Here is a 72,089-nt window from a genome sequence, read left to right as displayed (position 1 = left end):
GTAAAGATGAAAACAGAGCTGTGTGTCTGGTCTGTGATTTTCCTCATCAACATAAACACACTGTGGTTCCTGTAGAAGAAGCAGTTTCTGAAATGAAGGATGAGCTGAAATCTGACTTAAAGTCTCTACAGGAAAAGAAGAAGAAATACAAGCAAACACAGAAAACATACGAGGAAATAATGAAACACTTAAAGAATCAGGTTTTGTGGACAGAGAGTCAGATCAGAGCAGAGTTCAACAAACTCCAGCAGTTCCTGAAAGAGGAAGAGGAGTCCAGACTGGCAGCTCTGAGGGAGGAAGAGGAGCAGAAGAGGAGGAGTGTGATCAGAGAGATGAAGAGGATTGAGGAGCAGATGTCCTCTGTGTCAGACAGTATCTGTGCTGTTGAAGAAGAGCTGCAGAAAGCCAGCGCTCCATTCCTCATCAGTTGTAAAGACACTCAGAGCAGAGCCCAGTGCTCAGTGCTCAGTGTCAGAGCCACAGCTGATCTCAGGAGCACTGATCCATGTGGACAAACACCTGGGCAACCTGTCCTTCAGAGTCTGGGACAAGATGAGGGACAAGGTCCACTTCAGCCCCGTCATCCTGGACCCAAACACTGCACATGGATGGCTTCATCTGTCTGATGATCTGACCAGTGTGAGATATGGAGACACTTATCAGCAGGTTCCTGATAATCCAGAGAGAAACAATCACTATGCCAGTGTTCATGGATGTGAGGGCTTCACCTCAGGGAAACACAGCTGGGACGTGGAGGTGGGAGACCATCTGAGGTGGACTTTAGGTTTGGTTAAAGAGTCAGTTAACAGGAAGGGAGAGTTGTTAGCTTCACCAGAATATGGAATCTGGTGTTTAAAGCATAACAGTGGAAAATACACTAATGGTCTTGGTCAGACAATGAAAGTGCAGACGAGTCCACAGAGGGTCAGAGTTGAACTGGACTATAACAGGGGGCAGGTGTCCTTCTACAACGCTGAAGATAAGACTCAGATCTGCACCTACAGAGACACTTCCACTGAGAAACTCTACCCTTATTTTAGTATTGGACCAGCCACTGGTGTTAAAACCACTGATATTAAAATATGCCAGAAGAAGATTTCTCTGTTGTTTACAGAGAAATGAAAATGTGAACAATAGATTTCTTTAATTTTTCCAAAACCAGTCATATTAATACATGTAGATGTGAAATGAATAAAACCTGTTAAACTGAGTCGAATGGAACAAACACTGAGATGATTTATAATATGTTGGTTTTTATTGATCAGATGAAATGAAAGTCACTTTGTGGTATTTTATTCATCTTATTCAAACATTAACCTGCAGGTTTTTTCAATAAGATTTAACTATAGAATAATTATTAATGTGAAACTGATGGTTTAGTTTGAATCAGTACTAAATAATTGAACCTCCATATTGTCCTGGTTCTGAACCCATTGACTAGAACACATATCCTGGGACAGATATTTTCCTTTTTGTTCATATGTGAGTGTTTTAATCTACAGCCATTTGTTTCTGTCACCACGTTTTTATCATAAACTGATGTGAACAGATGTTAAAGGACAGATGTATTGAAGTAAATGTAGGTGAATTGGGGTTTTTCACACATGACCCAGAAACAGTTTGAAATGACTGACTTTGTGTTTCTCTTCTTCTGGTTTCCATGCCAACAGTGGCTTAGGACACATGGAAGTGTCACTGTTGTGTGCCCCAAAGTACATGGAATAAACAAAGGCAACTAGATTGAAGTTTTCATGGTTTTCCTTCAGGTTTAGTTGAGAAGAAGAAATGGGTCGTTGCAGTTCATTAAGATGAGGGGTTGAACTTCAGAATCCAGACAGGAAGTACGTTCATGTGCAGCCGGTGTTCCTGGGAAACATCAGCGGTATTGTGAAGGGAATCAAGAGGTTAAAAGTAGGAGAAACACCAGAGTCCTGCACCGGCTACCAGACAGATAACCTGCAAAAATATGCAGGGACGGATTGAATTTTTTTTGTTTTTTGCAGGTACAGGTAAAATTAAATGAAATATGGGAGGGTAGTGGGCAAGGAAGTGAAAAAATCAAAGAAGATTCATGGTACATAAACTCAGTAGTTTGAAACTGTTTCCAGGTCATGTGTGGAAAAACCCCTGTTGGTGGTTCTGGTTGTAATATGGGTTCAGGTACTGGTTCTTCTGCTCTTTGGACCTGACTTATCACTCTGTTTTTGTTCCTTGTCACATAAATAATGTTATGGTGGATTCATCTGCACTCATTTTCTATCAGGTGGTGAGATTTCCATGAACACAAACAGAAGGAAACAGAGGAAACAGGAGTTTTTACACCTTTTACTTTCAGATTCACAGCTTTTAAAAACAGTTCAATGAGACGTTTGGCTGTGATTGATTTTTCTTGTTAGTGATTGGAGGTCAAACCCACGTCCTGGTTCTCTGTAAAGGTTAAAGGTTGAACCTTCATGTGTCTGAATTCAAACAATCCCATGTTATTTTCCACAGTTCCATCTGTTTCCTGCTTCAGAAGATCTGCACCGGATTAGTTTGACCCACAAGTCTGAGAATAACATGACAGAAACATTTAATATATTTGAGTGACTGCAGACTTTGTCCCATGTTCAGTCTATTTACATTTGTAATGTTTAGGTGAACAGTCATTTATTGTCATGTTCATGTCATTTATGGAATAAAGGGATAAAACTGGGATGTTTGTGTTTGATCTGTTTGTCTTATTTGACCTGATTTTATTCATATCAGATGAGTTGAGTTGAGTTTCCAATGGAGAACAGGTTCAGAGTAAATAAATTCCAACTAAAAGTCAGGATGATGTTTTGTCGTCATTTTATCCAAGTTTTATTGGATGAAATGAATTGTGTCTGAGCTGCAACCACAGCTTCTGTTCAAACTGCCTGAAGAAATTCAGGAAACAAACTAAGAACAAAAACTGTCCCATTTGGAAAAGAAAATGCTCCATAGACGACCCAAATGTGAACTTCACTGTGAAAGAACTGACTGACTGGTTTGTTGGAAGACTGAAAGTTGGATCATCTGAGACAGAAAAAGGTGAAAAGAAGGTGGAGGTGGTTAATGGAATTCTATGTAATATTTCTGTCCAACTTTGATCAAATTGTGAAATGTAAATGTTCAGTCTTCACTTGTACATCATTTCCGTCACCTGTGTTCTCAAAGGGAAACAGTTCAACACAAATGAACACAATGGTCTCAAACATTCTTTTATTTTCTTTCATATTTGTTTTTTTTTTACATCAGTATAATAACACAGTCTATTTTTCTTCACAGATGCAGATTCACAGAAACATGGACGTCCAGTGGAATTCTATCCATCACATGCACAGCCTTCATCGTGTCCTTTGCTTCATAAAAGCTGTAAGTTTTTCACACGTTATTTGTTTGTTGAAAAAGTCCTTTTGGTGTTTCAGAAATGTTCATTATCTTTGAAATGTTTTTTAATATTAGTAGTATTTTTTGTCATTAAAGACCCAGAGTGAATATATATTGAATGTATTTAGTGGAGTTCTGTGTAAACTTCAGACTTTGACTGTAGATGGCGCTAAACGACAGGCCATAGTGGATCAGATGACCTTTGACCTCATAAGACTCAGATCTACACCCACAGAGACACTTTCACTGAGACACTCTACCCTTATTTCAGTGTTGGACCGGCCACTGGTGCTAAAACCACTGATATTAAAATCTTTCCGACAGATTTCTCTGTTGTTTACGGAGAAATGAAAATGTGAACGATAGATTGTGTTTTAATTTTTCCAAAACCATATTAATCATATCATATTAATACATGTTTGTTTATTTATTTATTTATTTATTTATTTATTTGATGAGGACAATGCATATTAATGAACGCTCAGTACAAATAAAAACATTACTTTGAGTAAATATGCTGGATTTATCTGGGAGCTATTTTCCATTTGTAGTCCTCAACATTTAAAGACAGACTAAACACACAAACACGACAATACAGTCAATACAACACATTACTAGATAAAAGTGTACATCATACAATATAATATGCAATAAATGCAATATAGAACTGCAAAGAAGAATAACTACTTGGATGGAAATGAAATACTGAGCAGACATGACAGGTGTTCACAGGTTTGATTAGATTTTAACGTTTTTTTTTTAGCTCTTTTTTAAATATAGAAACGGTGGAGATTTCTCGAATAGTCGCTGGGAAACTATTCCAGCTCTTATTGCCTAAAAAAGAGATGGTGTTTTGACCAGTTTTAATTCATCTGAGCAGCACCTCACAGTCTCCACTAGAGACGGATCTTGTACTCAAATTATTTTCTCTTCGTCTAATAAATTCCCCCAGGAGTGGGGGGGCCAAACCATGGAGGGACCACGTAGATGTGAAATGTATAAAACCTGTTTAACTGAGTAGAATGGAACAAACAGTGAACACTAAGGTGATTTATAATGTTGGTTTTTATTGATCAGATGAAACGCAAGTCACTTTATCTCGTTTTATTAATCTTATTCAATCATTAACCTTCAGGTTTTTTCCAATGAGATTCAACTGTAGAATGATGATTATTGTGAAACTGATGGTTTAGTTTGAATCAATACTAAATAATTGAACCTCCATATTGTCCTGGTTCTGAACCCATTGACTATAACACATATCCTGGGACAGATATTTTCCTTTTTATTCATATGTGAGTGTTTTAATTCTACAGCCGTTTGTTTCTGTCACCACGTTTTTATCATAAAATGATGTGAACAGACGTCAAAGGACAGGTGTATTGAAGTAAATGTAGGTGAATTGATGGTTCTGGTTGTAATATGGGTTCAGGTACTGATTCTTCTGCTCTTGTTTAGGTGAACAGTCATTTATTGTCATGTTCATCTCATTTATGGAATAAAGGGATAAAACTGGGATGTTTGTGTTGTGTTTTATCTGTTTGTCTTATTTGACCTGATTTTATTCCAATCAGATGAGTTGAGTTGAGTTTCCAGTGGAAAACAGGTTCAGAGTAAATAAATTACAACTAAAAGTCAGGATGATGTTTTGTCGTCATTTTATCCAAGTTTCATTGGATGAAATGAATTATGTCTGAGCTGCAATCACAGCTTCTGTTCAAACTGCCTGAAGAAATTGTGGAAACAAATTAAGAACAAAAACTGTCCCATTTGGAAAAGAAAATCCTCCATAGACGACCCAGATGTGAACTTCACTTTGAAAGAACTGACTGATTGGTTTGTTGGAAGACTGAAAGTTGGATCATCTGAGACAGAAAAAGGTGAAAAGAAGGTGGAGGTGGTTAATGGAATTCTATGAAATATTTCTGTCCAACTGATCATATTGTGAAATGTAAATGTTCAGTCTTCACTTGTACATCATTTCCTTCACCTGTGTTCTCAAAGGGAAACAGTTCAACACAAATTAACACAATGGTCTCAAACATTCTTTTATTTTCTTTCATATTTGTTTTTTTTGTTTTTTTTTTTTACATCATTGTAGTAACACAGTCTGTTTTTCTTCACAGATACAGATTCACAGAAACATGGACGTCCAGTGGAATTCTATCCATCACATGCACAGCCTTCATTGTGTCCTTTGCTTCATAAAAGCTGTAAGTTTTTCACACGTTATTTGTTTGTTGAAAAAGTCCTTTTGGTGTTTCAGAAATGTTCATTATCTTTGAACTGTTGTTTTTCAATATTAGTAGTATTTGTTGACATTAAACCCACAGAGTGAATATATATTGAATGTATTTAGTGGAGTTCTGTGTAAACTTCAGACCTTGACTGTAGATGGCGCTAAACAGCAGGCCATAGTGGATCAGATGACCTTTGACCTCATCTTAACCCTTTAACACCTCTTTGTTTTTTCTACTCAACTGAATCTCAAGTGTAGAAAGAAACTTGATTTTTAAAGTCAGTGAAAAGATCCAGATTTTCTTCATTATTTAACTGATAAAACTCTGTAAGGAGTCCATCCGGTCCCAGGCTTTTTCCAACGTTCAGTTGATGGACGGTCTGAACCACTTCTTCCTGTTTGATTTCTCCACTTATGGATTCAGTCGGCTGGAGTGGAGTCTCTGTTTCCACAAACTTCACATGCATTGATTTCAGCTTCATTTTTTCCTAGGTTGTGGCGATAATGCACAAAAGAAATGGTCAAAAGTCTAAATGAAGGCTGATATAATCACTTCTGTGTATTTGGACTCGCTGTTGTTGTCTTCTAAACTGGACATGTGTAACTAAACTTGGCCGTAGAGGTTTTTAATGAAACAGGACAAGTCATTACAGTCACAAAGAAGGTTATTAATGAAACAAAGAAAAGAATCAGAATTAGATTTATTGGCCAAGTTTGCAAACAAACAAGGAATTTGACTCCAGCTGAACCTGAGCTCTCACATGTTATAGAAGAAACATGTATAATTTAGAATAAAGAATAAGATATTTTTTCTGAAACTCTACAAATAGTGTGAATGTAATTGTGACTGTGCTTCTTTGGCAATATTCACACCTTCATACAGCTGATATTAAACCCACATCGTACCTTGCTGCTGCTTTAACAGGATTAACTGTTCATGTATAGACCCTTTTCCACCAAAAGCCCAGGAACTTTATGACCAGGAACTTATTTGGGGTAAAAAAAATACCTGGTAATTGCATTTCCACTGCCCCCCAAAGTTCAGGGTAATTTATTCAAATCAGGTTGATGATGTATGAGGAGCAGTAAAAGAAACTGTAGTCCAGTTCATGTACATTCACAAACCAACCTCTAGCACAATAAAATGACACAGTACTTCAAGTGGACGGGTTGGGTTGAACGTTTTACTGGTTGTTGAATCACTTAATCCATCTGGAATACATTTTAAATGAAGTTAACCATCATTACAAATCCTGAATTTGTATTTAAAAATGGTAGAACATGTATTTTCAACTTCTCATTCCTTAAACTAAATCACATCTAACTTTAAGTGTGATGGATGGTTCCTTTTCATTTCTATTGTTTTACAGATATAGTCCAGGTTCAACCCTAAAGTCAGACAGATTTACTCAAATGCCTGCATTTAATTTGACTGCATATTACTGATAAAAGTACTTATACTCTACTCATATTTTGATGCTTTGTAAAAGAACAGACAGTATTAGGATTGATTTTTTTTTAATTAAAAATTGAAACAAAACAAAAGCTGCAAAAAAACCAAAAAAAAAACAAAGTGCCTTGAGATTAAAAGGGAAATAAACATGTGTGAAAGGTTCAGGCTTTTGGACCAGGTAGTCATGGACCACCTAGTCCAGGACAGCCGGTATGGAACTCCATGGTCCCGGTCCCTTTTTCACTTTCCTACTGGAAAAGTAATAAAAATGCTAAAATGAATAACAGAACACATGATGACAGATTCCTTCCAATGTGATGTGACATGTTCAATGTCTGACCTGGGCCACTGTAAACAACAGGAGACTGTGGACGAGCGGAAAAAGAGGCGAGTCCGTCCGGTCCATTTCAGGTGGAAATCACAAACATACAGAATAAATCAGGGTTCAGCTCACAGCGACAACACAAATATATCCAGTTCTCTGATTTAGGTTTAGTGTCAGACTGTTGACCAGTAAGTTAACCAGACTTCACCTTTGACTAAACAGCTGATGCCGCTGACTACTCTTACAGCAGGGAACCAACTAAACAGGGAATATTTCTGTGATATACTTACCTTTGGTTTGTTTGACAGTCGGATCCTCTGCGACCGTTGTGGTCCTTTAGTTTCTTTTAATCCAGAATAGATTTCTTCGGCTTTTCTCGTATTTCTTTAGGCTTGTGTCTTATATTTGGCTCCAACAGCTTTTACTCGCTCGTTTCGTGTCGCGATTCAAAGTCCATCTGAATTTCCTCGTCGTCTGTCCACTTTTTGTAGCTTCTCTTTTGGTCCATTTTCCGAATTATCAGAATACAAAGCTTGTGGAAATTAAATGAGTTAAATATTGGCGGCTGAACAGAATGCAGAAATGCTGCGAGTCTAGTCCACCACTCAGTGTTCTCCAGCACGCAGCCCCACCCCTTAAAGTTCCTGGTAATCTAAAAAGTACTACCTCCCTACCAGGAACTTCTTTGGGGTAAATTCGGGGCCGGGGGAAAGTCATTTACCCGGGTAATTTTTGGTGGAAATGCACCAGGAACTTTGAAAGTTCAGGATAATACAGAAAGTTCCTGCAAAAGTTCCTGCGGTGGGAAAGGGCCTTATTTAACAGTAATTAAAGTATATGTTTAAATTCAAATGATACTGTGGAATAATTCATTAAACTTGTCATAAATACATAAATATTCAACAAACCATCATCGTCAGTAGTTTTATCCATGTCATACTGACTGAAAAATAATCCATTTTTTTCTGTTGCGTCTTCAGACCTGATGTCCACTGGGATGGACATGAACTGTAAAAAATCCAAGTTCTCCACATCTTTGAATTATCCAAACCAGGGGTGTCAAACATACGGCCCGTGGACCAAAACAGACCCACCAAAGGGTCTAATCTGGCCCATGGGATCAACCTGTGAAATGGAAAAAAAAAAAAAAGATATTGATTATTAATTATATATCATGACAACTCGAACTTTTTTCTTATTAAATGTAAAAAAAGGAAAATTTACAAACTATTCTTTCAAAAAAAAAAATTGTGATTAACCAGAACTAATAAGAAAAACCTGAAATGTCTAAAGAGAAGTAAGTGCAAACAATCAGATCAGTAAAATATTAACACTGTAACCTATAAATAATAACTCCACATTTCTAACTCTAAAATTGGACCCATATTCTGTCTTTTACTGTTTTGTTTATTTGTAGATCCACTGTGATCTGTAATTTGTAATGTACATGTGTAAATGATAAACTGAGGCAGAATATTGCTAAAAATTAAACTTTTTTTTCTTGAGAAATTTCAGTTTGTTCGTGTTATTTACAACTTTTTAAAGGACAGTTTGTAAATGTAAATATATTAATTATGTAATGTAACTTTTTTCACTATAAAGCATTGAGAAGAATTTGGAGTTTTTGTTTATTGCTTATTAGATTATTTTACTTTGACCTGTTTGAGATCATGTTGGTCTGCATGTGGAACCTGAACTAAAATGTGTTTGACACATCTGTTTAGAGCAGGGGTGGGCAATCCTGGTCCTCGAGGGCCGGTATCCTGCATGTTTTAGATGTTTCCCTCTTCCAGCACACCTGAAGGTCATTATCAGGCTTCTGCAGAGTTTGATGATAGGGTTATCATGTGAAGCATGGGCTTGTTTCTGGGTAAAATAGTGAACGAAGCTGTTTGCACGCCCTTCAGCGCAAATAGTGAGTGAATGATGGGTCGGCGAACGCAGAGGCTTAAAAGCAAAATCCATTTCTGCGCTCATTGTGTTCACTAAGCCATTGTTCGCTCAGTATTTGCGTGTAAGGGTGCACTAAACGGGTGCATTCACTATTTAACCCAGAACAACGCCTCCGCTCCTGCTGTTTCCAGTCATCTGACAGCATTATGGTTAGAATGAAGAAGTATTATAGGCTATCTCTGACCCCGGATCTGTGACCTCCTCCATTACCCTCACCTGGAACTCCTCACCCTCATATGACTATAGATTTACCCCCTCAGCTGTCTGCCCCACCCCACCCCACACACACACACACACACACACACACACACACACACACACACACACACACACACACACACTGAACTGAATTATTTACACATATATATCTTGCGTCTGGCTGGATGTCTAAGGATGACCCCAGTTATTCCACACTGGTGACTTTATCAACAGAACTCTAAATGGTCACTGTTGGTCATAACCACGCCGAACAACAGGACAAACAGATTATATAGAAAAACTGATCTCTACTCTGTTCCTCTCATCCATGCACTTATATCTCATTACGCGTGCACACAGACACACACATCTGCTGGTGTGTGTGGCACAGGTTCACTGGCTTTGGCCCCATACTGTTCTCATTCATTCATTCATTCATTCATCTCTCAAAGCCACACACACTTGGTCCTGAACTAATCGATATTTATCCATAAATCGACAGAGAATAAAATTCAGTGAGCGGATCAATCCTCACTCTGTAAATTCATTTTTATCAGTGCAAAATGTCCATGGGAAAAATCTGATATCATTAAAGATATTGTCAAACTTGTGTTAAAAATCTTCTTTTTCAAATGTAAATAATATTTCAAACGAAATACATGACAGAAACAAAGTGAAATGAAGCTACAAGAATACATCCTCCTTCTAACGCAGACCTCCGAGGTTCGCATTAAAATCAGCCCTGGAATGAGGAACAGGGCGAGCACTCACTTTTAACCAACTAGCCCAGAAACGGGATAGCGCATTTTGTGTTGCATTGGGGTTAATGAACTAATGCACGAACGCATTTTGCGTTGCGGTAGTTGTTAATGAACGAAGAGCGAGCCCAGAAATAGGATAGCGCAAAATGTGTTAAATGGACGCATTTTGTGTTGCGCTAGGCTTAACAATTTAACGAGCTAGTGCGGAAACGAGCCCCAGGTGTGTTGGAAGAGGGAAACATCTAAAAAATGCAGGATACCAGCCCTCGAGGACCAGGATTGCCCACCCCTGGTTTAGAGGTTCATCAGCTGGTTTGATCTGACACTTAAACATAATAAGATCATTTCAGATTCAACTACAATAATGCTACAGAAAAACAAACACCACAGATTAACATTTTAAGTTTCATAGAATATTTGTTTCTAGGAAGACATACTAAAACTTCTTGGTTAATGAATCACAGATGTGATCTTGGAGTTTGAACCTCATAAAAACCAGTGATATTAAAATCTGTCAACTGTTAAAGTTTTTGTCCAATGAATGATATCAATGGTGGTCACATTTTGATACGGCTGCTTTTTATTATTGATTTATAGCTGTTAGTGATTCTCATGTAGAAGGAAGTGTCTTCTACAGTACTGTCATTACTGAACGGAGCTGAAACGCCATTACAGGGTGTTGGATCTAAAACACAGACCAGGAGGATTTAACTGTAAAACCAAAGGGACAGAGGTTTGGTGAGTCTGTGTGTTAAAGGATAATTCACATATCAGAGAAAATGGCAGAGAAGAAGATTGAAGTTGTTGAACATTTTCTGACATGTCCAGTGTGTTTGGAGACGTTCAGAGATCCTGTGTCTCTGAGCTGCAACCACAGCTTCTGTTTAATCTGCCTGAAGGAATTCTGGACAGAAAAGGAAAACAGAACCTGCCCTGTTTGTCGAAGAAAATCCTCAAAGGGTCTATTAGTGAACTTCGCTCTTAAAGAACTGGCTGACTCTTTTGCTGGCAGTCTGAAAGTTGGATCATCTGAGACAGAAAAAGGAGAACAGAAGGTGGAGGTGGTCTGCAGCAAACATCCAGAAGAACCTAAACTGTTCTGTAAAGATGAAAACAGAGCTGTGTGTCTGGTCTGTGATTTTCCTCATCAACACAAACACACTGTGGTTCCTGTAGAAGAAGCAGTTACTGAAATGAAGGATGAGCTGAAATCTGACTTAAAGTCTCTACAGGAAAAGAAGAAGAAATACAAGCAAACACAGAAAACGTACAAGGAAATAATGGAACACTTAAAGAATCAGGTTTTGTGGACAGAGAGTCAGATCAGAGCAGAGTTCAACAAACTCCAGCAGTTCCTGAAAGAGGAAGAGGAGTCCAGACTGGCAGCTCTGAGGGAGGAAGAGGAGCAGAAGAGGAGGAGTGTGATCAGAGAGATGAAGAGGATTGAGGAGCAGATGTCCTCTGTGTCAGACAGTATCTGTGCTGTTGAAGAAGAGCTGCAGAAAGCCAGCGCTCCATTCCTCATCAGTTATAAAGACACTCAGAGCAGAGCCCAGTGCTCAGTGTCAGAGCCACAGCTGATCTCAGGAGCACTGATCCATGTGGACAAACACCTGGGCAACCTGTCCTTCAGAGTCTGGGACAAGATGAGGGACAAGGTCCACTTCAGCCCCGTCATCCTGGACCCAAACACTGCAAACAGATGGCTTCATCTGTCTGATGATCTGACCAGTGTGAGACAAGGAGACACTTATCAGCAGGTTCCTGATAATCCAGAGAGAAACACTAAATATACCACTGTTTATGGATCTGAGGGCTTCACCTCAGGGAAACACAGCTGGGACGTGGAGGTGGGAGACCATCCTGACTGGAACATTGGTTTGGTTAAAGAGTCAGCTGACAGGAAGGGAGAGGTGTTAGCTTCACCAGAATGTGGAATCTGGTGTTTGCTTCATTGCAGTGGAAAATACACTAATGGTCTTAATCAGACTGTGACAGTGAAGACGAGTCCACAGAGGATCAGAGTTGAACTGGACTATAACAGGGGGGAGGTGTCCTTCTACAACGCTGAAGATAAGACTCAGATCTACACCCACAGAGACACTTTCACTGAGAAACTCTACCCTTACTTCTGTGTTGGAAAGACCACTGGTGTTAAAACCACTGATATTAAAATCTGTCCAATAGATTTCTCTGTTGTTTACGGAGAAATGAAAATGTGAACGATAGATTGTGTTTTAATTTTGTCCAAAACCAGTCATATTAATACATGTAGATGTGAAATGTATAAAACCTGTTTAACTGAGTCGAATGGAACAAACACTGAGATGATTTATAATATGTTGGTTTTTATTGATCAGATGAAATGAAAGTCACTTTGTCTTATTTTATTCTTCTTATTCAAACATTAACCTGCAGGTTTTTTCAATAAGATTCAACTATAGAATGATTATTAATGTGAAACTGATGGTTTAGTTTGAATCAATACTAAATAATTGAACCTCCATATTGTCCTGGTTCTGAACCCACTGACTAGAACACATATCCTGGGACAGATGTTTTCCTTTTTGTTCATATGTGAGTGTTTTAATCTATAGCCGTTTGTTTCTGTCACCACGTTTTTATCATAAAATGATGTGAACAGACGTTAAAGGACAGATGTATTGAAGTAAATGTAGGTGAACTGATGGTTCTGGTTGTAATATGGGTTCAGGTACTGATTCTTCTGCTCTTTGGACCCAACTTATCACTCTGTTTTGGTTCCTTGTCATATAAATAATGTTATGTTGGATTTATTTGCACTCATTTTCTATCAGGTGGTGAGATTTCCATGAACACAAACAGAAGGAAACTGAGGAAACTGAGGAGTTTTTACACCTTTTACTTTCAGATTCACAGCTTTTAAAAACAGTCAGTGAGACGTTTGAATCACCATTAACATGGCATTTACTTATCTAGAATGGTTTTTAATCTCCAAATCTTTTTAAAATTGAAAACCACAGGATAGTAAAAACATTTTTACTTTCTATCACAGTCAAATTCTTTGCTTTTTAGGATTTATTAAACAGGTGTCTGATGTATCTTCCATTTATATAGAGAAAGTCTTTATCAACCCAATAAAAAATAAAATACATGTTTCTGTTCAATAGTCGTGTCATTATTCCATATTATGTTTTTTTTTTACTGTGTGATAAGGTTTATTTCTAACACAATTTCCAGGGTAGGAGGGCTGCTTGAAAAACACAAAAAACACAGTTTTATGATGTCATTTAGAAAGTACCAGTACACACAAATGTCTGAACATTTTCTTACTAATAAAATACATTTTAATTTTTTTCATGTTTGCGATACCATAATATTCATTCACGCAGTCATCTTCTTCACACTTTATTCTCGAGAGGGTTGCAGGGCGCTGGAGCCTATCCCCGCTACCTATGAGCAAACAATAATAATTTCACGATTTTTATTTGTCATTTGTGCACAAACAGTCTAAGCACATTGGAATTCTTGCGCAGGGCTCTTTTAGAGTCAGGTAAAAAGGGTTAAAAGCAAAGAAAAAAAAACCAAAACACTTAAATAAGAAGTACTTAATGACACTGTACAATAATAATAATAATAAAAACAGAAAAAGATACAGCAGTTAATTTATAAATGCTGCAACTGAGATGTGAGGACTGTAAAGTGTCAAAAAAAATCATTATCACAATGTAAACATAGTAGTAACAAAGATTATTACAGTTTTCAGAAACAGCAAATATTATATGAAGGGTGGTGAGTGGTTTTATTATTATTAATAGTAACAATAAATATGAAGTAAAATGTCACTTTTTGAGACTATTTTCTGTATTTTTAACAGGCATGCAGAACTTTGTCTGATGTGGATTGTTTCCGGTCGGAGGGTTCCATCCTGAATGGTTTCTCTACTTGTTTTCACATTGGATTTCCAGAAGAAACCGGTTTTTCATTTGGGTTGAAGTTCTAAATAATCCTGTTGAAGTGTAAGTGATCAGTCTGAGTCATGGTGATTACCTCAACACTTCATTTAATGCCTGAAACTGAATGTACCCGTTAATGTTGGACTTGCTGATGCTAAGTTGTTAGCATACAGGCTAAAGATATCACTGTCTTGTTTTTCCTTTTTTTATTGAACAGTAAACAATTAGAACAGTATCTATCTATCTATCTATCTATCTATCTATCTATCTATCTATCTATCTATCTATATATCTATATCTATATATCTATATCTATATCTATATCTATATATCTATATATATATATATATATATATATATATATATATATGTACATAAGAGTATACATCAATGTTGGATAAAAAAATCACATTTCACATTGTATTTTACATTTCCAATATATAAAAACAGATGTAGAAAACAAAAACAAAAAAAGTAAATAAAAATGCTTGGGATATAAAATATAGAAATTAAATAATATTATATACTTGACAGATTTTTTTTTAAATTTTGTTTGCTTTAGAGTTTAACGATATCACTGTTGAATTCATTGAAACTTGTATTCAAATGTCATGGTGATGGTTTTGAATCTTTTCCTGTTGGTTCTGTGGACATGTGTAATGGCCAGAATTTAACTAATGTCATTAAATTCTATGGATGTAAAACTAGAACAGAACTAATCCTAACAGTCCATCATGAATGAACAGAATTGTCTCAAAAATACGTTTGTTTTGTTGTGACCCCGGGTCATAATCTGTCTATTTATGTTTATGCATATTTGTGTTTATTTTTCTGATGTGTGTGTGTGTGTGTGTGTGTGTGTGTGTGTGTGTGTGTGTGTGTGTGTGTCCCCAGTCCTGTAGGAGTGCTGTTGTGTCTGTGTTGTGTCCTTTATGTGTCATGCAGGTAGCTGTTGATTGGTGGAGCCAGATGGACCGGCATATTTAAAGGGTCCTGGATCCAGCAGCAAGTTCTCTTCTTTGTCTTTTTGTTTTTTTTTAAATTACCATTTATTCTTTATTTTATGGGGATAAAGAAGGCTATCTATATTCTGACCCACACCCCGGAGCAAAAGGTGGCGGTAATGCACCAAAAAGCTGTGAATACTGTGTGTGTTTGCGTTGGTCGTCAGTCGTTGTGTATTCCATTGTGTCTGTGTTAGTTTGTAAATTGTAATAGTTGTAAATAGTGCTTTTTTTTTTTTTTGAACAGTCCTAATTTTCTGGTAGGGGAGGGCGGCTCTTTTGTTTTCACATTTTTCTCCTGTTTTTCATTTAGGGAGTTTAGGTTAGATTTAATGTATTTTATTTCTTGCATTTATTTTTGAAAAGGAAATTTAGTTTGAACTTTGAAAAAGACTTTCTGTTTGTTGTTTTGGCTGAGCCCTCCCCTAACCCTCTTTAAGTTATTTAAGAATAAATATATTGGACTGTAGTTCTGGACTGGAGTGTGTGTTTGGGAGCTGGGAGGAGACAAAAAGAGTGGATTATGTGTGTACTGGTAAACCCCTAGACCAGGACCGAACAGTTTTTAGAATGCTTCGTTTTTACACCGAAATCAATGATGAATGATTAGACACAGGAAAGACGTCTGCCTTTACACACACACACACACACTCTTTAACTTTAATGAAGATGTGGGCGAGGGTCATACTGACCTCTGCTCAGTGAACCTGAGTTTTATTTCTGTTCCCACTTGCATCTCATACAAGTGGATATCTGCAGAAAACACTGATTATTATTTATTTATTTTTTAACATTTGCTATCTATTCTTTCACTAAAAATGTGAATAACTTTAACAAATGTGAACAACATGAAAGTAAGTGCAATTTTAACAATATTCTGCCTGTTATTAAATGTTTTATGTATTTGGAGATCTGCTGTCATCTGTTTATTGTAATGCACATGTTTAAGTGGTAACTGAGGCAGAATATGGTTAAAATTACACTTATTTTTCTTAAGAACTTTCAGGTTGTTCGTGTTATTCACATTTTTTAAAGGACAGTTTGCAAATGTAAACATTTTCATAATGTGAAACTGATGGTTTAGTTTTGATAAACACTAAATAAGTGAATGAAACATTGAAACAGTGATTTAATTTTTAATCTTTCTGTCCATATTTCCCTGAATCCTAACCCACTGACTCAGATGTATGTCCTTCATCAGAGCAGTGGGTTTGACTTTTAAAAGCAGGTAAACGTCATGTGTTTCTGATGACATTAACAATGGCTCTGATCCATTTGGGTTCCTCATACAGGAGCTCATTCCTATGAATCTACACGTACAGTTCAACAAGTGGAACTGGTTTTGTCAAACACGTATCTTAAATGAAAATATGAGATGATTTTCTGTAGATTACACAGATGTTGAAAGAGCAGCTTCAAGGAAATGAAAAGTGGAAAAGGTGATAGAGGAGAGGTAGTGACACTAATACTAGATAAATGAAACCAGAACTGTTTATCATTGAAGTTTTCTGACCTCATTTCATCATTTGGTTGTATCACTACAAATAAGTAAGATATGACTGAAATCTTGCGACAGTAAATTGTTGTATTAATAATAATAATAATAATAATAATAATAATAATAATAATAACTTTATTTATATAGCACCTTTAAAATCTGAGTTTCTAAAGTGCTTGGACAGACAAAGCAAAAGTGCACAACAGCAGAATAAAAACATAGCAAACAACACAATAAAAGAGATGAGTACAGCAAACATGAAAACATGACTAACTTTGAAAGTATCCTAGTGGAGAGGGCAGAAAAAACAACATGATGGTGTCAGATCAATGTGAAATGAAGGAGTGGAACAAAACAGCATCATGTATGTCAGTATAAATGAACCAAAACAGGGTCAAATTAAATATTCAACATTAAAAACATTAAAACCATTAAAAAGAGACAACATGACATGAAAGCAAGTCTATAAAATGTGTTTTAATAAGTGATTTAAAAGATTACACTGATTCCACAAGCTTTATCCCCTTATCTCATATATGAAGTTAATCATTTCTGTACATAGGCTATTATTATTATTATTATTATTATTATTATTATTATTGGTGGTGGTAGTAGTAGTAGAGTTTGGTCTGGGTTAGAATCAGTACCGTTAAAACAACAAAAAAAATCGCGCAGAGGAGTTTGTCCTTCGTGGCTTTCCGTACCAAAACAAGGAAGTGGTGACCGTCATGAGCAAAACTTGCACTAAACCACTAATTATAATGCGTTAAATATCAATTAAACGTAACGTACGTCACTGTAACAGTATATTTAAGAGCTGTTGTGAGTTTCTGGTCGTGTTCTCTTTTTACGTAACGCTAAACACGTTAGTTATGCCGTTTAAAACAGTGACAGATGCTACACATTAGCTTAGCTGATCTTGTTAGCCGTTCCAGACTGGTGTTGAAATGGTCCAGAACATGTTTCGGACTGGTTTTCTGGTCCGGGCCACACACACCGTGTTAACATGGGGCATAACTCTGATTCTGTTTCTACACAACACCGGTAAGTGTTTAACTCTGGTTATTTTAGAGTACATGACATTACACATGGATTAGAGTTAAAACCCTTTTGTTTTCGGGAAAAGTTCAAGGTTCATTCACATGAACATGACCAGAGTCCAGAAGTCTGAGCAAAATAAAGTCAAATAATGTCAGAAAAGGAGTTAATGTACATACTGTTTTTGCACAGGAGGCTCAGTAGACTTCCAGTCTGTAATAATTTCACATTTGAATGAATGAATGGTTTATTTTTGGTTCGTACAACAACCACAAAAGGCAAAGCAGGTTTATTTCTATAGCACGTTTCATATGCAAGACCATTTAAAGTGCTTTACATAAAACATTAAAAGCATTACAGCAGGGAAGCAATAAAAAGTATAAAACAAACAGATAAAAACTGTAAGCTTAAAAGAAACAGTGCAGATCTGAACTGATGAATACAAACTCTGTTCAAATGCAGCTGAGAACAGGTGGGTCTGGAACCTGGACTTAAATAAACTGAGTGTTTCATCTGATCTGAGGTTTTCTGGGAGTTTGTTCCAGACATGAGGAGCATAGAAGCTGAACACAGCTTCTCCATGTCTGGTTCTGACTCGGGCTGTGATGTAAAACAAACTTTGTAAGTGGATATTTTTAGTGTTCTGATGATTTATTAGAAAAATAAAAATTAGAATTCTAAACTGTGTCCAGATTAGGGCTGTGTATCAGCAAGAATCTGCCGATACGATACAAATCACAATACTAGGATCACAATATGATATATCATGATACTGTTAAAAAGGCAGTTTTGTGTTTGTTTCTTTTTAAAATGATTATTTCCTGGAAGAATTGAATTACACCAGAAATCTGCATAAATATTAAACACATTTTTATTTGATCCCAACAGGATCTAATGTTCTATCACAAAATGTTCCTGTGTTCAAACTGAAATTCTGTTTTACAGACATTCCAGTTTCAGATCCTGTTCAAATGTTCAGATTCTATTAGTTCAGAACTAACATCAGAACATTTTTTTTGGACAATCTCAACTAAGGAACTACCATCTGCCTCTCAGACAATAAAAAGTGCCTTTAGGACGCTTCAAATAACCATTATTTAATAAAACAGTGTTAAATAATAATAAATAAGATATAAATAATAAAGAAAAAAAAACCAAAAAATTAACTTCCGCAATATCTGCATTTGAATAAATGCCTAAAAATATCGATACAGTACTTTTTAATATTGATACAGTATTGTGAAATGAAATATCGTGATATATTGCAGAACCGATATTTTCTAACAGCCCTAGTTCTGACTGGGAACTGACAACAGACCGGATCCAGATGAACCTGAGGGGTCTGCTGGGCTCATACTGGGTCAGATGGTGTTAAATCTCGCATCATATATAAAATTCTACTTCTTACCTTCAAGGCCATAAACCACCTGGCCCCTCAGGAACCTCCTCCACATAAACATTCCCACCCGCAGTCTCAGGTCATCTTCATCTGTCCAGCTCACCCTCCCACCTGCCCGCTGGACTACCATGGGGTCCAGAGCTTTCAGCCGCTCAGCCCCCCGCCTCTGGAATGCCCTCCCAGAACACATAAAAAACTGGGATTCCAGCTTAAGACTTATTTATTCAGACAGGCCGACTCTATTCCATAATTTCACTTTTATCTACTGCCATTTTATGTACCTACGTTTTATATATGTTTATATGTCATCTTAATTGTGTTTTATTTATTTTTAACAACTTTGTACGGTGACCTCGAGTGTCCTGAAAGGGGCCTATAAATAAAATGTATTATTATTATTATTTTTATTATTATTAGATAAACACAAAAACCAAAAAAAAAAGGAATAGGCCAGAAGCAGAAGCTTATTTTTTGTCTCCCCTTCTCATCTGATCCACTGATTACACTAGAATAGAATAGAATAGAATAGAATAGAATAGAATAGAATTTATTTGCCATTCTGTCTGTCCGTCCGTCCCTCCCTCTATCTATCTATCTATCTATCTATCTATCTATCTATCTATCTATCTATCTATCTATCTATCTATCTATCTATCTATCTGTCCTTTGTGGTCAGTCTGTTTCCTACCTGTTTGTATATAATGTTGTTGTTTGCGTGGTTGCAGATCTGCGTCGGTGTGAGGAGCGTGGTGAGCTGCTGCTGCCTCTGCTCTTCTTCCTGGTCGTCGTCCTGTCGGCGCTGCTCTACTTCACCGTCTCTTTAATGGACCCAGGTTTTGTCCTCACAGACTCAGTGAAGGTGAGGACGGATGGATGTAAGACGCACATATAGAACCAGAAGGAAAATAAAGGAGAAAACATACAGAATAAATAATTCCTCCTGTTTGACTGTTGAATGAAGTAAATCAGAAAAAAAAGAAAGAAAAATCAGCTTTTTTTTTTTTTTTTTGCTATTTTTTCCTCAGAATTTTGACTTTAAATCTAATACTTTTCACATTTATCTCACAATTGACATTTAGATTGAAATTTTTTTTTCACTTTATGCACATGATTTTTTAAAAATTTTTATTACCTTCATGTTCTTGCTTTCATCTCCTGAGTTGTAAATATTTTAATTTTGACTTGTTTTTTCTCTAATCTTTTAACACTTAATTTAGATTCTAATCCAATCCAATCATCATTTAATTTTTTATCTCCTAGATTTAACTCTTTGTCTTAAAACTGACTTAAATCTTGTACTTTTGACTCTTCATCTGATATTTTAGATTGTTTTTAAATATTTCTCATTTATTATGACTAATTCTATACTATTTTAAGAATGTTTATTGTATAATTTATTAGGTAGTTTGTCATTTTTTTGTCTCTTAAACCTGATTTTAATTTTTGTCTGTTAATATTTACGTATTTATCCTTAATTTAAGTTTTCGTCTTTTCAATTTTTTTGTCTCATAAATGTTGAACTTTTAATTTTTTATTTCATAATTTATATTTTTAGATTGTTTTCAGATTTTTCTAATTATGAGTTATTTATTCTATACTGTAAAAAAATGTTTATAATTATGATTTTTACAAGTAACTTTAATATTTTTGTTTCTTAAACCTGACTTTTCTTTGTAATATTTACTTTTTATCCCATAATCTAGATTTTCATCAGATAATTTGTATTTCTCTATTTCTTGTACATGAGTCTTTATCTTATAAGTGACTTTCTGATCTTATATTTGGACTTTTTATTTCATATTTTAGATTTTTAGCCAAGTTTATTTGTATAGCACTGCTCATACACAGGATAACTCAAAGTGCTTCACAAAGGCATAAGAAAAAAAAAGCACGATGTTGAAATTACATTAAAATCAAAAAAGGGAAAAAAGACATTAAAATCATAAGAGATAAAACGGGGATTTTATAATGCATTCACAGAATAAAAGAAAGACAGTAATTATATTAAAAAAGACATTAAAATTAACGCAAAAACTTAAAATAGAGTAAAGCAAGACATTTTAGTTTGATTTGAGATCTTTTCTCATTAATTATAACAAGGTATAACCTACTTTTTAAAATTTTTTCATATAATTTTTATTTCTTATCTCCTATTTGTGACTCTTTATTGTAACTTAAATATTGTACTTTAGTTTTTTTTCTCACAATTTAGATTTTTAGACTAATTTTAGATTTTTCCCCATTAATTATTTGTTAGTATATCTATTTTTTTTAACCATAAAACTGATTTTCAACACGAGTTTTATTTTCAACCTCCTAAATTAGATTTTTATGTGATAATATTTTTACTTTTTGATCCTGTATTTTGGACTCTTATCCTCCAAATTCAACATTTCAATCATAATTTTAACCATAGCTGTTATTTTTTTGCAGATAAATGCTCTGAAGGACAGTATTTGTACGTGGAAATTCAGTAGATGTCGTCAGTTTTTTTTTTTCTAAAATAAAACTAAACTGTTGCCTTCAGGGGCCGTAGTAAATGGGAACACCGTATCGATCACATGCAGGATGTTTGTGTTGTTTTTGTTGTTTTCGTTGTCGTCGCTGAAGCTGTTGGTTGTGTGTTTGTGTCAGGGTTCGAACGAGGAGCTGGAGGCGATGATCCCACACCCACCGCCGCGTCGCTGTGGATACTGTCTGCTGCAGGTAAACACTGACGCTGCCTTCACTGACCGTGGGTTTTCTCATGTTGGTGTTAGTTTGTGTTTATTTCATCCACTGGGTTTTAACATGACTCTGAGCTGCAACAAATATGACTTTTTTTACTTTAGATTTTTTTTTTTTTTTCATAATTTAGTTTTTTTTTTTTACTGATTTTAGATTTTCCCCCATTAATTATTTCTTATTTTATCTATTTTTAACCATATAATTTTGATTTTCAACCTCCTTAACTTGATTTTTATCTTGTAGTTTTCAGTTATCACATAATTTTATCCCTTTATTATGATTATTTTTGTCTGTTTTCTCTTTTTAATTACATACGTTTATCTCATATGTGTTGATTTTATTTTGTAATTATGATTTTCTCATCATTTTGTCTTTGATCATTTTTCTCTCTTATTTTAGAATTTAATGTAAATTTTCTATCCCTTAATTACAACTTTGTAATTCATATTTTAAATTTAACTGTTTTTTTTTTTTATTTTAAATCCCATTAATACTTTTTATCCCATAACTGAGACTTTGATCACCTTATCTTGACTTTTTACTTATTTATTTTCTTTTTTCTTATAATTTCTGTTTTTCAGCTCTTAATTCTGACTCCTAGTTTTAATTTTCATCACATAATCATGATATTTTAGGTCATTTTTTTATCCTCATAAGTTTGATTATTGACAATTATAACTTTTGTCTCATGTTTTTAGTAACAAATTATTAATTGTATTTCATAATTGTTTTCTTTTTTATCCCTCAGGTTTTGACTTCTTGCATCACTTTTCCTTTTTAATCCTATAATTTAGATTTTTCATCCTTTAAAATGAACTTTCGAGCTCATTTTCATTTTTATTACATCATTATGATCCTTTTGTCAGATTTCTTTAAATTTTCTGACTTTTTACTCTTATGTCTGATTTTTATCACATAATTACTCATAGTTTGTCACAGGTTTGTATTTTATTTCATGTTTAGTTTTTTTCTCATACTTGTGACCGTTACCACATCATCTTGACTTTTTTTGTCAGTTGTAACTTTTTTTATTTTTTCTTTTTAATTTTGACTCCTTCTCTTTGTCTTTTATTTCATATTTTTATTTCCGTCTTTTTTGTCCTGGTTTTGACTTTTTTTCATCGTCCTTTTCACTCGTTCTCTGTGACTTGTGGTCTCATAAACGTTGGTCTCCTAGTTTTGTCGTCATGGCGTTAACTCGTCCACTTCCTGTCTCACAGTCGTGTCCGTTTGTTTTTGTCGAGCAGCAGCCGATGCGATCCAAACACTGTCCGTCCTGTAACCGCTGCGTGCGACGCTTCGACCATCACTGTCCGTGGATGGAGAACTGTGTCGGGGAGCGGAACCACCGCTGGTTCCTGGTCTACCTGCTGGTCCAGCTCGTGGCTCTGCTCTGGGCTCTTCACGCCGCGCTGTATGTGACCACGCCTCCACGTGACCACGCCTCCACGCCTCCATGGCCTTCATCGGCTCCGTGTCCGGACGCGTCTTTAAACCCGGTGGTTTCTTGTGTCCTTCAGGTCTGGGGTCTCGTCCGGCGTCACCTGGGACCTGTGGTTCCGGGCGAACGGCGTCCTGCTGGCGGCGCTGGCCGTGGTGGGCGTGTTCTCCGTGGTGGTTCTGGTCCTGCTCTGCTGCCACCTGTACCTGGCCTCCATCAACTGCACCACCTGGGAGTTCATGTCCCACCACCGGATCTCCTACCTGAAGAACCGAGACCAGGAGAACCCCTTCGACCACGGGGTCCTGTGGAACCTGTGGGGGTTCTTCTGCATCTGCAGGACCGTGGTCTGGGAGCAGGTCTACCACAGGACCACCGGGACCAGCAGGACCGACGGGACCACGTCTGAGCTGTAGATGGACAGCACAGGACCATCTGGACCAGAACCAGACCAGAGTCTAGACCTGAATCTGACCAGAGTCTAGACCTGAATCAGACTAGAGTCTAGACCTGAATCTGACCAGAGTCTGGACCTGAATCAGACCAGAGTCTAGACCTGAATCTGACCAGAGTCTGGACCTGAATCAGACCAGAGTCTAGACCTGAATCTGACCAGAGTCTGGACCTGAATCAGACCTGAGTCTAGACCTGAATCTGACCAGAGTCTGGACCTGAATCAGACCTGAGTCTAGACCTGAATCTGACCAGAGTCTGGACCTGAATCAGACCAGAGTCTAGACCTGAATCTGACCAGAGTCTAGACCTGAATCAGACTAGAGTCTAGACCTGAATCTGACCAGAGTCTGGACCTGAATCAGACCAGAGTCTAGACCTGAATCTGACCAGAGTCTGGACCTGAATCAGACCAGAGTCTAGACCTGAATCTGACCAGAGTCTGGACCTGAATCAGACCTGAGTCTAGACCTGAATCTGACCAGAGTCTGGACCTGAATCAGACCTGAGTCTAGACCTGAATCTGACCAGAGTCTGGACCTGAATCAGACCAGAGTCTAGACCTGAATCTGACCAGAGTCTAGACCTGAATCAGACCAGAGTCCGGACCAGAACCTGACCAGAGTCTGGACCTGAATCAGACCTGAGTCTAGACCTGAATCTGACACACGTGGACTCTTTGTGGTTCATCTGGTGAAAACTCTAACGGCGTTTTCAGGAAACATGACAGAAAAAAAACCTGAAAATTTGAGAAAAAATCCCAATATTATGAGAAAAAAATATCAGACATGAAGATGAAATCATAAATATTTCAGAAAAAATCTTATTATTTTATTAAAATGTTTATTAATATTATGTGAATAAAATCTCAATTTTCGGAAAAGGTAATATTAGGAGAATAAAATCATCATATTTTATTGTCCTAATATTTATTACTAAATGTTTGATATATTAATCCTTTTTCCCAATAAATAACTTTCTCTTTAAAAATACAACTTTAATCCTATAATATTTCTAGATTTTTCTTCTTATAGTTACAGCTTAAATACTGTAATATTTTTGACATTTGATATTTTTTGAAATATTTTCAACTTCATTCTCATTTTTAAATTTTTCTATAAATATTGTGACTTTATTCACATAATATATTTACATAATATTCTTTTTACTGAATAATTTCCTTTTTTCGGTCAAAATGTTCCAACTTTATTCTCATAATGTTTAGATATTTTTCTTTAAATATTCAGTCTTTATTTTTGTCATGTGTCGCCTTAATGCACCGTTATAACAAACACTGTTTACAAGGTTAGGTTGTAGTTTTTGTTATTTTTTATGTTTATTTTCTGTTCTAGATAGAATTTTATCTAAATAATAAAATTACTTGCACAGAGAGATTGATGATTGCATTAAACTAAAAAAAACAACAAAAAAACACTAAAACTTAATACAAATCCTGTCCATTAAAACAGAACTGACCAGTTAACGTCCACATTGACCTGGAAACTAATGCAGCTGGAAAACTAATCTGTGAAATTTAAAAATGTGTGAATGAAGTGAACAGTTTTTACTCAGGTTTGGACTTTTTATGTTCATGTCTTTTTTTTATATTTATGTAATCGTGACCTCAGACACCCTGCAGGCCTTCCATTCTGTTGCAGTCCGTGTTTTTTTTTAACCTTCAGACGATGTAATTACGAGAGAAAAGCCGAGTATTTTACAAACATTTGTACCGTATTTATTCTGTTTGTATTTATTGACAACCAGAGTACATTAAAACACTGACGAGACGTGTGTTGTTGTGGGTTACATCTGTACAGACCGTCAGGATACGTACGTACGCACACACAGACACAGATTACATGAATATTCAGCAGCATGAACGTAAAGTGCTACAGCAGCTACTTCATCCACTCACTTCCTGTTTCATTTGCAGAATTCGTCTGATCATTTAAAGCAGCAGGAGAGTTCAGAGTCTCAGGACATAAAACTGTTTACAACCACCTGGTAAGGATACGGCTTTTAAGAATTTCTGATTTTTAGCTGCAGTACCACGACTGGCCACCAGAGGGGGTGTTAAGAAACTAATGGAGTAGGTCTGATGATTCTGTCAGGTCCTGTATGGTTTCTGCTTTTCTAACAGGGGTCTGGGATACGAAACCATAATATCTAATGTCAGAATATAGTTTTATATTATGGTATAAATATCATATTGATTATTAATATTGATGTTTTTATGTCAGATTATCATGAACAGGACGTCTTACAGCTGTAGACATGATGTGTCCCAGTACTTTTGTCTATATAATTTAGAAACATTAATATTTCCTTAAAGTTTAATAGGAGATTAGCAAACAAAATAATCAACAAATTGAATAAAATAGTCAAAAAACTTGCAAAAATGACCAAAATAGTCAATAAATTGAATAAAATATAACAAATATAGTTGCTAAACTATGTGGACATAAATATTGGGACACATCATGTCTACAGCTGTCAGATGTCCTGTTCATGAGGATTTAAGATAAAAACATCAATATTTCCTTAAAGTTTAGCAGTAGATTTTTCTTCCTCAGTGAAATGTAATGAAAGTAGATGATTAGATGTGGTAGGAAATTATTATTTACAGTCAGAGCAGGAAAAATATTTAAGAAATTCAGAGGAAGAACATTATTATTTTGTTCATTTTTGCTAATTTTGTTGATTATTTTGTTCAAATTGTTGATTATTTTTGTAATTTAGTTTTATTTTCTGGATTATTTTGTTCAAAGGAAATATTGATGTACATAAAAAAAATTTTTTTTAGAAATTTTGATACTTGAGATGTGACGAAAGTAGATGGTCAGATGTGGTAGAAAATTATTATTTACAGTCAGAGCAGGAAAAATATTTAAGAAATTCAGAGGAAGAACATTATTTTGTTCATTTTTGCTAATTTTGTTGATTATTTTGTTCATTTTTGCCAATTTTGTTGATTATTTTGTTCAAGTTGTTGATTATTTTTGTAATTTATTTTCATTTTCTGGATTATTTTGTCCAAAGGAAATATTGATGTACATAAATATTTTTTTTTTTAGAAATTTTGATACTTGAGATGTGACGAAAGTAGATGGTTAGATGTGGTAGAAAATGATTATTTACAGTCAGAGCAGGAAAAATATTTAAGAAATTTAGAGGTAGAACATTTTAAATCATAATCATGGATAAAAAAAACAACAAAAATAAATGTTGAGAAAATTAAGTAAAAACCATCTGAGGCATTTTGGAAACAAACATAACAATGTAAACCAAACTAACCAATGCAAAGATATTTTATCCCATAATATAAAACTATGTTATTTCATTAGTCATTATTGTTTTGTATCCCAGACCCGTTAGAAAAGAAACACCTGGATTCAATGTGTCCACATACTTTTGTCCACATAGTTTATGACTTGTGATATGTTTTGTTGTTCAGTATAAAAGTATCTCTTGTTCTGCAGTATCGGTTCCTAGTTACATTTGTCTGGAGGGTAAAACTTGTCTCCGCTGTAAAAAGTGAAGGTTATTTTAGTCACAGATCAATAAGATGAACCAGGTTAACCCATAAAAGACCCAGCTCTACTTTTGTGGCAGTGACCAAATTAGGTTTTTTCTCTCAATTTAACTTTTCTAATGTGATTTCTCACCATATACTATGATATCCTCTGTATTTTGTGTTGTTGTTGTTGGGTTTTTTTTTTCAGTGTAAATCAGGTATTTCATTATATTTAATTCACTGATCATGTAGATGTTCATTAAAGCTCAGATTAAAGTTGAAGGTTATTAGATCAGAAACAGAGAAAAGTGAAGAAAAAGTGACTTTTTCAGCAAAATATATCATTATCAAGTGTGTCCATCCACTGTCACTGATCCAACTCCATGGGTTTGACTGGGGAATCAATGTTGGAGAAGATGATGGTGTTTCCATAGTAACTACGGAGCCTCTGAAAAGATGAATAACCATATTTTACACCAATTATTTCCATGTATTGATAGGATCAGTGGATCAGCAGGTATTAAACAGTTTAGATCAGTAGATGGTTTTGGTTTTTGAGGGTTAACAGAATAAATACAGGGCTCTGGATGTTAATAAAACAATAAATTCTTCTCATTTTTTAAAGTATTTTACTCATTTAGTCCTCACTTTAGAAGGATTTGTTCACTATTATGCCATATTTGAAGGTTTTTAGTGAATTTTTTTCCTTATTTTTCAAGTATTTTGCTCATTTTATTCCCACTTTACAAGTTTTTGTACAATTTATTCTCTAAGTAATTGAAGTAAAACTGTATTTTACACCAGTCCTTTCCATGTATTGATAGGATTGGTGGATCAGCAGGTATTAAACAGTTTAGATCAGTAGATGGTTTTGGTTAAAGGTGAATGTTTGGGTCTTTAAGGGTTAAACCACACAGATCGGACTGAACTGTGGATTCACTGCTGCAGAAATTGTGGATAGAGTTTATAAAATCGTCAGACTTGTCCGTTAGTGCCTCCGTAGAATCACTGAATTTATGACGTTCTAAAACGTCCCGGTGTTATTTTATCTGAATGAAGACGTATTTTAGAAACAGGAGCGTTAAAGGGGTTTTATGTAGTGTTTAACCACAGTGTTTAAAATAAATATCTGTGAAGTTCTGTTTATGTACTGGTTCGTACAGATTTGAAGTGGATTTATTTACAGCAACGAGCCAAGGGATTTATGTGACCACTAGAGGGAGTAGTGAGTCACTCTGAGGAAATCTAACACCACAGGGCCTTTGAGCAAAGCAGCAGAAAGTGACCAGATGAGGTGAGTTTAAAGCATTTCCAAAACAGTTGAAGTTTCAGGGTTTTTTTCTAAATATTGTGAAATGTTTCTTGAGTTGCATTAGTAGATGTTTGAGTCGATAAGACAGAGAAGTTATTAGTGTTGACAAAAAGGTGTTTTTCAAGATGGAAATTTTAATGGTTTTTGCATCTCGCTCAGTCGGCTCAGAGCATGAGACTCTTAATCTTTCAGTTGTGGGTTCGAATCTCACATTGAGCCAAAGATTCTCCTTCAAATCTGGATCTAAATAAAAGTAGGTCATCAGAGTCCATGTTGTCTTCACCTGTTAAAAACCATCGAATGTTGGCTGAATAGTGTCCTGAGTTGAGCTGGTGGAGGTTTATGGTGGTTAGAAAAACAAATTATGTGTTAGAAAGTGACCAGGTGGGATGAGAACCATTAAGAAACAACTTTTAGAGTCAAAGAAAAGAAGTGATACAAATAGAAGCTGTTGTTTTCTCCACTGGACTCAGCTGTAAATGTAAAGAGAGTCTGTTTTTCAGTCTAAAAACAGAGCTAAGCTAACAGAGCTAGGCTAACGGAGCTAAGCTAACAGAACTGATGTAAACTATCAGCTGATGCAGCACATGAAGAATATAAGACACGGCTTATGAAGGTATAAAGTTATTATGGGATGTTCTTCTCTTTGCTAAGTTGTCGTTTGTTGATCCACAGTTCAGACTAAACTGAAAGTTCTGACCTGGTTTGTTGGATTCAAACAGATCTTTAGTTCAATTATTGACAACACAAACAGAAAACAGAGGTGATCAGTGGTTTTACTGTGGCTGTTTTCAGTCTAAAAACAGAGCTAAGCTAACAGAGCTAGGCTAGCAGAGTTAAGCTAACAGAGCTAATGTAAACTATCAACTGATGCAGCACGTGAAGAATATAAGACACGGTTTATGAAGGTATAAAGTTATTATGGGATGTTCTTCTCTTTGCTAAGTTGTTGATTGTTGTGTTCTGGTACCAGGCTGACTCCTGCTGGTGAGTTTGGAATATCTCTATGTGTATACTACATAAAACCCCTTTAGTCAGTAATTTGCTAGTGGAGTCAGAAGTTTTCGACTCAAATCAAATGTTCGGTTTGTTGTAAAGTTCAGACGACGTCTCTGCTGCTGCTTTATCATCTTTTATTGCACTGACATCGTTATAGCTCAGTATCACAGAATATGATTTACTAATTTCAAAATACATATATGTGTGTATATATATATCTTTTTACTAATATGGCTATATTAGATTCTCTATGGCTTCTTTTTTACTAGCGTTTACACATTTCTAGTCGACCACGGTGCCATGCACTTCTACAGTGGAGCCAATGACGGGACAAAACACATGTTCGTCTTCTACAAAAGGCTTTTGATCAGAAACTGGGTCAGTCTGTTTCATCTGTTTGGTCAAGGCAGTGGGCGGAGCCTGTCACAGTGTAAATAAATACAAGAAGCAAAGGCCACGAAGCAAGCAAGTCAGTCTGCGGCGCAGAGGGCCTGGCGGCCGCCATGTTGGAAGAATGAAGCGTAACATTATCACCACCTTCAGAAAATAACATGAAGATTTAAGAACGGACGTGGCTTTAATTAAACACCCAGTATGTGTTTTCTGCTGCAGATCCACTTCCCTTATTACCTTTCGATATAAAAGCCCTAAACACACGAGACTAATGACTGACCCCTCCCACATCAAAAACTATGTTTATCTGATTAGGGTTTAAAAAGTTCATGGAAAAAGGACAGCTGGAAAAACAGTTGAAGTTATGATGTCTATCATTAGCCTCCTAGCATAACTGCATTAAAAGTCATATTTTTGGCCAAACTGTGATATGTGCGTACCTTTACTCTCCTAACACTGCTGATTTATTTTATGCAGATATCACAAATTGGCCAAAAACATGACTTTTTAGGTAATTATGCTACAACGCTAACAACACGCTCCATTCAGGTCACTTCTACAAGTGTTGAAACCAACCTTTAAGTCCATTTGTGTAAAACTTATGACATTTAAAACATGTCAAAGTTGTTCTTTTTCTCCAAACTTTTTGAAGCCCCTTATATGAAGTGCAATGCAAATCCCAAACCTTAAAAAAAGTCACAAATACTGAAACAGATTAATCGTGTTTCCTTAAACTTAAATGAAAATAAGTCCGAAGGTGGTGATATGGTTTATGTTTCACATAAGACCCCTCACCTACAATCCCAGTAAATGTCGATATTACGTTATATTTACTGTGCAGCTGCAGATAAAGATTGTGTTGAGTGTTTTTCTTTTTTTGGTAAATCCATAATTTGGACAGTATTAACATGTGGAAGAGGTGATAATGTTCCAAACGCCTCCTCTGTCTTTGTTCAACAGTCGACCTGACTACGTTTCCTACATTAAAACTAAAGGTGGAGCTGGTTTTACGGCTGCAGCTCCGACTCCACAGAGGAGATAAAGGGATACAATCACCGCTCGCTGATGTGGGAACGACAGAAGAAGACGCTGCTGATCGAGAACGGCAGCAAACAGTCGGAGACGTTGGCCATGGGATCGTACGCGGCGTCCAGGGCGGGAAACGACCGCGATGTAAAGCTCCACACTTCTTCTCCTGTGCAGAGTTTGACAAGTGAGATGTGGAAAACCTGGGCTTTTAGAGAAGCAGGACACATCTAGAGCCCACAGAGAAACATTCAGAAAGAAAGAATAGATGAAAATGAAGAGATTACACACCGTTAGCCTCATCCACGACATGGACAAAAGTATGTGGACATGCTGAGTTCAGGTGTTTCTTTTCTAACAAGGGTCTGGGATACAGAACAATAACGAGAAATGTCATAATATAGTTTAATATTGGGGTAAATATCATATTGATTATTAATATTGATGTTTTTATGTCAAATCCTCATGAACAGGACATTTTACAGCCGTAGACATGATGTGTCCCAATACTTTTAGTTTATAAACATCAATATTTCATTAAAGTTTGATGTTATATTTTTCTTCTTCAGTGAGATGTGAAGAAAGTAGATGGAAATTTTTATTTACAGTCTGAGCAGGAAAAATATTTTAGAAATTTAGAGGAAGAACATTTAAAATCATACTCATGGATTTAAAAAAAAAAAAAAGAGAAAGAGAGGTTATACTATGAGGCTAATGATTATACAATATATACAATGATTATACAGTTTTAGTTTCTTCTATTTGGGATTTGTAGAACTTTGATATATGTGATGTATGTACAGCAGAAAAAAACAAACATTTCAGATTAAAAACAGCTTCTATAAACCAAAGTGGTCGTATTTAGTGTGACCTCCCTTTACACTTAACGTGTCTTTAACCCTTTAGTTCAGACAAAATGAGATTTATGGCATTCATTTTCTGAGGTTTCATACCAGTAAGAAACTGAACAAAAATAAGTACAATAATTACAAATTGAAAAAATAATCAACATGAAGCAAGAATGAACAAAAATAATCAAGAAAATGAACAAAAATTACCAAAATAATCAATAAATTGAACAAAAATGAATAAAATAAGAAGCAGAATGAGTAAAAATGACCAAAATAATCAATAAATTGACAAAAAATGAATAAAATAACAAGCTGACTGAATAAAAGTGACCAAAATAATCAATAAATAGAACAAAAATGAATAAAATAACAAGCTGACGGAATAAAGATGACCAAAATAAACAATATATTTAACAAAAATGAATAAAATAACAGGCTGACTGAATAAAAATGACCAAAATAATCAATAAATTGAACAAAAACAAATAAAATAAGAAGCAGAATGAGTAAAAAGGACCAAAATAATCAATAAATTGAACAAAAATGAATAAAATAACAAGCTGACGGAATAAAAATGACCAAAATAAACAAAATATTTAACAAAAATGAATAAAATAACAAGGTGACTGGATAAAAATGACCAAAATAACCAATAAATTTAACAAAAATTAATAAAATAACAAGCAGCATGAGTAAAAATGACCAAAATAATCAGTAAAAAATAATAAGTAAAAACCATCTCTGAGGCATTTTGAAAGTAAAGATAACAATTTAAACCAAACTAACCAATCTCAGATACAAACTAACATATCCCAGACTCCTGTTAGAAAAGAAACACCTGAACTCAACATGTCCACATACTTTTGTCCAAATAGTGTATGACTTTTATGCTATGAGGCTAATGATATGTTTGAGGAGAAACTGAAGAAAGTACGGTTGTAAACACTAAAAAATAATGTATTTAAAAGGCAAAAAGAAAGGTGATAATAAGAGGAAGCTCATGTTTTTTGGCTCTGAGGTGAAAATACTTCTGATATTTGTGCCATGTTTTTGTGAATCCTTGTCGTATTCCTCTGACAAATCAAAATGTAACTTTAATTTTATGTAATAGTGACGTTGGTGACTTCCCACCCTGGTCTTCTTTTCATACAACCGTTCATCCGTGCGAAGCGCAGAAGTCGAAGTCTGCGAAGGCCGACTGCTGCTCGGCCGACAGGCTGAAGGGTTTGGACGGAGGCGACAGGATGGGCTGGAGGCGAGTGAAGTCACTGTCGAAGTTACTGACGTCCAGGGATTCTTTGATCGCCGGCAGGAACGGAGGTTTGAGCTTCTTGGCCAGAAGGGCTTCCCAGTCAATGGTCTGAAACACAGGAAGAAAGAGAGAGAGAGAGAAAAAGAGAGATGGAGAGAGAGATGGAGAGAGAGATGGAGAGAGAGCGAGAGAGACAGAGAGAGAGTGACAGAGAGAGAGTGAGAGACAGAGATAGAGAGACAAAGAGTGAGAGAGACAGACACAGAGAGACGGTGAGAGAGAGAGATAGAGATAGAAAGAAAGAGGGAGAGAGAGAGAGAAAGAGAGACAGCCATATAGATTAGATTAGATAAAATAGATAGATAGATAGATAGATAGATAGATAGATAGATAGATAGATAGATAGATAGATAGATAGATAGATAGATAGATAGATAGATAGATAGATCGATCATTCCAGGACACATGAAAAACAGGAATAGAATTTAGTAAATAAATCCAGTTGTTAAATATTCAGTCTAAATATGTAAAAAGTGCTGTGTGATATAAAAAGTAATGTGTGCATACTGTTAAAAATCTGTTTAAAGTCTGTAAAATAGTTCTAGTGTTGGATTTCCATTCCCCTGTGGGTGTTTGGTTTAGTTTAGTTTATTAGTTTATTTGACAGGGACCATGTATTAGAAACATTAAACACAGAGTAGAGATCTTGCATTTTGTATATTTGTACATTTCATGCATGAAAGGGTTAATACTAAATATTAAAAATAAAAAACAGTGGGAAATGAAGACAGTAAAAGTCACATGACAGAAAGAACTAAAAAAGATAGTCAAAGGAGGTAAGAGTTGATAAAAGACCAGAACACAAAGAACACAAAGGAAAACAAAGGACAAAGAATCGGATTAAGTACAAAAACCTACTGAGTTGAACAGGATCAGATAAATACTACAGAGTAGAAAAAAAAAAAACATTTACCTCAAAGAACTTCTCTCCTTTGAGCTCGTTTGCGTCTCGTTCTCCAGCTCCGAGTCTTTTCAGTGGGTTCTTCTTCAGTAGCTGTGAACAGATCATCATCATCACATGTACAGTTTATGAAGGTCTGTCTGAAGTGTCTCATTGGTCTGTTATCATCTGTTCACCTTCTGTTCACCTTCTGTTCACCTTCTGTTCACCTTTTACAGACAGAGGCTGAACTGGTGCAGGATCTAGTCTGATGTTACCACAGAAATCACCTTCCATTTAGTGAAAACACAGAATGTTTCTATTTAACTTCACATGCACTGAACCCTATAAAACCATTTGTATCATATTTGCTACGCCGGGTTCTGAGACCTCTATCTAATCAACAAGATGAATACTTTCCTTAAAAACCTGCTGTATGTAACTCGATATGTGTTTTCTGCCCCCTGGTGGATGATCACCCTACTGCAGACAATGGAAGGGCTTTTTTTTTGTCCTTTTTTCAGTATGGCCGCTATCATTTAATCATCCACACACTTTTTGCCAGTGTTGTGCCAAGGTATGTATCCCCGCTCAGAATTGTTTCCCATGTCCATGAGCATAATTTTGCCTTTTTACCTCATAATTATGTCTTTCTAATCTCATAATTATGAGTTTTTATCTCATAATTATGGCTTTTTATCTCATAATTATGACTTTCTAATCTCACAATTATGACATTTATTCTCATAATTTTGACTTTTTATCTGATAATTTTGACTTTTTACCTCATAATTTTGACTGTTTATCTCATAATTATGCTTTCTAATCTCACAATTTTGACATTTATTCTCATAATTTTGACTTTTTATCTATAATTTTGACTTTTTATCTCATAATTCTGACTTTCTAATCTAATAATTGTGACATTTTTTTCTCATAATTTCGACTTTTTATCTCATAATTATGACTTTATCTCATAATTATGATTTTATCTCATAATTTCGACTTTTTATCTCATAATTATGACTTTATTTCATAATTATGACTTTTTATCTCATAATTTCGAGTTTTCATTTCATAATTATAACTTTTTATCTCAGAATTATGACTTACCATGGGGACATTTTTTTTAGTGGTGGAAAGGGGCTTCCGTACATAGGAAGCCCCTTTCCACCACTAAAAAAACCCCAAAAAATATCCCCATGGTAAGTCATAATTATGAGATAAAAAGTCGAAATTATGCTCCCGCACCAGAAAGTCTTTGGTAATTTTCAAAAAGTTGCGTTAAGACGAAGATTTATATTGTTATTAATTTTTTTTTACTGTATTACTGTCTTTAATACTTGTACGACACTGATAATCAGGCAGAACGTGGACAGAAGTGAGCTGGCATTTGCCTTTTGGATGACGGCGACAGCGTCTGGAGGAAGACATCCTGGATACTGCACGTCGTCATTAACGATGCTGTCGAACACCTCCTCCTCATCCTCACCAGGGAACGGAGACTGGAGACAGGAACAGTTAAGGTCTGCTTTAGGGTTCGGTAGGTCAGGGACGTTAAACTCAGGTTAGTTCAGGTTCCACATTCAGACCAGTATGATCTAAAGTGGATCCGAACCTGTAAAATACTATTATAATAACCTATAAATAATGACAACTACAAATTTGTCTTTGTTTTAGTGCGAAAAAGTAAAATTACATGGAAATGTTCACATTAACAAACTATCCTTTCACAAAAAAAGTGAATAAGCTGCACACATATGAACAACCTGAAAGGTCTTAAGAGAAATCAGTGTAATTGTACCAATATTCTGCCTGTTATTAAATGTTTTGTGTATTTCTGGATCCACTGTGATGTGTGGAAGAGGATTAGGACCATTGGAAAAAAAAAAAAATTAAGGTCCAATATATATTTTTTTATTATTCTTCTTAGAAAAAAAGTCAGAATTCTGAAATTAAAGTCAGAATTCTGATTTTAATCATTTAACTTTTCTCAGAATAATAATCAAAAAATATATTGGACCTTAATTTTAATTTTTTTTCCTCAGTGGCCCCAATCCTCTTACGTAATTTAGAGATTATCCTTCCACAAAAAAATCTGAAAAACCTGATCAAATATGAACATCCTGAAATGTCTTAAGAGAAGTCAATGGAATTTAGCTAATATTCTGCCTGTTATTAAATGTTTTGTGTATTTGTAAATCCACTGTGATCAGTAAGTGTTAATGTACATGTGGAAATGATAAACTGAGGCAGAACATTGCTAAATTGTACTTTTTAAAAAAATAAATTTTTGGTTGTTCATGTTCACATTTTTATAGGATAGTTTGTAGATGTAAACATTTTCATGATATCCGGGTTTTTCCTCTATTTAATTAGTGCGAAAATGTTAAATTACATGAAAATGTTTACAATGATAAACTATCCCATCACAAAAAAATGTGAATAACTTGAATAACCCTAAAATTTTTAAAGAAAAATAAGTGCAATTTTAACAATATTCTGCCTCAGTTTGTCATTCACACCTGTACATTACAATTTACAGATCACAGTGGATCTACAAATACACAAAACATTTAATAACAGGCAGAATACTGGTTAAATTACACTGATTTCTTTTAAGACATTTCAGTTTGTTCATATTTGTTCAAATTATTCAGATTTTTTTGCGGAAGGATAATCTCTAAATGTACAAATTTTCATGTAATTTTACTTTTTTGCGCTAAAACAAGGAGTAAAAACTTGCAGTTGTCATTATGTATGGGTTATTATGATGGTACACATTAGAAATTACGGAACACAGTGAATCTATAAATACACAAAACATTCAGTAACAGGCATCTGGACTCCATTAACCGTCAATAACTTCTCTGTAATTTTTTCACTTTGTAAATTCATCCCGGGGGTCTGATTGGACCCTTTTTAGGGCCGGTTCTGGGCCACGGGCCACATGTTTGACACCCCTGCAGTAGATGAATGAACTGTCAAACACTGACCTCCCCCACCAGCATCTCATAGATGAGGACGCCCATCCCCCACCAGTCCACGGCCCGGGTGTAGTTGTCGTCTGTCAGGACTTCAGGTGCCAGGAACTCTGGGGTCCCGCAGAAGGTGGAGGTCCGATCCCCGTGACCCATCCCTGTACCAACGACACCGGCGCCGTTACAGCGGGTCCACAGGTTCACACGTACACCAGCATAATACGGCTTTTTTTTTGGTCCCTGTCAGTGTTTGACTGTTTTATCTGAAGGTTTGGATTCATTTTCCTGCTGTACATGTTCAAAGTTGAACTCATTTCAACAACTTTATTAACAGAAAAAAAAAAACTTTATTAACAGAAACTTTTTCAGCTCAAAACATCCAAACATCATGAATTATCATAATGTCTGTATTTTGACTGACTCTTCCATCATCAAAATGATGCGATAAAACACAATATTTATTGTGATCTTGTGGAGCAGAATTATAAAATTGTAGAAGAACAGCAACACTTGAGTAAATTCCACATAATTCAAATCAGAGCATAAACTATCTGTCCAAAAGTATGTGGACATGTTGGATTCAGGTATTTATTTTCTAACAGGGGTCTGGGATCCAAAACAATAATGACTAATGTAGAATATAGTTTTATATTGGGATAAATATCATTGCATTGGTTAGTTTGGTTAAAATATTTATCTTTGTTTCCAAAATCCCTCAGAGATGGTTTTTACTTAATTTCTCTCAACATTTATTTTTTTTTAACCGATGACTATGATTTTAAATGTTCTTCCTCTAAATTTCTAAAATATTTTTCCTGCTATGACTGTAAATAATATTTTTTTTCCACAACTAACCATCTACTTTCATCACATCTCACCGAGGAAGAAAAATCTCCCGTTAAATTTTAAGGAAATATGGATATTTTTTATCTGAAAACAGCATAAACAGGACATCTTACAGCTGTAGACATGATGCGTCCCAATACTTATGTCAATATAGTTTATCAACTATATTTGTTATATTTTGGTCATTTTTGTTCAATTTATTGACTATTTGGTTCATTTTTGCTATTTTTTTTTTTTTTTTTTTTAATTCAATTTGTGGATTTTTTTGGGTTTTTTTGCTAATTTTGTTGATTATTTTGTTATTTTTGCTAACTTTGTTGATTATTTTGTTCAATTTTGCTCATTTTCTTGATTATTTTATTCAATTTACTGATTATTTTTAGTAATTTATATTCATTTTGTTGATTATTTTGTTCAAAAGATATATTGATGTTTATAAATATTTTTTTTTAGAAATTTTGATACTTGAGAAATTAATTAAGTAGGTGGTTAGTTGTGGTAGAAAATTATTATTTGCAGTCAGAGCAGGAAAAAATATTTTAGAAATTTAGAGGAAGAACATCTAAAGTCATAGTCATGGATAAGAAAAAAAACAATCAGTGTTGAGAGAAATTAAATCCAAACCATGTCTGAGTCATTTTGGAAGCAAAGATAACAATTTAAACCAAACTACCCAATGCAATGATGTTTATCTCATAATATAAAACTATATCCTGACATTAGTCATTATTGTTTTGTATCCCAGACCCCTGTTAGAAAAGAAACACCTGAATTCAACGCATACTTTTGTCCATATAGTGTATTTAGTTACATCCCACCACTGTTATTACTGCACTAAACAGAGGCATCTTAAGGGGAAATATTCAGAGTTAAAACATTGTATATTCATCAGATGCTGACATGATTCACCTTCTTTACAAAGTCCGAAGTCTGTGATTTTGACGAATCCATCCGCATCCATCAGCAGGTTGTCCAGCTTCAGGTCTCTGGGTAAAACACACACACTTTATATATTTTACGCTGGATTCTGCGCTGAGTTTTCAGTCACATGACATCGTTGAGTCTAACTTACCGATAGATGATTTTATTCAGATGAAGGAACTCTAAACCCAGCAGGACACAAGCAGAATAAAACCTAGAAATGACAAAAAAACATTTTATGTGGAATAATGAAAAACCACACAAAAAAATTTTCTGCATTAAAAATATGCTTTTTTTTACATGACAAACATGGCATTTAAAGGGTTAAAAATATGACAGTAAGTATTTGGTATTTTTGTTTATGGCTCAAGTACAAAAAAAAAGGTAAAAACAAACTAAAAAATATTTGACATTATTTCGGCACTGCACAGATTATGCCCTTTTTGTGGTTAGAAGAAGCTCTGTGGGCAGAATACTGAAGGGTCAATCGATTATTGAACTAGTTCTTTTTGATCAACTAGTCAGTTAGCCTTAAGTTTAATCTACTTCTGCTCTGTTTCTTCCATGTTCAGGGGTGTTAACTCCGACATCTTGGTTCCTGTCCACAGTTGCTGTATTGGTAGTTTGAAGAACACGTCCTAGAGTCTTACCTGGTCTGGGCCTCGGTGAAGACGTCGTTGTGGATGTGGATCATCAGGTCTCCACCCGGTAAGTACTCCATGACGAAGCAGACGTGGTCGCTGGTCTGGAAGCAGCCGTGGAGGTTGACCAGGAACGGATGTCTGGAGGCGTTGATCATCTCAAAGATCCTTTTCTCGCTCATGAGGCTGCAGAGTGAACACATAGACTTCATACATGTGTCTGTTTTATGAACCCTTAAATGTACGAGTGTCTGGACCAGGGGTCAGCAACGTTTACAAGCTAAAGAGCCATTTTTGTCTCGAAAAAAGAAAGAAATCAGACTGGAGCCATGAAAAAAAATATTTTAACCCATTTACATTTTACCATGAGGTGGCTGCTCTGCCGCGATAGTTTGCTATTTAACTTTGTATTTCCATAACAATAATGCAAAGTCTGGTGCCTTTTTGAAATTGTACAGTGACAAGAATGAAAGCATTCAAGATTTGTACAGTTTTTTTTTAAATGCTGGACACTATTTCCAAAACATAATTATGTTGTGTAACAAAGAAAAAGCTCAACTTTCATGTATAGTGGCTTTCTTACAAACTACGAACAAATGCAATATTGAGCATCTTTGTATTGAATTGGGCAAGAAAATAATCCATTTTGGTTTTTATGCCGTCAAAATGAATTTATTCCATGTAAAGCCTGTACATTTTTGCAGATGGACAAAGTTACAATAGATTTAGGCGTACAACAATGTTAAAAAGTAATTACTCACTCAGTGATTCAGTTCATTTCAAATTGTTGCTTATGTTTTTAGACCAGAGGAGCCATAGGGAGATGCTAAAGAGCCACATGTGGTCCCAGAGCCACAGGGTGCCCACCCCTGGTCTGGACCCTCCACTGGTCCATAAATGGGTCAAAATGACCTGGGTTAAAACCAGTGTGTTTTTATGACATTTTTGTCGTTTTGTCATGTTAAGAATAATCATTTGTATTATATTTTAGTCCATAAAAGAATGACTTCATGTTTGATTTTTTTTTTTTTTTTTTACTATTTTGAAAATTTGAAAAGCAAAATACATCGTCTGTAATATATATTATATAACACCAATAGAACAATGCCAGCATCCATTTAGTGAGTGAGTCCTTTGGTTTTTGCTGTAAATGAATCAAAGGTTCAGATGTAATTCTATTGTAAATGAATGTGGCTCATTTGGACCCACCTATGAAAGCTTAGGGTAGTAAAACAAAAACTACAATTAGATAAAATCTATAAAAGGTAAGTCAAAACTTTTTATGTAATTATATCAATATTACGTTTTTGGAGGAATACCTGGAATATGAAATAAGAACAACTTTTCATTACAAAGATATTACAATTTTGACCCACTTATGCATCTAAGGGCAAAGGAGGCTTTTACTGTTTATTTATATAGTTTTTCGCAGCCACTTTTAATTTTCTAAAAAGTTGACTGACCTGTCAACTTCATCACGAGTCACTATGTCTCTCTTCTTCAAGGCTTTGATGGCATAAAGCTTTGCTGTTTTCTTAAACTCAGCCAGCAGGACCTGCATGAAAAACACGTTTACAACATTTACAACTAGCGCTGATGACAAAAAAACACAAGAAAATTTAAGAAAAGTCTAAACCTGTTACCTTCCCAAAGTGGCCTCTGCCCAGAACTGAAATGTATCTGAAGTCTTCCATCTGCATCCTTACAGAAAAGACCACAGTTAGAAACAGGAGTCTGTGCTTCATTGGATTCATTGTGTACATTTTGTGTGAGAGGAGTGGTTTGTACTTCAGAGCAGATACAGGCTGATCCTCACTTCCATCTGTGCTGTTCATGGACGACTGAAACAGAAACAGATTTACCTTTTCAGACACTTGTATCATAAAAGTGAATTACCATCAGAAGAAAAGCTCATTTATCTTAAGAGTTTGTCCGTGTTTTACTTAAATGTTATTTTGTCACTCTGGTAATTTAATAATACAACATGGAATGGGACAGGAATCCTTCTGTGTATTTTACATGTAATGATTCAAGTTCTAATACATTTGTGCCAACAAACTTAAAGTAAATATCCACCCCTAAAGAATAATTAATTTAACATTTAAGAATTTAGACATGTGTTTGTGTTAAAATCCCTGTCAGTAAATATAGGCGTATGCACCATGTTTTGTTGCAGTTCAGGCACAGATGATGTTTCCCTGTTGAGGCCGGTTGGAGGCGGTGGATCTTCTGTGATGCTGAGTCTGATCACTGGAGCATCACTGCAAAAACAAGCTTCTGTCAGTAAGTTTTATTTCCTTTATATTTATAATGTTTACGGGCTAAAAACTCATATTTGTTTAACCTGTTTTACCTTCTGGTATCCAGAGGAGCATTTTATTAACACTTTGCACTTCATGTTCTACAAAGGTCATATTATTTTTAATTCCTTTTAGGTCAGAATTCAAAAGTTATTAATTTTTGCATGATTTTTTAAAATTCTGACCCATCCACTAAAATCATCACGTTATAAACAATGTTAAATTCCTACACTAACACCCTTCTACCAAATGAGTACAAAATGCACATTGACATATTTTAGCATTTCACATTTGACCTAGCATAAAAAATAATACTGTATATGAACCAATGTTGGCGTTAATCACTGACCTGACAGGATGAAAAAAATAAAAAATAAATAATCCAATTTATGTAGAATATTTGTTTACATTAAAAACATGGCATTTAAAGGATTAAAATATGATAGTTATTGAGTATTTGGTATTTTTGTTTATGGCTCAAGTTAATGAAATACCAAAAAAGTTGTTAAAAGAAAAAAAAAGTTAAAAACAGACTGTATGAAAACATTTTTGAAATTACTTTGACACTGATTATGCACTTTTGGTGATTAGAAGGACCTCTAAGGACAGGATACTAGAGGGATAAACCCTGGTCCATTTGTTTCCAGTCGGAATCATTTCAATGTGACACAAACCAATAGATTAGCATCGATAATAAAGGCTTCATTCATATAAAACCAGGTTATGATGAAAAAACAATAAAGATAAGACAATGTTCATCATCATCTCTTCATAATGTTCCTTTATTTTTTGCTTTTCTTTGTCTTGTTCAGTGAGTTTTATCAGTAAAATAATCCTTGTACTGCTGGATCTGCTTAGTGTTAGCTTTGTGCTGTTATCTTAGCACTGTTAACTTAGCGCTGTTAGCTTAGCACTGTTATCTTAGCACTGCAGAGTTCATTTCATTGGTCTGTTTTATTTAATTATTCCTGTCGTATGCTGGTCTCAGACTGTTAGACTGGTTTACAGATTTAACCGTTTAAGCACTGGTTATCTGACTTGTGTTGTGTTTTGTGACAGTTGGTTTTATTGAGTTTTTATCTGACGTTCTTCTAGTTACGTGTACAGTTTGTGTATATTCCGGCAACTGTCATTTATGCCTCAAATTATAATTTCTACATGTGCATGACAGATTACAAAGACACAAATCATTTAGTAACAGGCAGAATATTGATAAAATTACACTTAATTTTCTTTAGACATTTCAGGTTGTTCATATTTGTTCAAGTTATTCACATTTTTTTGTTAAAGGATAGTTTGTTAATGTAGATATTTTTGGAATTTAATGTTATTTTTCCACAATAAAGCAAAGAGAAAAATTTGGAGTTGTTATTATTTACAGGCATAATGTAATATTTTTTTCACATTAAATCAAAGTAAAATTTCGAGTCATTATTTATAGATTATATATGTTATTATATGTGGAATCTGAATTAAAACCAGTTCGACACCTTTGACTGTTAATATCTTCAGTGTAATTTTTGCACTTTGTAAATTCATCCCGTGGACCAGATTGGACCCTTTGGTGGGTAAGTTTTGGCCCACGAGCCGCATGTTTGACACCCCTGGTTTAAAAGTGAAGGATTCACTGATGCCAGACATAAACGTGGTGTTTATGTGAGACCTTGGCAGTGGCGTCGGGGTCTGAGGCTCCTTGTCGGGGGGTCGGGGGCAGTTGTTGGTCACCAGGTCGGGGGTGGTGCAGAGGGAGGAGCTGAAGGTGCTGAAGGAGCTGTAACGAGGCAGGATGCTCATCATCAGGTGACCCCACGTGGCAAAGTTCATGTTCATCTGAGCCGCTCGCAGGAAGTTCTTCCCTGAAACGAATCGACCAAAACCAGACGGTACAAGTGGTCGATGTGAGTGAATCTGCGTACAACAGGGTTATTCAAAGATGAAAAGTAAAACTAGCAGCAGAAAAACATGAAAGCTAAAGCTAGAGTGCAACATAAACAAAAATGAAGCTCAGTCGCTGGTTAAATCAGTTACTGTGTAAATCATATTCGATGTTTTCAGCTTCTGTAAATTCTAGTTTTCTTAATAATACCTGGAAAACCATAAACTAAGAGTAAAGCTACATAAAAAGGCAAGTAAAACAATCAATAAAAGCAAAAATAAGACTACTTATGCACAAACAGGAGTATCAGCACCGCACTGAGGATGAAAATATTCTGGTATTTTGATAAAACAAGTGATGGTGACATGAAAATAAAGAAGAAACTGCACGAGTGACAACGTCTGACAAAGGTCTAATATTACAAAATTCCCCGCTGACATAAATGCAGCATTTTGAGTTTGACATCTTCTGTTTCCAGTTGATGAAAAGAGTTTTATTTACTATTTCAAATTGATCGTTTTCCAACTTTATTTCTCAAAATTATTATTCATTTATTCTTCTAACATTTGATTTTTTCTCCTCGGTGGAGCACTACCATTCACAACCAAAACCAAACTGAAAGAATGGAAAAATAAGAAACTTTCCAAAATTTCCAAACTACAGAACTGCCGTGTACCTCTCTCTTTGGTGAAGATGCATCTCTGACGTCTTAGTTTCGGCTGCCGCTCGACAACAGTGTCCATGAAATGAAGCTGGAAAATCAGATTATGAACAAATCAACATCACAACAACATTATTATTAGTAGTAGTAGTAGTATTTACGAATAATTATATGAAAATATAAAAACCAATACATATTGGCTCTTTTCACTCTAAACCAGGGGTGTCAAACATGCGGCCCATGGGCCAAAACCAGCCCGCCAAAGGGTCCAATCTGGTCCACGGGATGAATTTACAAAGTGCAAAAATCAATGATGTCGAACTCGTTTTAGTTCAGGTACCACATACAGACCAATGTGATCTCATTTAAAATAAAAACATAATAACCTATAAATAATGAAACAAAATTTTCTTCTTGGTTGAATGTGAAAATAATCTTACATTATGCCTGTTAATAATGACAACTCCAAATTTTTCTCTTTGTTTTAGTGCAAAAAAATGACATTAAATTAAGAAAATATTGACATAAATAAATTATCCTTAAAGAGCTCATATTTGTCTAAACCCACTTTTCTTAGTCTGTGGTTCATTTATTTGAGTATTTGGACCCTAACAGTTCATACAGTTTGAATTTGAACCCTCCAGCTGCTGCAAAACTATCTTTATCTTCATTTGGGCAAAAATTGAGTGGATTTCTACAACCTGTTTGAATTCCTGCTTAATTTGTTACGTTTTATAACAAGTTACGTCATGACATTTGCACATATAAGGTAACCCTAACCCTATAGGGTTAAAGATGGACCTATGGAGTTGAATTAATGAAGAATTCAGACCCAAGCAGAGCATTTACAGTTTATGGAGACCACAGAGAAATGTGGGAAAATGAAGAATTCCATTTAAAAAAGCACAATATCACTCCTTGAACAATAAAATGTGAATAACCTGAAAAAATATGAACAACCTGAAATGTCTAAAGAAAATTAAGTTCGGTTTTACCAATATTCTGCCTGTTATTAAATGTTTTATGCCTTTGTAGATCTGATGTTGAGGCATAATATTGTTAAAAGTGCACTGATTTTTCTCAAGAAATTAAATTTTTTCCAGTTTATTCACACGTTTTATTTGGATAGTTTGCAAATGTACATATTTTTATAACTTAATGTTATTTTTTTGCACTAAAACAAAGAGAAAATTTGGAGTTATTGTTATTTCTAGATTATTATGTTATTATTTTACTGGTTCTGATCCACTTTCGATCAAACTGGGCTGAATGTGGAATCTGAATAAAATAAATTTGACGCCTCTGCTCTAAACGATGCTAATCTCCAGGTACCTTGGCGTAGAGGAGGCCCTGTGGTTCCAGACTTAAACCCTGACTGAGGTTCGGGTTGTCCATCATCTCCTCCAGTCGCAGGAACTTCACCGCACATATTGCGCTCTGAGCCCGACAGAAAACGGCCACTTCCAGCTCTCGAGACTGTCAGCAGAAAAACAAAACCATGTGAGTACAAACGGCAACTTATGTTCCTTTAATGAATGCCTTTGAATCTCAAAAGTTAGATTTCATTCCATCACCATAGTCTCTTTTTTTTTCTTTCTTGTTTTAAGTCTGTCACGTGGCCACTTCCATCTGTTTTCAGTTTCATACACACCTGTTCACAGATGTCATAAACCTCTATCAATGCAGGACACAAATAACACCAGTAAAATGGTAAAACAGCCAATGTTTTACTGTTATATCCTCTTGATACCCAGTAATGTGTTTTTGTCCTCTGTTGGGGACAAGAGTTTCACAGCTTTACTTTAAAAACAGAACAAAAACACCCTCCACTGCAAAGGACATTCCATAAACGTGTATTAAAAAAATCTGTTGCATCATGGTGTTTCCAATCAAGACAATTATTTAATGTAAAAAAGCCAAAACTTTTACTTTCCTAGACCTCAGGAGGATATTGATGATTTTGACCTGAACTTTATGGCCACCTGCTGGTCAAACACAGAACTACAACAACAACACCAGTGTAGATACAACCCCCTGTACAACAGCTCCCCCTGCTGTCCACTGAAAGGAACTGGCTCTGATAAGATAAGATAAGATAAGATAAGATAAGATAAGATAAGATAAGATAAGATAAGATAAGATAGGACTTTATTTATTCCACTGTGGAGAAATGTCACAGTTAACAGCAGCAACAAACAACAGGCAAGTGCAGAGGAAAGGATAGGTAGAAAAACAACAAACGAGTGAAAAATGAAAATGAGACATTTGGTATTATGTAAATACTTATATAAATATAGAATTTGAATTAAAGGTAAATATTATTTACATATTCATCTTATAGTATCGTATTTTATCTATGTAGTTTTACTGTTGCTCCATGTTTGAAGGACTGCATTACATACAGTCGTGGAAAAAATTATTAGACCATCAAAAGTCATCAAAAACAATGGTTATGCAGTCCAGTGCTAACTCCTGTGTGTATCATGTGACTAAAACAGACAGAAAAGAAAGCATGCAATGTCTAAAAGCACTGTTTTTGGCAGTACAATGACATACATACTGATGTAAGAACTGAAGTGATTTTGGTTTTTATCAAGAAAACATGTTAAATGGATAGATATCAGCTCTTAAATTAAACTACTATGAGCTATTTTTGTTGTTATCATTATATTTGTCCAAACAAATGGACCTTTAGTTGGACCAGGCATTAAAATGAACAAGAAACTGAAGGAAACAAGGGGTGGTCTAATAATTTTTTCCACAACTGTACATCTGCTCAGTGATTTCAGTCCGATTTCAGCTCTCAGATTGTTAAAGGTTTCCCAAGTGGACCAGATCTGATAAGGCCTTTCACCAGGTTAATGTCAATTACCTACAGAGCAGGGTGTCCACATGCTAAAACTGATAAGACATTCATTTAATGAGAAGAAATGAGATTATTTAACTTTATTACGTCTGCATGTCTCTGTGAGATTCAGTAGAACAGGGCACTGATTTCAAGGAAAAACGGAAAGCAGTAAAATGTTTCAATCTGATCTAATTGCATTTATTTACACACCGTAGTAATGTCAAAATATTTTTCATACAAATTGTTTTTAACTTTTTAATATTTATTTGTATTTCATCAACTTGAGCCATAAACGAATATAGCAAATACTCATTAATTGTCATATTTTTAACCCTTTAAATGTCATGTTTGTAAAGGAAACAAATCATATTTTTGGACAAAAAAAACACTATACAAAATAAAAACTGGATTACCAATTTTCAATTGTTTTCACCCTGTCATATGTCAATGATTAACAACAACATTGGTTCACATACGTAATTATTTTTGGTTCTAGGTCAAATGTTAAATGCTAAAATGTGCCAGTGTGCATTTTGTACTCACTTGGTATAAGGGTGTTAGTGTAGGAATTTAACCCTATTTACAAGGATTTTAGTGGATGGGTTAGAATTTTAAAAATCATGCAAAATTCAACAACTTTTTGACCTAATTTGACCTGAATTTTGACCTAAAACAAATTATGAAAAATAATATGACCTTTAATAACATGAAGTACAAAGTGTGCATAATATGCTCCCCCAGATACCAGCAGGTTAATGTTGATTATGCTGTTGGGTGTCCACTTCATATCCAAGAAGGACATTTCATCTATGATCCTGTTTCTTTCAGGATCCGCAGGACTGTGTTCCTAAATAAATCATCTTATTTTGATACAGAATAATATCAAGGTGTGGATCAGAGAAAGATGAGAGTTTATGGAATTTAATTTGCATTTGTTTGGTGTAAAAAGTCTCGGGGTAGTTGAAGAAAATGTAAGCGGTGTTGTGACTGCCCCCCCCTGCTTTAAAACACATGTATGAGGTAGAGTTCGGTCGTTTCCCGACTGGAAAAGGAGTGATTTCAGTTGGTTTAATGTGGACAGACACTCAGAAGGAGGTTTGGTGTAGCCGGTCTCACCCGCTCCAGCTGAATGCAGAAGGTCTGATCCCAGGTCAGTTTTCCGACGGCTGCCCAGTGAGTCCTCCCCACCACTCTGCTGTCCAGACGGAGGACAGCGCTGACCTCTGCAACAGGACGCAAACAAACACTGAATGAAAACCAACAACGTACAAAATTAAATCACATCAGACACCTCTGTGATGGCATCAGATCAGTCACACTCTGGATTATTTTTCTTTTTTCACTCTTAACCCTTTCATGCATGACGTCCATGTTTGTCGACACAGTTTAACTCACTTTCCAAAGGGTTGTAAAGGCAGTATTCTCCATAGCTGGGTCTTAGGAGGTTAACTTTATGAGATCACAAAGCAGTCCACATTCTAAAACTCAGATGATCTTTTTGTTCATTGTATTGCTTAGGATCTATAGAGACTGCCCCCATGTGGTTTGATTTTCTGTCCACATTTGTGAACAAGAGTTTCACAGCTTTATACAAAAAAAAACCCAAAACAAAACTGTCCACTGCAAAAGACTTTCCATAAAAATAAAAAAAAAAAAAACATCTGAAAAAAACTGTTGCATCATAATGTTTCAAATATAGGCAACTATTTAATTTAAAAAAAAACCAAACTTGTACTTTCCTAGGTCGCCGGAGGTTAAATATCTTCTTAATAAAAATGCATATTTTAAAAAATTCAAAATACAATTCAACTTTAGCCTAATTTTGAGTCATAAAATCAATCTAAAAAAAAAAAAAATCTAGATGCCTGTTTTTCATAAGTCATGCATGAAAGGGTTAAAACCTCAGTTTTTTAAGCAAACCAAAAAATTCTCAAAAAGTAAAACAAACAAGACAAAAAAATACAGCACTGACTGAACCAAAAACAAAGCAGGTGCGTAAATAAATGTTACCTGTGGTATAACCAAAGAAAGAACTAAGACATGAAATACTGCGGTATTATAATGAAAAATATATTCATACATGTTACACAATACGTATCTATGAATCTGTAAATATAGGTTTTTATTCAAGATGAACTGTTGGACACTAGATTTTCCCGTCCTCTTCAAAGCCTGTGAGATTAGCCCAAAGCTTAGTCTTTACCATCAGAGTGTTTAGAATAAATATCTGTGAAGTTCTGCCAAAGATGCCAATGTTTTGGTTTGTAGAGATATGAAGTGAGTTTATTTCCAGTGACGGGAATTAATGTGACCACTAGAGGGAGTAGGGAGTCACTCTGAGGAAATCTAACACCACGGGGCATCAGAAAGTGACCAGATGGGATGAGAACCATTAAGAAACAACGTTTAGAATCAAAGAAAGTGAGTCAGTGATAAGAACTAGAAGTACTGTTGTTGTTTTCTCCACTGGACTCAGCTGTAAATGTATAGAATGGAGTTTGATGGTTAAATGTCAGCGTTTCTTCTACATGAGTGAATTTGATTCGGAGGCTTCTGAAGGTATAAAGTTATTATGGGATGTTCTTATCTTTGCTGGTCAGACTAAACTGTGACAGTTCTGACTTTGTTTGTTGGATTCAAACAGATCTTTAGTTCAGTTACTGACGACACAAACCGAACAGAAAACAGAGGTGATCAGTGGTTTTACTGTGGCTGTTTTCAGTCTAGAAACAGAGCTAACAGAGCTAAGCTAACAGAGATCAAATGTAAACTATCAGCTGATGCAACACATAAAGTAACAATGAGGAACCAATGAGCTTCAGTGATAAATACAGTCTGTGGATACATAGGGTTGGTTCATTGCTGCTTTTGGTTTTAAGTGTGTTCTGGTACCAGACTGACCCCTACTGGTCAGAGCTGGAATAATTACACCACATAGAGCTACTTGAACCTTTTTCTATTTTTCAATGCTCTTCTAAATTTTTTATTTTTTTTTAACCTTTATTTAACCAGGAAGTCCCACTGAGATTAGGAATCTCTTGCAAGGGAGACCTGGCCAAGGTAGCAGCCATTCAAAGTCCAAACAACATAAAACACATACATGATCCACAATTAACAATAAAACACAATAACAACTCTTCAACCATAATGGCATCAAGAAAAACAGTGACATTACTTCTTCATTTTATAAACACATTTAGTGTTTTATGATAAAAATTATGCTTTTCATTGAAACAATTTAAAATTTTTTGCAGACGGACCTCTGGAGTCGACCACAATCTTTAAAAAATGCTGGAACTCAAACAACACCTAAAACTGAAAACCCAGACGTACCAGAGGGACTGTCTGTCCTGTCGGTGGAAGGTGAACCATCTCCAGTGGGATTCAGGTGAGTTTCCTGACCTGAATTTGTCAGTGGTTTCAGCAAATCCTCACATCCCAGAAGTCGGACTTCAAGTTTGCCTGAAAAATAATGAACAATACTTAAAATTCTTGAAGCATTTCCCCTTTACTTAATTGTTAGGATTCTGAAGTCTGTTTTTCAAACTAATCACCTGTAACCTGATTTATTTATTTGTCTGTCCTGTAGCGCTTCACTGTCAACTTAACCCATAAGGACCCAGTGCTACTTTTGTGGTGATTCCAAAAATTTTTTCTCTATATTTAACTTTTTGTGATTTATGACCATTTATTATATAATATTGTTCTCTGTAGTTTGCATTTTTTTCAGTAAAAATCATTTCTTTTCCAATATTTAATTCACTGATCATATAGATGTTCACAAAAGCTCAGATTAAAGTTTAGAGTTATTATATCAAAACAGACAAAACTGAAAAAAAGTGACATTTTCAAGAAATATATCAATAGCTGAATAGAAACCCAGTGTGTCCATCCACTGTCATTGATCCAACTCCATGGGTTTTACTAGTGAATTAATGTTGTAGTAGATGATGGTGTTTATACAGTAACTACGTAGCCTCTGAACGTCCAAATGGGTCATATCTGATGATCATGAAAAGAAGACAAACTGCATGTCACCTCATTTATTTCTATGTATTGATAGGATTAGTGGATCAACAGGTATTAAACAGTTTAGATCAGTAGATGGTTTTGGACGACAGTGGATGTTTCGGTCTTTATGGGTTAAAACGATCACAAACGCAGCACTGAGCAACATGTTTCTTCTTTAGTGGCTCAGAGGCAATGAAACAACCCAAAACACTTCATCCTGCAGACAGTATTGTCTTTGTATCTATAACCTGATTTATCTTATTGGTCTGTAATGTTACTCATGAAGGAAAATTTAACAAAAGTTTTATTTTTAAGTACTGCATTCATGTCCAGATAAGTACAAAGGCACATATTTACATAATTTCACTTTGAACTTTGATTTCAACAACGTTCAGCTTGTGTTTAGCAAATTACATTGTCTTATCAACAGTAATTTAATTGAGTATCCTCAAACAAAAGTAGATTGTGTTGCTTTCTAAGTCACTGAACCTCGTCGTTGGTGATGTTTCTTCTATACAAAACAAAAGGAAACACTAGGTTTTAAAGGGCTCATGTTTCTCTAAACCCACTTTTATTAGTCTTTGGTTTAGTTATTTGTGTATTTGGACCCTAATAGTTCATACAGTTTGAATTTGAACCCTCCAGGTGCTGCAAAACTATCTTTATATTCACTCCAGCAAAAACTGAGTGGATTTCTACAACCTAAAGACTTCAAACCCCAGCATAGCATTTACAGTTTATGCAGACCACAGGGAAATGTTTGAAAATGCATAATTCCGTTCAAAAAAAGCAAAGTGTCACTCCTTTAACAAATCATTTCTAACATCTAACACAGACCATCTAAAGAGTTCAAGTTCAAGAGTTTTTACTGTCATATGCATAGCAAAACAGGTAGTTAAACCAGGGGTCTGGGGGCCAAATGCGTCCCGCCAAAGGTTCCAATCCGGCCCATGGGATGAATTTGCAAAGTGCAAAAATTCCAGTCAAGGCTGTTGAACTCATTTTACTTCAGGTTCCCCATACAGACCAATATTATCTACAGTCAAATAATAACAGCAGAAAAACCTACAGGAAATAATGACTGTAGTTTCTTCTCAGTTTGATGTAAAAAAAAAAAAAAATTACATTATGTCTATAAATAATGATAACTTCAAATTTCTGTCTTTGTGCTAGTGCAAAAAAATAACATTAAATTATAAAAAAATTTACAGTTACAAACTATCCTGTAACAATAAAATGTGAATAACCTGAACAAATATGAACAACCAGAAATGTCTAAAGAAAATTAAACACAATTTTAAGTGTTTAGTGTCTTTGTCGATCCGATCCATAATGTACATGTATAAATGATAAGTTGAGGGATAATATTGTTAAAATTGCACTTATTTTTCTTAAGAAGTTTCAGTTTTTTCAGGTTATTCACATCTTTTTTGTTTGGATAGTTCATAAAAGTAAGTATTTTCATCATTTAATGTTTTTTTTTTTTTGCACTAAAACATAGACAAAAATTTGGAGTTGTCATTATGTATAGATTATTATGCTATTATTTTACTGATGTGGCCCACTGGAGATCAAATCGGGCTGAATGTGGAACCTGAAAGAAAATGAGTTTGAGAGCCATGATCTATGTCGAGTGGATAACAGCTGTAAAAAGTCACTTTTCTGGTTGGGAAAGTGACTTCAATGTTGTATTTTGGAGTCTTTTGCTTAAAATCTAGAAGAAGAAACATGTCACCAAGTGCAAAAACAATTTAGCAAATCACACATTCCACTTTGCTTTAAGGATAAATGTTGTTGAAAAGACAGTGAAACTTGCCAAACACAAACTGATAGTGATTTTAAACACTTTGCTGAACCTAAAAGCATGTAAGAATGTGCTTTTCTACAAATCTGGAAACCACAGTGAAGGCAGTGCTTGAAAATAAAACCTTTCATTTGCCCGAGTGAATAAATTTCCCAGACTGGAGCCTCTAATCAGAGCTGTCTGAAGCTGCACACCAAGCTTTCACATCCACTTCTCCTTCAGCTGAGGTGCAGATTTCACAGCGCTGACACTCGTTCTCATTATACGCTGCCAACGGAGCAACTCCAGGATTTGTCTCTTCGTTACATCATCAAAAGGCAGACGCTGGCTTACAGTTGAACCGTCCGAAAGCAGGAGATTACACGTCCCGATTATCCTCAGCCAGAGGTCAGCGTATGCTACACTGTGTTCATGTCTGTGAACAGCTGCACGTTCCACCAAAAGAATAGTTCCAGTGTCCCTGTACGTCAGTGTCATGTTCTATGTGAATCAATCCCCAGGTGAATGTGTGAGGTTGTCAGGTTCATGTTCTATGTTCCAGTCCTGTGGTCTGGAAGCAGATCAGTCTAACAATAGAAGTGGGCGGGACTTTCACTGGAGAACTCAACTCATTCAATCACAGTCCATATATGACTTTTATCAGTGATCAATAGGAACTAGACTGATATCTGGAACCATTTACATGTTAGAAACCATCACAATATGGACCATTATAATGTTAGAGTTTTCTTCCTCAGTGAGATGTGAAAAAAGTAGATGGTTAATTGTGATAGAAAATTATTATTCACAGTCAGAGCATGAAAAATATTTTATAAATTTAGAGGTAGAACATTTAAAATCAGTCATGGATAAAAAACATTTTAAAAATCAGTGTTGAGAGAAATTAAGTAAAAACCATCTCTGAGTCATTTTGGAAACAAAGATAACAGTTTAAACCAAACTAACCAATGCAATGATATTTATCCAAATATAAAACTATATTCTAACATTAGTCATTATTGTTTTGTATCCCAGACCCCTGTTAGAAAACAAACACTTGAATTCAACGTGTCCACATACTTGTGTCCATTTGTGTATGAGTTAAGTAATCATGCTATGAGGCAAACAATAAGTGGGCCAAAGTGACCCACTGGGGTTATGTTATTGTCATATCTTTGTAATGAAAAGTTGTTATTAGTTCATATTACTGGTAGTCCTCATAAAACATGTCAGTGACATGATATCATTTAAATTTTATCTAGATTTGATCTAATTGTAGTTTTTGTATTACTACCCCAACCTTCTGTATTTGGGTCAAAATGACCCACATTCATTTACAACAGAATTACACCTGAACCTTTGATTCATTTACAGCAAAAACCAAAGGACTCACTCACTAATGGATGTGAACATTGTTCTCTTACTGTTAAATACTATGTATTACATATTATATCATATATACAGTATAATTTGCTTTTCGACTTTTCAAAATATTTTTTAAACATTTTCTAATTGTTTAAAAAAAAAAAAAAAAAAAAATATATATATATATATATATATATATATATACATACATACACACACACACACACACACACATATATATATATATATATATATATATATGTAAGGGTAGAGACTGTGATCTGGTAGGATTGGCGATTCTACCAGTAGAGACTCCGATCGTAGTCTCTACTGGTAGAAACTCCGATCCTGCCAGTAGAAGGGTTAGGGTTAGGGTTCGGATTGGAGTTTCTACTGGTAGAGACTATGAGATATATATATATATATATATATATATATATATATATATATATATATATATATATATTTTTTTTTTTTTTTTTTTTTTTTTTCAAGCATGAAATCATTCTTTGTGGATCAAAATATAATACAAATGATTATTTTTAACATGACAAAAGTGTCATAAAAACACACTGATTTGAACAGGGGTCATTTTGACCCATTTATGTTAGAGTGGAGGGTCCAGACACTCGTCCATCTAAGGGTTAATGTGAAACACAGAGTAAACACCTCCAGTCTGCAGTCATACCTGTTAAGGAGGCCGGTCTGATGGAGAGGACGGACGTGGACGTGGACAGGGGACCCTCCGGTCTGGGCTTCTGGGGGGAGGGGGCTTCGGCTGAAGGCTCCTCAGGCTGCTGACTCTTCTCCTTCAGGTATTTCTCCAGAGACTGACGTAGAAGATCCAGCTTCTGGGAGGATTCCTGCAGCCGGGACTGAGCCTGAAGGGAGCACCATGTTACACATGAGCAGCAGCTTTGGTTCACTGTGGGTTGGCATTTGAGCTTTTTCCTGATATTTCTACACAATCAGCAGATTAACTGTTAGAGAAAATGTCTGTTAGGTTCAGCTCTAAATGTCAGACCAACACACACTGCAGGTCAAAGTGGCCTTTTCCACATGTGACCCATATCGGATTTTTTTAGCTCAGGCCAAGAGTAATTGTGAAAGCGTGCGTCCAGTGTAGTCTTCATCATCGTCATCTTTATAGTCTTTGTCGTCTTTGTTGTCATCTTTGTCAGTAATTTCTTCAAGCATCTTCTCTGAAACTACTGGTTGGATTTATTTCAAATTTTTTTATGTATCTTATTTTGGACAATCTCTACAAACTTTGTTCCCAGTTTTGAGAAATTTAGTTTTTTAATTTTTGCCGAATTTTTGAAATGTAAAAAATGTGTCTTTCCTTCTACTGGTCCATAGTTTGATGGTTTATTACATGGAAATGGTTCCAGATATCAATATAGTTCCTATTGATCACTGATAGAAGTCATATATGGACTATGACTGGATGAGTTGAGTTCTCCTCCAGTGAAAGTCCCGCCTACTTTTATAGTTAGACTGATCTGCGTCCAGACCACAGGACTGGAACATAGAACAGAACCTCAAAAACCTCACACATTCAACTGGTATTCATTCATATAGAACAGGACGCTGACAAACAGGGACACTGGAACTATTTTTTTTTTTTTATAACCATCTGAACAGCACAAATCCTTTTTTTTTTAAAATCAGACCCAGGCCATTTACATACGTGGTCCTAAATCAGATTCATATCTGATATTTTGAGATACAACTGCAGTCTAAACAGTCATGTCGCAATTCATCTGACTTTTTTACTTCATTGAAATGCGACAGATGGAGGAGGCGGGACCTGGGGAGATCCATATTTACTTCCATAAACACAATGTGGCATTGTTTCAGGACTGTAGACTCACACATGAGTCTAATGGCGTCACATTTGAATTATATTTGTACTAACGTGAACATCCACACAAAAAATTGGATTTCAGCAAAACATCAGAATTACACATTAAGACCTGCAGTGAGAATGTAGCGTAGTAGATCAAAATCTTAGACTAGACTAGACTAGACTAGACTAGACTAGAATAGAATAGAATAGAATAGAATAGAATAGAATAGAATACAATACAATACAATACAATAGAATAGAATAGAAAAATAGAGTGAATATAAAAAAGTCAAATATGAAAATAGAATATAAAGTAAAATAAGAATAGAACTAAAAGCAGAATAAAATAAAAACAGACATAAAATGTGAATAGACACGATATTACCAGTATGTATATTTATGAACAAGTCTATAAAAATAGTCCATTTATGTTTTAATAAATATTGAACAAATATTTCACTGTTATTGCAAGATCAGAGGATTATTGCATGAACTTATTGCACATAATTCACCTTATACAGGGTTATTGCACATTATTGGAAGTAAGTACATGAGGATACATTGACAGAAGTGATCGTTCAGGAAAAAACTTCAGCATTAATTAGAATTGACTCTATCTCAGCCAGTTTTAAAGTGTAACATTATCCTGGTTTTTAATCTATCTCCATCTGCAGCATGATTCTGAAAAGTCAGAAAGGTTCAGGAGTTACAGGGCAGGAGGAGGTGACGAGGAGGTGTAGTTTAAGGACATCAGGAAAACAGAGAATCACAGAGTCTCAACTCTCCTTTGCAGAATCGCACGAAGCTCTGAAAGGTTTGGTTTTTGGTTTTGTACTGACTTTCCACCTAAAAAGACCCACTTAAAAAAAATGAATGTCACTTTAACAGTGGGTTATATTTAGGACATTTTCCTTGTGTTACCTTGTCGTCATTCAGTCGTTTCCCACAGGAACAGAAGCCCTGAAGTCTCTTTGAACAGACTGCATTCGCCTCGATTGTCCACTGTTACTGTCTGACTTCAGTGTCTTCATGTTAGTTCAAAGAGTAGAAGACTTTGTTTTTAGAGCGGTGTTCCATTCTTTTACTGTAAAAGCGTAGAGTTTTGGTGCAGTGTTGTTGGTTTTATTGTCTGACTAGATTGCATTAACATCAAATATTATAGCGTACGAGTACTAAATGGTTGAGTTAACATTGGCATCAAGGTGTGAAGGCTTGACATGGTTTTACGGCAACAAATGACATGTTGAGCCATTTTCATTCATAAAATACAGCTTTTTACCCCGCCCCCCCCAATGAGGAGACAAGGGGTATTGTTTTTGGTTTGTTTGTTAACACAAGCAGCAAAACTATTGGTTGAATTCATACCAAATTGGGTTCATAGATTGCCCGTGACCCAGAATAGAACTGATTACATTTTGGGAAAAGTAGGTGAAAGTTTCAATTTTTTATTAATTTTTTAATTCTTTTTTTCCTCCATTTACTTATAATGGGTGAAATTTCAAATAAGTCTCAGTATGCGAGTAAGCTGTCAGTCAATGCCTGACACGACAGATGTCAAAGCTTCTGAGAAATTTACAGATGGATTTCATCACTTATTAGAGTGATGTCTAAATCAGGGATGTCAAACTCACTTTAGTTCAGGTTCCACATACAGACCAATTAAAACCCAAGCGGACCGGACCAGGAAAATAATAGCATACAAACCAATTAATAATGTCAACTACAAATGTGCATCTTTGTTTTAGTACAAAAAAGTAAAATTACATTATATAATAACAAACTATCCTTTCACAAACAGATGTGAATAACCTGAGCAACTGTGTACAATGTGAAATTTTGTAAGAGCAATATTATGCCTCATCTGAACATTTTCACGCGTGCATTACAACTCACACATCACAGTGGATCTCCAAAAGTACACGGGAATAACTTTGTTAAAATTGCACTTTCCTTAAGAAATGTCAGGTTTTTCATACGCTATTCAGATTTTTTTTTTTTTTTTAAAGGATAGTTTGTAAATGTAAACATTTCTATAATGCCATATTACTTTTGCAATTTTTCACAATAAAACAAAGAAAAATTTGGACTTGTCCTAATTTGTATGTTATTATGACAGTACTTTATTGGTCTGACCCACTTGAGACCATATTGGTTTGTATGTGGAACCTGAACTAAAATGAGTTCTATACCCTTGATTTTTAACATCCTCGTTGTAATTTTTACACTTTGCAAAATCAACCCAAGGGCCAGATTGGACCCTTTGGTGGGCTGGTTTTAGCCCCCGGACCATATGTTTGACACCCCTGGTCTAAATAAAACAATGGAGACCAGAATGAGTCCTGAAAAAAAATACTACCTTGGTATTTTTTTGAAAGAAGTTCAGTTCCATGGGTTTGTGGAGCAGCATCTAGTGGCCGTCAGAGGTATTACACCTACACATATTGATTTGACTGTAACAAGACTATTTCTATAGAACAGTACTGGTCATTTTACTGTACTTGACCTCAGTCAGTGCCTTCTGGTCCAGTGATGAGATTCCCTCCAGCTGCTTGACCACATCTCGGGCCAACACCACCGCGTCCGACTCTCTCTGCATGTAATGTTTCAACTCCGCCAAGCGGGCGTCTGCCGGACAGACGGCAGGTGGACAGAACCCTGAGAGGGAGGAAGACAGAGGTTGTAAAAGCACTTTAACCCATCTCAGCACAGCTATACATCCCCGTTGAAACTCTTTTCATTCCTGCAATCAATATTTATAAAGCTGAAGCGAGCCCACTTTCTGTAAAATGTCACCGTGCTCCAGGCAAAGGTCTTAATGTTCAATTTTTTTTATGTCTCTGGCATTTAGCTGACACTTATCTGAAATGTATGAGGGGCTTTAAAGACTAGATAAAAATGACCAGATGGAAAAACACTCACCTGTTGCTTAGCTTAGCTCGAAATACAATGGTGTACAATGCATTGGTTTGGATCAAGCATTAATAATCATATTTTATTTCCTAGAGTTAATAGACCTTAGTCAAAAAAATATCCCAAACAAGAAAATAAAGATGCATTGACCATATTTCCTGCCAGAAAACCAATACTATTACAAAGTTTATTCACTTAACTCTGCATAAATCCAGGCTAAAACTTTTTTAAATGTTTAATTTAAAGGCTCACCTCAGTCCTTACAAAACTAGATTTTTACTCATTAATTTTCATGAGTATTCTACAAATAATATAAAACAAGCATAAATGTTACAGCCAAGCTCCTGAACAAGGATATCAGCAAAAAGACAGACTGGTTGTTTTCTTAATCCACACAAAGAATGATTCCACTGAAGATGAGCTATTCTTGTTCAGCAGTTTAATTAAAATTGGTAAAAACAGTTACTCTGTATTATTACTATTATTATTCATAACAATACTATAATAATGATGAAAGATTCTTACAAATAAAAACTAGCAAAAATGTTAAACTATAATAACTGTCATAACTCATAATAATTAGCTTTGATCAGCTGCTAACTGCACAAATTGTTGACTGTCTTACTTGCATAAATGTTCTGAAACATTTGCAAGTTGTTTAAAAAAAAAAAAAAAAAAACGAGACGCTTCTGTGGAAGAGTGCCTCGTCATCGGCCGAGAATCGTGCCAGAGCAACAGAGAAAAACTGGATTTATTATCTACTTTTACAGTGGTGTACGAGCACAAAGGGTATTAAACAGCCTGCAGCAGCAGAGAAGACAACGAGTCGCTGCAGATGTTAATGTTATAAGGAATCAATTGTGAGGAAAGGAGGTCAGGGGTCAGGGAAAGGAAATATGAGCTGAGGAAACAAGGTAGAGAATTACCGACTCCAATTTCACACTCTTGCTTTTGAGCCAGGAGTCCATTTGTAGGCGCTACTGTTTGTGTTGTTACTCATATACAGACACACATCTGTACCTGGTTCAGAATGAAAAGTCACGTTCACTCTCTGTCTCTATTAATGCTGCCAGAGTGGTTTTATTTCAGGATTATACTAATAACACCCACAAAGATGACAGTTGGCAGGAAGCATGGTTCAACCAATCTGGGGTTTTGATACCAGTTCAGATATTCGTGAAATAAAGCTGCTGCTGCTGCTGCTGCTCAGTCGATGTGACCATTTTCAGGCCAAAAACACAGGCTTATTTGTTTGGTTTTGCAGGAAATAGTTTTGGTGCAGTAAAACTCCTCAGTGTGAACAGATTAAGGAACGGCTCTAGTTTCTATAGCAGTAACACCTTCACCTGTTTAGAGGAAATCTGGTACAAACATATGCTACTGGTTGTTTAAGTCAATCCTTAAGAAATAAAATCTTCAATAACAATTATTTTTATCTTTGTTGTTTGAAAGTTCTCTGTCCAAAAAGCAGAAACAATTCTTAATATTACACTTAAGAAGACTGAAAATAGTTCAAAAAGAGTAAAAACAAGTTAAGAAAATCTTACTCACAAAAAGAGACGTCCTGTTGTGTTACATCTTTGTCGACAAGATATCAAGACAAACTAGTGTCGACAAGATAACAAGGCACAAACTAGTGCTGTCACAACAAAAGGAGCTGATAGATGGAATCCATCAGGAGCAGAAGTGGAAAAATGGTGTGAACGGCATGTCAGCAGCAATTACACAGAGTATTTAATACAAATTTGTCACTCACCAAAGTAATTAACAAAATGCTCAGTTTAAAAACTCAATTTGCAGCCTGATCCCTTCAAATCAGTCTCAGACTTGAGCTTTGGAGGTTAAATACACAAGGAGTCTTTTTTTTAATTGCAATTATTAGTCTAAATGTTTTTACTTTTTGTTTTTGGTAGATTTCTGGTTCAATGAGCAGTCTTTATTTGTCAGCGTTTAATAAATCTGATTGTAACTAATAAATGGTGTCAGAGATGTTTTGATGATTCTCTCTGATGACTCTAATTGAGCATTTCATGCCTGTTTCCAGGTAATTTACTCTCACAGACACTGAATATCAATTATTTTTCAAAGAAATTTTGCTTAATGTGCATTTAACAGCTCCTCTTGGAATCTAGTGCCTCTTCCCGTGGCCCTCTGAGGGGCTCCAGGTGTCTGACCTCCATGAGTGGAGCTGTCAGGATTTCCGCCAGCATCACCACCAACACTGCCAACATCGCCGCCGCCGCTGCTACTGCTGCTGCCAGCCTGGGTGACTTTGATAATCTGCAGTCGGATCAGCTCAATCTTGGAGCGGCTATCCTGCAGCATCTGCTGAGCTGTGGACAACATCTGATCCTGGATAACAACATCACATCAAGAGAAAACAAGCAGCACTTCATCACTACTGACAGGTCAAATGGAAGCACATTCACACACATAAACAAATAATAACAACAAACTCAAAACAAGTGGCTATACATGAGGAAATGACCAATAACAGCTCTGGGCTGCTAGAGCAAGTAAAAACAAGTGTCAAAGAAACAGAACAACGTGTTCAAGAACAGTATGACTTTGCACTTCACTAACCTCAGGGTGATGCTCTCGCTCCTGGCTGAATTAGGACTAATTTGTCATCCCCTTTGGAGGTGGAGGGGGGACTTCTCAGGTTGCGCCTCTCCACCTTCACTATCCTTGAAACACAACAAGTCCTGTGATGTTATGTGCGTGCAGAGGGCTCCTCTGATGCAGCTCCTACATCTTCAGACCTGGCTCACACAGCCTGTCCTCCTGTTTGTTTTCACCTCCCTGCAGCCTCCTCTGCAACGTCCCCTTCCCGCTGCATCCTCATCCTCCGCTCTTGTAACCAAATCTCTCTCTCTCCTTGTCTTTGAGCTTTCTGCAGGGGGGAAGGCAGAGTTCTTCTCTCCGCTGCCAGCACTGCTGCTGCTGCTACTGCTGCTCTGACAGTGCTGATCACCAGCTCTGGGCTCGGCATTGGCCGTTTCATGACCACATGTTCCCCTGCTGTCACCAACCAAAAGACAAACACCACAGAGCTGCTACTGCTGCTCCTTTCGGGACAAGACAGAAACAAGCCTGCAGTGTTTAGGAGATTTGTTTAACCTGCTGTGACAAGAAGGGGGTGTGAGGGACATTGAGAGCCACACTGATGGCTGTTAACAGGGGGTGGGATACATAATATGAGCAGCTGCTGGTGTAAGGAATGGAGTTTTACTGTGAATTCAGGCTGCATTCAAGGAGACATGACAGCCCCATGCCCTGTCACCTTTTAAATCATTACATAACTGTGAGAAAATTCAACTAATGCAAGTACTATGATTTACAGGTAGATGAAGTGTCTTCTTTTCTCGGGAAGCATCCAACTATCATAAAGGTTTTAGACTTATATGTTAAATTTCTGACTGCATAAAGTGTCTTTTTATGTGTTAGTGTTAGCTAAACTGCACACAGGTCAGACTGTTATGCTAATTAGCTTAAACCACCAGAACAGGACGAGGCTCCGACTGAAGCATCTGTGTCAAAGTGCGACACTGCGAGCCGGTTGAACTGAAGGTTAAATGAATAAAGGCATTCCCAGTCAGTCCCGACTAATTTGAAACCACTTGAGGGGGATAATATAAGCAATGAGAGAGGATTTATTGAATTTAGGTGTGATTTTAAGGCAAGAGGCATTAGTGAATCAGCCAATCGGAGCGTAGTAATCAGGCTATAACAGGTCTGGAGCGGATTTCGTCATTAGGTTTATGTAAATAATTCAGACGTTTTCGACGGCTGCATAAAGTGTTTTTAAGCGCTGTTTTCTTACCTAAAATATGATGTTTAACCGCTAACAGACTTGGTCGAATTACGTCTGACAGGCTAATTAGCGATTAGGCACCTAGCTGCTTCAGCATCTTTTTTTAAAGTGCGCAAGTGCGAGTCGGCCGAGCTGAAGGTTTGTCCCGGGCCAAATAAACCCATTTATTTTTGGGCCTAGAGTAGTTATAAATTATTCCGAGGGGTGATATAAGTAATTATAGGGGGATTTAGTTGAATTGGTGTTTGATTTGAAGTGAAGGGGCATTAGTAAATAGTCAAAGTGGGGCTGTGTAGTGAGACCTACTTTGAGAGGCGGAGCTCGCTTCAGCTCCAGTCGCCGAGGCGCGTTCGTAATGAAAGGAGCGCGTGAGCGGCGGTTGCTGTGACTTCCTCGCTCATCGGCAGCTACATTGTGTGGAGAGCAGCACGTTGTTGGCTTCTGCACGCTGAACTTTACGCCGAATTAACGTTCTCCTGTCCAGGGAGAAACCACATTCAAAGCTACCAGCTATTCTCTCAGACGTCTGTAAGTTACCCCAGCTTGCGAAAACATGTCGGCCTCGGCGGCAAAAGTGAGTAAAAAGGAGCTGAACTCGAACCATGACGGAGCGGACGAAACCTCCGGTAAGAAGGGGAATGGCGGCCTCCTGTACTGTTCACCGCCATTTTCACTTTCTTCTCTAACATAATGTGCTTTGCCACAGGATGCAATATTGTTCATTATTATTGTGCGTATTGCTCTACTTTTCGTCCCTGGAGCCGCTTTTCGGTTAACCACAGCGGTTGTTGCGCGTATTCCCATTTCGCTAACGGCGGCTAGCGCACCAGCTAACGCGTTTATTAGCATACCGCTATTCCTGCCCGCTGTTGTTCAGTTCAGACCGGTGCTGAGAGGCCATGTTAGCTAGTTAATTTAGCATTATCAGCGTGGCCAGTTGTGTCGATGGCTGCTGAGTAAGTGGCGGTATGCGATGCTGGTGAACAATTGTGGTGTGTGCTGTTGGGGCTTTAACTCAAAGTAGATGATTCGTTTAATAAGAAGGTGGTTATTTACTGAGAAAGTTGCCCGTTTCTTTTGCTTGCTAGCAGCTAGCTAGGCAGTGTTGTTGTTGTAATGTTACCTAACGCTAGCTGACGACGTTCTGTTTTGTTACTTGCCAATATGCATTTAAATCTACCACCCCCGCTCTCGGTCAAACGGGTGATTAGAATTGTGGTTTATTGGAGGACCGGGCCGGGTGGAGGGCGCTTGGACGTCCAGGTGGTGTAGTCTGGCATCTGTCCCCGCTCGGTCTCTCACGTTATCGCGGCTCTCTCACTGTGTGTCCCACATTTAAACCACGCGGCCTTGTCGGTAGCAGCCGGCAGGAAACGGTGAGTGTCTGAGCCGCGAGATGTCTTGCGATTGGCCCTTCAGTGTACCTTCACCTCCGGAGAAGACCGTTTGCAATCTGACGCATAAGCACTGATTAAATACCTTTACTCGAGTACTGCACAGGTCTGAGGGTATTTCCATTTTCTGATACCTTGTATTTCTGTTCGACCAGACAAATATTGGACTTTTACACACTACTGCTCTGATTTGGTAACTTAAAAGTTTCTCCTCTTAACTCGTTTTGTGATAGTTGAAATCAACCAACAATTAGGTTTATGGTTGTACTTTGTACATAATTAAGGGAATGCAGGATACTTCCTTGTAACGCGTGTTTTAATATTGTGTAACGCTCTTTTTATTTGTGTTAAAAGATTTTTTGGCATCGAAATAAATGTTTTACGACCATAAGTAAAATTTCAGAATGGCTAACATGAGAATGAACAAAAATAGACAGTTTATACTAGCCACGTGTGTATTGTATCAATTGGAATTAGATTTTTCTTAAATGTTTTTATCCACATTTATTTCATGTGTTGTTTTAACAAGACTCGTTTTCCTCATGTGTACAACATTGAGTAGACTTGTGTAAAATAAATGCATCATAAGTTTTGTAATTTAATTTAAAAAAATAAAATAAAATCATCAGACATGTACTATTCAAAACTGTTAGACACCTGTCTTCTGTAGTAAAAGGCCAAAATATTTGCATGAGATGTAGTGGAGCAGATCTAAACAGGAGCATAAAATGTAAATGACTGAAACACGTGTGTTTGAGTATTGTAAACAGGTACATCCCACCACTATTCACTAGATTAATGGTGGGTTAATTGTCATTTTAACTCTATCTTCCACTATCGCATAACTTTACTTAGTGGTACATGTGAGATTGCCAAAAGAGTTGATATACAACAACTCACTGATAGTATGTCAGCTGTTGCAAATACAGTGTGCATTGCCATTATTACATTCCCATGGATTTGATGAAAAAGGTTATTATTTTTACCAAGTTAATTGCGTGTCATTTAACAGTTGTTTTGTTTTTGTTTCTTTTTTCTGCAGAGAAAGAGCAGCAAGAAGCTATTGAACACATTGACGAAGTTCAAAACGAAATTGACAGGTAATGCAGTCTGCCAAGTTATGTAAATTATGCATGTTGGAACAGTTTGTGTCATTAGAAGAAAACAAATGACAAGCACATCTTTGTCAGGAAGAGGGACTGACTAATGAAATCAACTGCTGTCATTTATGGTTGATGTGTAACCTGGCAAAATCTCAGTCCTCCGTACTGTTGTGACAGTCTCATCCATGAATAAATTACATGACTACTAGAGTGATATATGATGACAGTAACTAGTAACTAAATGTAAAGTAAGACACTACAATGTGTTCTGTACCACAGGTTGAACGAGCAAGCCAGTGAGGAGATCCTCAAGTAGAACAGAAATACAACAAACTTCGTCAGCCATTCTTTCAGAAGAGGTCAGAACTGATCGCCAAATCCCCAATTTCTGGGTCACCAATTTGTCAACCATCCACAAGGTAATTATTTCATCTAAGTCAACGAACTACATTATAGCAACATGTTTATCCTGTGGTTAATGGTGTTTGAACACATTTTTCTGCAGTATCTGCCCTACTGGGGGAGGAAGATGAAGAAGCGCTTCATTACTGAGCCGAGTGGAGGTGACAGAGTTTGAAGACATCAAGTCAGGCTACAGAATAGATTTTGTAAGTATGGTTTGCTGAAACAGTCATCAGGACATGTGTGTAGTCTGTTGTGTTCTTACCTGATTGTATTTTGTGCCTCAGTATTTCGATGAAAATCCGGTACTTCGAAAACAACGTACTTTCCAAAGAGTTCCATCTGAATGAGAGCGGAGACCCATCTTCAAAGTCGACAGGAAATCAATGGAAATCAGGAAAGGGTTTGTATTATTTTTTTACACTACATTGTCTCCTTCCTCCATCTTTGATACCTTCTCATTTTGATGACTCTTTTTAAAATGTTTTAGGACCTGACCAAGCGCTCCAGCCAGACACAGAACAAAGCAGGAAGGAAGAGGCAACATGAAGAGCCAGAGAGCTTCTTCACTTGGTTCACTGATCACGCCGATGCTGGCGCTGACGAGCTCGGGGAGGTCATCAAGGACGACATCTGGCCTAACCCTCTGCAGTACTACCTGGTATGTTCACGTAAACTAATGGAATGCTGGTTCAAGACCCCATTTCCCCCAACCCTTTATGTTACATTGGTCTTGTGGGGATTTTCCCATTTTCTATCCACTAAAAGCGGCACCACGCTGCTTCTACTGTTTGGAAAGTCAAGATAACCAGCGCTGATTCTGATCTGCAGGTTCCTGATATGGATATGAAGAGGGCGAGGTGAGGACGACGAGGAAGATGAGGAGGGTCTGGAGGGACATAGACGAGGAAGGTGATGAAGATGGTGAAGAGGATTAGGAGGACGATGGAGAAGACGGAGAGGTAACATGACTTCTACAACTGGATATGTAGATACCCCAAATGTGACATACTTCCACACACATTTTGGGATTATAATCATTCAGCAGCAACATGAGAAGTACAGCTCTACACACTTAAACAGAGTGTACGAGTTTAAAATTCAAACCTTTCTCTACACATACTTCATACTTTGTATTTATTTGTATGTTTATCTTCTACTTGATTAAACCTTTTGTATTTCTCATGGTTAAATGGGGGAATAGTCTGTTAGGATTGCTGTTCTATTCATTTTACCCTGTAAGGACAAAATATGTTGATGTTAAAACTTATTGGCCTGTTTTTTTTTTTTTATGTTTATTATTTTTTTCCAGGATGACGAAGGAGAAGACGACTAAGAAATAACATCATCATCTACCCATACCCTCAACCTTCTATTCCCTGTTTGGTTTTTCCACTCATGTTCGGGAGCAAAGGTTTTAATTTATTTTTACTTTTTGTTTCTTTTTTTTTTTTTTTCTTTTTTTTTTACGTGTGCTTCGTTCTCCATTCTGAAGCCTCTTCACCTGTTGGTGCCATGTTTTGTTCTCCTTGACTCATAAGGCCGTTGGCACTTTGCCCTGAATTGTGAGTACCATCCCTGAAGAAAAAAAAAAAAAAATCATCTCAAAAAATAATAATAAAAGTATAAAAATAGAATCAGCACGGCATCCTGAGTAGAATTTGAAGACAACTGGTGCAGAATTCCTTCTGTTAAAGGTTGTGTGGTAAATTTGACTAAAGCCATGGTGTAGTGACCTAGTGCTAGCAGACCTCGAGAGAAAAGAAACTCCCTTTCTTTTCAGTTGGGCATTGATCCCTTAAAAAAACTGTTATTTTTCCCCTATGTGGTTAACGAGTACCAGCTCATTCTTTGACTTGTAATGTTCAGGGGGAGGGGGGGTGGGGTAAGCTGGGGAGGGGCAGGGAGTATGTTGGTTATGGGGAGAGTGGTTATTTTGACACCATTTCTATGGGACTTTTTTTTTTTTTTTTTTTCATTGTATTGTTTTACAGATATCCATGAGATTTGAAATGACATTTTTAATAAAGAACAAAATGGAAAAAAAACAAGCTTTAAATTTTGGCCCCCACTGCTTCACGACTTAACTCCCTGTTATCTCAAGAATTTCCATTTAATCACCCTTTCCTTTTCGCTGGGGGGAAAAGAAACTGTTTTAAATTTGAGGTGTACAACTTGCTTTGTTACAATAATAAACTTACTGTGTATACATGTGTGGGAGTCTTCAAACCAAATAGGTGCTTAGAAAGACGGTTTATTTCAAAAAATAGATTTAATCTGCAGCAGCATAGGCACCAGGGTTAAACTGAACACAGGGATGTCAAACTCAGGTGAGTTCAGGTTCCACAGACAGACTGATCTGAAATGGGTCAGACCAGTAAAATAATAACCTACAAAGTACAGTTTTCTGTGTTTTAGAGTGAAAAAAGTAAAACTACATTATGAAAATGTTTTCATCTACAAACTCCTTCCATGAACCTGAAATTTCTGTAGAAAAATAAGTAATTTTAACAATATTTTGCCTCAGTTTATCATTTCCACCTGTAAATTATAACTTACAGGTCACAGTGGATCTACAAATACACAATATTTAATATAATGATTAAAATGACATTTCTATTTCAAGTACATTTTTTTGTGAAGGATAGGTTGTAAATGTAAACATTTTCATGTAATTTCACTTTTTTTTTTTACACTTGGATCATTTATAGGTTATTATGATGGTATTTAATTAATGTGACCCACTTCAGATCATATTGGTCTGAATGTGGAACCTGAACTAGAAGGATTTGAACATCCTAGACAGTTAATATCAAAGTGTCATTTCTGCATTTCACTCATTCGTCGTATGGGAAGGATTGGAGTCTTTGGCGGACCAGTTTTGACCCACGGGCCGTATGTTGGACACCCCTGCCGTACGCTCACAGTCCATCAGCTCGTGAAGGATTTTGGTGTCATTAATAAGCTGGAAGCGAAGTCTTCCTGTAACAGTCGATGGGTGATCAGAGCCAGGAAGGTGTGTTCGGACTCATCAAATTTGGATTTTGTGACTGTGTCTGGCCAGTCGCTGGGCTGGAACGCCCAACTGGAACGAGAAGAAGGTGAAACAGCATCTGAAGTGAACAGGGACTGGAAGAGAGGGGTCCATCACAGAAGAACAGAGGGATTCTACACCGGTATTTCACCAAATCCACTCAGCTGTCCTGGTGTCGAATGCATCACATCGTACACTACGTTCACACGTAGGGCCTTAATGCGCAATTCAGATTTTTTTAGGTGAATCTTTTTTTTTTTTTATGTGCTGGTTCATATTCCACATTAAATGCGACTTCTATCAGTTTTGAGTCTGAACTGAATGTGACCCTGAAGTGACCCACATGAACTAAGAGGTCCTGAAGTGACCCACATGAACTAAAGAGGTCCTGAAGTGACCCACATGAACTAAGAGGTTCCTTAAGTGACCTGATAGAATGTGAGACCACGCAGAACACACTGTGTTTACCGAAGGAAATACGTTTTTTCCCTCTGCTCCTCCTCCTGGGACGCAGAGTTGTGACACTTGTAGCATTTCAATGACGCAAAGGTCGGATAAATTTCGACCTGGCTGTTCAGACTGAAGTCGCATTGTAAAATATCAGATACGCATCAGATTTAGGACCGCATATGAAAGTGGTCTGGTTTTGATTAGTGCTGTTCAACTGTCTTAATAGATCAGATCCAGGTCACATATAGGCGAAAAAATCCAGATTTGGGCCACATTTACCTGCAGTGTGAACAGGGCCATAGTCTGACCAGAGGGTGCTCACCGGTGTCCAGACAAAATGTAAACCCTAGTTCTACAGAATCCAAATTAAGTTAATACAGGGCTGTCAAACCTCATTTTTAGTTCAGCTTCCACATACAACCCAATATGATCTGAAGTGATTCAGACCCGTAAAACAAATACATAACATAGTAATCCAAATATTATTGTTTTAGTGTGAAAAAAGTAAAATTATAATATCACTCCTGAGATCCAGCAATGCATTTTTGCTCCTGTAGGGGACAAGAGTTCCACAGCTTTACTTAAAAATAAATAAATAAATACTGTTCACTACAACAACATTCCATACTTTAAAAAATGTATCTGAAAAACTGTTACATCATGTTGTTTCCAATCAAGGCAATTAATTTAATGTAAAAAAGCTGGAATTTTCACTTTCCTGGGTGTCAGGAGGATAAGAAGAATGAAATTTCTCAAGAAAAATACGTGCAATTTCAACAATGTTATGTTTCCGCTCATTACCACAGCTTACAGTAAATCTACAAAGGCACATTTTTTTTAGTAACAGGCAGAATATTGTTAAAATTGCACTTATTTGTCAGTTCGTATTGTGCAGATTCACATTTTATTGTGAAAGGATAGTTTGTAAATAGAAACATTTTCATTGAGTAATTTTACTTGTTTTTTTCATATATATATATATACCTATATATATATATATATATATATATATATAATATATATACTACACACACACAAACCAAGCAGACAGTTTAGACTTGTGTCATTTGTGGGTCATTATTCTATTATTATACATGAGATCATACTGGTTCTTTATTTGGTCTCTGAACTAAAACCAGTTCGACACCTTTGACGTTTCATAACTTCAGTGTCATTTTTGTCCTTTGTAAATTCATCCCACAGACCGGGTTGGACCCTTTGGTGGGCCAGTTTTGGTCCACAGGCCGTATGTTTGACACCCCTGTACTACAGCATTAAAATCTGGTCTTCTGGGTTCAATATAGAACAGAAAGAAAGATATTCACACATGTTATTATTGATTAAAAAAAAAAAGATGGATTAGTATCATAAATGGAACAAAAATAAGGAAGTAAATAAACAGATAAATGTATTTAATGCAGCCAAACTAAACAATGAATTAGACATTAAAAATTAACTGATAAATGAGTTTAGATGATAGGGTAAAATAGGTAGATTTACTCACTAATTTTCATATATTTATCTACATATGTCATTTCGTTCTAATAACATCAACAACTTTTTCTTCAAATTATTATTAAACTTCATCCAATTTTTAAAAAAAAACTGAGTGGAAATTGAAAAATGGTTGAAAGCATTGACTTTAAACTTAAATATCTATTTTCTTGCTCTTTCATTATTAGTGTATTTGTCTTTTCTCTAAATCCCTCAGTTGTAACCAGTTACTATTCTTATTTAAGAGGCTAGAAAATACAAATAACAGTGTTTTCCTTCTCATGTACTAACACATACTAACTGCCCAGCTGTGTTTGCATTCAGATGTTGTGTTTTCCTACACAACACACACACGTCTACACGTCTGGGCTTTTAAGTGGTTTAAATGGAGAATTTAGGACTTTTTTGTGTTTGTTTCTGCTGATAATAACCCACAGTTCCAGTACAGAACTGTCATTTTCCACCCCCTCACAATCAATGGATCAAAATTCCACCCTTTACCAAACTCACATTCATAGACTTAGTTGGATTTCTTCATGAGGTTTATTATGCAAATAAATGTTTTAAAAATCTAAAGAGTCCCTAAACTCACAACTTTCCTTTATTTAAGACACAATACAGTTTCAACAAATACATTTTCAGTCTCATGCATTTCAGATATTGTTGAAAAAACTGCAGTCATGGTCATTTCCCTGCTGTTAAACTTCATAAAGTTTGAGCCAATCTGTCTTCAAGGGTTAATTCATGACTTTTCTAAAATTCCATGATTTTTTTTCCAGGTTTTTCATAAACATGGGAACACGATAGGACATTTCCCAATTACTGATATGAAATTAGTTGAAAATAAATAAATAAAGTCACCTTGGAAGCACTGATTTGAAAAGAAAACATTACAATATTACAATGTTCAAAAGAAAATCACTCCAGATTATTATTATTATTTTACTTTTAGTTTTATGAACATTCTCACATTTATTGATTAATTGCATTGAGTTTGATATTAGGCATTTATTACTTTGAATTACTGTTCAGTGCAACAGTTTCTTGGTTTATTTAATAAAGTAATTTTTTTCTTTTCTTTTTCTATTTATTTAATACATACTTTAGCACACAGGTGTCAAACATGCGGCCCCTGGGCCAAAACCAGACCACCAAAGGGTCCAAACAGGCCCGTGGGAGGAATTTGTGAAGTGTAAAAATTACACTGAAGATAATTACAATGAAGGATGTTAAAATCATTGTAATTCAGGTTCCAAATATAAACCAATGTGATTTAAAGTTGTTTTTTTTGTTTGTTTGTTT

General features: G+C 36.0%; 4 protein-coding genes and 1 pseudogene across 4 annotated transcripts in view; 4 read left to right on the top strand and 1 right to left on the bottom strand.

Moving 5' to 3' along the window:
* The window catches only part of LOC115425548 (nuclear factor 7, brain-like), a 1,438-nt gene extending 316 nt beyond the window's left edge, over positions 1-1,122 (top strand). Inside the window, exons 1-2 of the mRNA XM_030143175.1 lie at positions 1-454; positions 540-1,122. The exon at positions 1-454 is cut by the window's left edge and continues 316 nt beyond it. Of these exons, the coding sequence (XP_029999035.1) occupies positions 1-454; positions 540-1,122 (1,037 nt within the window). The remainder of the gene's footprint in view (positions 455-539) is intronic.
* Positions 1,123-11,101: 9,979 nt separating this feature from the next.
* LOC115425547 (nuclear factor 7, brain-like) lies at positions 11,102-12,843 on the top strand. The gene has a single exon (XM_030143174.1). The coding sequence runs from the start codon at positions 11,102-11,104 to the stop codon at positions 12,542-12,544; it is 1,443 nt and encodes a 480-aa protein (XP_029999034.1). The 3' UTR covers positions 12,545-12,843.
* Positions 12,844-17,484: 4,641 nt separating this feature from the next.
* Positions 17,485-24,137, top strand: LOC115425576 (probable palmitoyltransferase ZDHHC12). Its single transcript, XM_030143206.1, has 5 exons — positions 17,485-17,803; positions 19,922-20,055; positions 21,831-21,902; positions 23,171-23,337; positions 23,444-24,137. The coding sequence occupies exons 1-5, from the start codon at positions 17,707-17,709 to the stop codon at positions 23,778-23,780; spliced, it is 807 nt and encodes a 268-aa protein (XP_029999066.1). The 5' UTR covers positions 17,485-17,706; the 3' UTR covers positions 23,781-24,137.
* Positions 24,138-32,738: 8,601 nt separating this feature from the next.
* LOC115425609 (serine/threonine-protein kinase N2-like) lies at positions 32,739-62,549 on the bottom strand. The gene is made up of 20 exons (XM_030143241.1): positions 61,680-62,549; positions 61,271-61,448; positions 58,690-58,841; positions 55,026-55,218; positions 50,512-50,640; positions 48,295-48,401; positions 45,663-45,806; positions 44,346-44,421; positions 43,457-43,649; positions 41,655-41,754; positions 41,282-41,334; positions 41,137-41,194; positions 40,957-41,048; positions 39,503-39,679; positions 39,004-39,066; positions 38,841-38,917; positions 37,101-37,243; positions 35,502-35,609; positions 34,138-34,218; positions 32,739-33,272 (listed from the first exon to the last, which is right to left on the bottom strand). The coding sequence occupies exons 2-20, from the start codon at positions 61,440-61,442 to the stop codon at positions 33,069-33,071; spliced, it is 2,322 nt and encodes a 773-aa protein (XP_029999101.1). The 5' UTR covers positions 61,443-61,448; positions 61,680-62,549; the 3' UTR covers positions 32,739-33,068.
* A 493-nt stretch (positions 62,550-63,042) lies between these two features.
* Positions 63,043-67,457, top strand: LOC115425608 (protein SET-like; annotated as a pseudogene).
* The last annotated feature ends 4,632 nt before the right edge of the window (positions 67,458-72,089 follow it).

The sequence above is a fragment of the Sphaeramia orbicularis genome, chromosome 9, assembly GCF_902148855.1.
Source record: "Sphaeramia orbicularis chromosome 9, fSphaOr1.1, whole genome shotgun sequence".
Lineage (NCBI taxonomy): Eukaryota > Metazoa > Chordata > Actinopteri > Kurtiformes > Apogonidae > Sphaeramia > Sphaeramia orbicularis.
This window is presented reverse-complemented; position numbering and strand designations above follow the sequence as displayed.

Coding starts and splice junctions, on each gene's coding strand:
- LOC115425609 (XM_030143241.1), bottom strand. CDS start 61,442: ATGTTGTCCACAGCTCAGCAGATGCTGCAGGATAGCCGCTCCAAGATT. Junction 48,402..50,511: donor CAGGACAGACAGTCCCTCTG/GTACGTCTGGGT, acceptor GTCCTGTTGCAG/AGGTCAGCGCTGTCCTCCGT. Junction 45,807..48,294: donor TCTGCATTCAGCTGGAGCGG/GTGAGACCGGCT, acceptor TTCTGCTGACAG/TCTCGAGAGCTGGAAGTGGC.
- LOC115425576 (XM_030143206.1), top strand. CDS start 17,707: ATGGTCCAGAACATGTTTCGGACTGGTTTTCTGGTCCGGGCCACACAC. Junction 17,804..19,921: donor TCTGTTTCTACACAACACCG/GTAAGTGTTTAA, acceptor GCGTGGTTGCAG/ATCTGCGTCGGTGTGAGGAG. Junction 20,056..21,830: donor TCCTCACAGACTCAGTGAAG/GTGAGGACGGAT, acceptor TGTTTGTGTCAG/GGTTCGAACGAGGAGCTGGA.
- LOC115425547 (XM_030143174.1), top strand. CDS start 11,102: ATGGCAGAGAAGAAGATTGAAGTTGTTGAACATTTTCTGACATGTCCA.